Consider the following 51,122-nt stretch of genomic DNA (forward strand, 5'->3'; position numbering starts at 1 on the left):
ATATGTATTATCTTTCATCGATATCAGCAAACGAACCAAACGTATTGGTGTGCCAAATGAAACTTTGTGACAGTGGAACTATCCTCGAATACTTTGTATAAACTTCAATAATCGTGGCTAGAATAATTACATGTAATAATACGCAAGAAAAGTGGAGTTATGTATATGTGTGATCGTAGGGCATCAGGAAAGTGTGCGATCCTGTGAACATATCTAATGTTTTGATGTGCTTCAAACCTAGTCACGGAAAATAATTGTATATATTTTTTTAACTGCTTGTCACATTAAACAATTTGTACTTCCATGCACAATTGTAAAAAAAAAAAAAAAAAAAAAAAAAAAAAGAGTTCATCTAATTGCTTAAATAATTAATTCATTGCTCAGTCCATTGGTTTAATAATTTCACGCTGGGTAGGTCTATAGCCTTAAATTTAAAAAAAATAGTAAACATAAATAATCTGAACACAAGTAACTTAAACAAAAAATTACTTGTCTAACTGAAAAATCTACTTATATTTGTAAATGAAATGTTTTTGGTGGTGGTGATATAACCCAGTAGTGACCTTAGCTCTTTAGTTGATTAATATTTTGTTACTTTATGTGTTCATCTGCACACTTATGTACCATTTTAAACATAATTTATAAATCAATTTATTAAGATATTTTTACTCAATAGGTCGATTGCAACTATGCAAATAGAAGAGAAAACAAATATGGAAAAAAAGGTTTTTTTATTAATTTTTATTTGACAATCCAGAGCAAGAAAACAGCTGTGGAAATATTGCATTTTGAAACATCATTTCTCAAGAAGATAGCGTTGCTACAAACTTACGTCTTTACAATTATTCCAAACAAAGTAGTTAACGCAGTAATATAAAATAAAAATTTTCAAGTACCATATCCACCAGTAAATAATGTGATTTTTTTTTATTACCAAAATCGGTGAAACTGAAAGTGGAGGTTGCATCGTAATCGCAACCTTACGTCTCGCAGCTGCAAGTGAACCAGCGGCAATGGGAACGGGTATAAAACACTTTGAAATTTGAGCAGAAGGGGAAAGTCCTCACTTCAATCTCCTATCCGCTCCCGGGCAAACACCATCTATAGTCTTAATCCTCCATCACCAAATTCTGTTTTCTGAAGGATAGCTCCTTAATTGCACTGGCAAAAATCAATTTTTTTTTTTTTTAAACCTGCCCTCCACAGCATCAAAAGAGTGAAAAAATCACCAAAACTGACAAAAGTGGCACCACAAAATCCTTGATTAGATTGAAGAATTTTAATGGTGATTTCTATTACAAAAAGTTCCCCCCCCCCCCCCCCCCTCCTCAACCCAGAAGTATCATCAAAAAAAGTTGGGGTCGTAGTATATGCAATCACATTATTTTTTTAGGGTGAATAAGGTACTTAAATTCACTTTCCATTTATTTCAGTTTTTTTTTAATCTAATTTTTTTACTGATTATAAAAGTAACATTTGCATTTGCCGAATACCTGAAGGGCAGAAACATTCAATAATTTAATAATGGCTACCTTTCGATACACAATACAAAATTGCACTAACAAAACATACAACTATTAAAGCAGTAAATTTATTTAGAACAGTAAAAATGTCACGGAGTAAATTTATGAAATAAACAACAGAAAAAACAGTACCTTTTCTCTTATAAAAACAAAACATACCTAAACATACTTTTAACAGTTTCTAAGTACGACCATTATGCCCAATCTGAACTATTACTTTAACTTTTTGATTATGTATAGCCAATTAAGTTTTTATCAACAATTGAATTCTTACATATGTAAAATATTTTGCATGCTTATATCTTATATCCCCAATAATAACCTGGCATTTCATAGGTGTTTTTAAGGGCATAAGCATGCAAATATCCATGTGATCTTATTATTATAAATAATTACACTCTATGATTATGGGTAGTACATTTATAACTACAAAGTTAAATTAAAAATATTATAAATGTAATACTACAAAAAAATTTGTTTACATAATAAAATAATTCTAACTGCAAGAGTAAGAGAAAAACCATGAAGATAAACAGTTTTTATAGAGAAAAAAAAAAGTTTTTTGTAAAGATTTGCCAAAATTTTTATACTTTAGTTCTGATACAGAAACAAATTTATCCAACTACGTAGTGCCTAAATCCAAACAGAACTATACTAGTGGCACAAAATTAAATTTGTCATTGGAAATTAATGAACTGGAAAGATATTACAACACAGCAGCAATATATTGTTAACATACTGTGCACACACAGAACTTCTCCTACTACATAAAGTACACAATTAATTTATATTAAATGTGACTGATTGGTCATTAAAAGTTACAGCATACACATCTACCCGACAAACCTGAAAAGTTTAACCTCTGAAGTCAAGAGTTGTGTAACACAAAAATAAATCTAGCACAATCAATGAAATACATCATGAATGACAGACAAAAGTTTTTACTGTGAAAAAATAATGAAACAAACTATTATAAAAAACACTCGCATAGCACAACACAACAACCACACTTGTTTTTTTTTTTTAATAAAAACAACACACTACTCGCACATTTATGCATTATAAACTTTACAACTTTTATTTGCATATATATTATCACAGTTAAACGGTATAGACATCTGTAAAACGTGCTGTTGGTTAATTCTGACAAGCTACAACCACAGTTGTGGTTATACGGCCCAACACAGTTATCAACCCAAAATACACAGTCCTGTTCAAAGACTGTAATAAATTAAAATGCTGCATTCTGTTAAAATATGTTCTAAAAATACAATGTGTACCACCTGAGACAAGAACTCTTCTTACTTTAAAGAAACCTTCATAGATTTTTCTAACATGTAAAGTAAGTGACTTTTTTTTTAAACAGTTTCTTGCTTCACAAATTTTTGAAAAACAAAAAAACAAAATGAAAATTGGAATGTTTGATCAGCACCAAACAGTTCTGAACACAAACCCAAAATGTCAGTGCAGAATGCAACAAGCCTCCACTGGTGACAAAATTAAAAAAATAATTATACATGCTACAAATGCTAATATTTACAAATATGCACCAAAGCACAATTTTACAGAAAATATGTCACAGCACCTAGTCATTACAAAGTAATAAATTAAATAACCAACGCATGGCAGATTAACTCGCTAATAATAAAAATTCAAGAATTTCGTAAAGTAATAATTAGGTAGTCTTTTAATTACTATTACAATGAGAAAAACAATATGTGCAGTTGAAAAATTACAAAATGTCAATTAAGATTGTAATAGAAAGCAACATATTCTAAAATGAGTCATAGTTAAAAAAAAATAAAACTAATGAAAGATGTCACAACAAAAGGAAAAAAAAAAAAGAGTATTAAAGTAATGAAAACTGCACAAGTGGATTTAAGATGCGATAAAAAAAAATTCAAACAAAAAAACCATACATTTGATCATCATTGAAATATTAAATTATTAAATAATTTCTAAAAGATTCACTTTAAAAAAGCATAAATTATTACCCTCTTGTCACAAGCAGAAGATCCACATGATTAAAACACAATACTTAGAATGCAGAGAAAGCAAGTGTATGATTAGGGAGAGCAGGTATGGCATAAGAGATATTAAGCAAAATTATAAATTATCTTCAAAAAATAAATGTTATCATCAAATTCAGTCTTTCCAAATACAATATAAAGTATAATTTTAAGGTAATCTTTTCTAAAAAGATTTTAGAAGCCAAAAAAGATGTTATTTTCCCCATCACTACTCTTGTCCAATATTCACAGTTTATTCCGACAACAGTATTCTAAAGCAGTATTTCTGTACACAAAATGTTGATCTGCCTATCCAGCTAAGCCTCAGGTCAATGGTCGAATATATGAATTTTGCTCGCATCTCGTGGACACATACGAGTCATCTGAAGACGGCAAGATATGATGAGATGAGAATGTAGCATTGTCAGAATGAATGGCTATGGGGGGGAAAAAAGGGAGGGGGATAGTGGAGCATGCAGAGAAAACCCCATCGGGCCAAAGTACCATGTAACCCACTTGTATGAAATTCGTTATTGACTCCACCAGGGATTTAATTCATAATCATCTCAGAGCAGAAAATGCATCATCCGAGTCAAGTCGGGGTGGGAGGGCTTTGAAAATAAAACAATCTCTCGAGAATACTAAAGATTTTTAAAAGTACTGATGAACTGTCAAAAGCTACCTCTAAGTTTTGCATGCAGTCTTATCAGACAAACTTCACTCCAATAATCACAAATTTAACTTGTAATTATTATACAACTACTAAGACTTCAGTTAAATATTAAAAAAAAAAATTATAATTTATTGACTAAATCACATTACTGATGGTACCTACTTACTATCTCTCATACTAATTTACCTGTGCCGACTTAAAGAAACCAAAACAAACTTTGCTTCACCCTCACCCCCATTAAATTTTGGTGGTTTAATTTATTTTACACCAACATCCTGAACATAATTGCATTTTCATACTTCTCAAGCGCACAGTACGTTAATCTGCACACGGTTGGTTCCGAATGAGCACTAGCACTAACATCTTAAATTAGGAACTTAACCTTAAATTACTGGTTATAAGAAAAACAAAAACATCATAATGCCTTCAAAATAATACAGCACATGGAGCAGATTAAACACATCATCATAATTACAGTATTCCTGATCAAACTAAACATCATTAATAAATATTAATTTTTTTTTTCCCTTCAACAAATACAAAGTGTTGCTAGCTTACATCTGTAACAAGATTGGGGGCGTAAAAATTGAAGACTAGCTATAGATGTGAAAAAGGAATAACCATTATCTCTTTCCTCATCATTGTCATTTACCTAAAGGTTCCCCCTCGGCATATTTCGCGTGGCGAGAAAGACATCTGACATTTCGTTACAAAATTCACATTACATGGCACAGTGTCTAGAGCCCATGAATAGTGCATGTCTACTGAAATAGCTTTTTTTTTTTTAAAAGTGAAAAATGACCAAAATAAACCTGATAACACTTCAATCATGTATGATCAGCATTAAGAGAGATCATTAAAGTTTTTTCACACTGTAAAAAAATAAAACACAGAATATAAATTGCATAGCAACCAGAACAATAGCTATCTTGCATTGTTTTAAACATGAGATGTTATGCTTACTACCGTGCAAGAAATGAACTATCAACCAAAAACAATTTTGTACCTACATCATTTACCAGAGGGATATAAATAGTAACAAAAAATTTTTCAGCACGCAAAATTTGCTACTGGAAACTGATCACAGAAAAACAATAATCATTCATTAAAATTATGTACAAGCACAATTATTATTTCTTAATTTTCTTTATAATTCAAACATCAAATTCATCTGCAATACCATGGAGATATCATTTAAAGAATTATCACAACTTAAATACAAATTGAAAATAAAACTGCTAGTCAAAATCTATTGGAATTCTCATTACATTCCCTCAAATATTATGGTGGTAATGATTTTGCACTAAGCTGACTGGTGTTTAAAAGCAAATGTTATCACCTTTTACAAGAAATGGTAAGGAACATGAAGTCAAATAAAAATAATAAGCAAAACTTTGTACTCTAAAAACACACACTCTTAAAACAAATTGTTTAGCTAAAATAAATTAAGCTGGGCTTAAAATTTATAAAGTCCTGCCATACCAAAAATATTTGTACGTCCTGGTCGCTTCAGAATTTTTCTTTTGCAAATTTTATGAATTTTAATTCTACTTGAACTGGGCTCTGAAAAAGTTGAAGCAAGATCAAAATCTACAGACAACATTTGGTGGTGGGATTTTTCAAGTTCATAAATAATATTTGATCTTGTATTATAACAAGGCACATCTAATACTTGCTTACTCATTTCGATTTTGCCTACGTGATGACAACTTTGGGAAGGGGGTCTAGGGATTAAGTGTTCGTGATAACATAATTACACTTTCCTCATCACTGTTTCTACGAGAAAGTATCATACAGGGGCTGAACACGTAAATGAACTTTCAGAAAGACCACACAATTGGCTAGATTTGCTGGTCTCAATACGAAAACACTCCAACTGCTTTGAACGGCATCACATTTACGTTACCAATAGACAAAAATAAAAGCAATGTTAGAATATCCTTTCACAGAATTCTTATATTAATAACACTTTATTTTAAGAAAACTTACAGAGCTAAAGACATCTAAATAATAATTTTTTAATTTTTTTAACATTACATTTACTGTGAATCCTTAAATTATGGATTTTTTTTCTTATACCTAAACTTAAAGATATTTTATTTTAATTTTCTCATGTAGCCTTTAACTAATTTCCATACACTGAAGCATAATGGGTCAGCCAATAGAAACATCCTGTTTAACTGGCTGCCAAAAAGTGCCACAATACTACACAGAAAATACACCGCACAGGAAAGAAAAAAAGCAAGACTTACAACAATTTCCCCTGCACTCAAGACATTTGTTTTTTTTTTTTGAAACCCCTATGTTACTTTTCCAATTTTGAAAATCTGGCCTTTTAATGAAAATGGTATCCCCTTACGTGAATTGCAATGCAGAGTGTAACGGACGAATGCGCTGCGGGGCAGACGCGTCTCGTTCCCCCCCCTCCCTTCCCGCACCACCCTCCCTCCCACCCGGAAACTGGCGTCGCCCTAGCCAGACAGGAGCGCGCCGGTGCTGCGTGGTTTCACCCACCCTCCCCTACCCTAGGCCCACGACGTGCGGTAGCAAGTCTTGTCCCCCGAGAACCTGCAAACACAACGGCACAGTGATCCACCGTTCATTAGCGTAAAAACAACAGTACACAACATCATTTTAACGCATTAGTCATCAATGTAAAAACCCCAGTATGGAACATTCACTTTATTGCATCAGTCATTAAAGTTTTAAAATCGCGAGACAACCAAAATTAAATTAACTCAATTTTTTGCAAAATCACCAAAGTTTGGATTCACGGCCGTATAATGATCCCCGTGGCAAGTGGCACAAAAAAATTTTTTTTTACAATGATCGCAAAGCACACACAGTATCGTATATATTAAACCGACTTCAAACTACCTATCCTCTTTCGACTTGTTCCATTTAAACATTTCTGGTGATTTGCTATTGAATGCAGCGCTGATACAACGTAAATTGCAGGAAATGCATTCCCATAAAGTGGGACAGTTATGCATTATAATATTATAGGAAAAATGACAGTGCAAGACAACATTTTGTTAATCACAGGAATTCATAATTCCTGGGTACGTAAAAAGAGGTCCTACTGTAATTCAAACTTTGACACTACACCTTTTCCTTGAAGAAAGAAAGAAAGAAAAAAAAAATAGATTCCACCTACCCAAAGCTAAAAATTGTCTTTAAATTTTAAATATTTTAACTTACTTTAACCACATTACTGGCATCAAATGAACTAACTGCACATGAAGCGTTTGACAAGAAGTGACCGCTATGACTGTGCAATGTGTCAATAGTATATCAATTATGATACATTAAATTTTTTAAGATTGCTAAAGCAATATGGTTACAAAATAAAGAGCAATGAATCACATATGAGCATGTACATTCAACATACATTGCATACATATATTTGCGATGTAACGAAGACAGCAATATTTGAAATGCTCGCTAAATCAATTTTTTACTTATAGCAGTTTTTAATCAAATTGTGCCATATGTTGTAAATGCAAAATTTTAAGTGGACTGCAATTATTGAAGCTCCAAATGGACGCAAGTCCAGTACGATGGTGACGGTCACCTACATTAGAAGTGAGGCCGTGTTCTTCCAAACACTCCTCCAACTAGACGTGAAGATGTCGGAGTAATATTTGCATGCATTGAAAATGAGTTGGTAATACACAATGTTTCGATATCAATTTTATTAATACCAATATATACGCAATAATCTGCCTTCAGTTTTCAGTATTTTTTTTTTCTGGTGTCATGCATTTCATCAATATTGATTATTATAAAAAAATATGATGTAATAAGCATTTTAGCAACGCAGATTTATACTGATTTTCTGGTTCCCCCCCACTTTTTTGAAGCATAACAGATGACACACATCGCAACTGCCAAACCACGACCTGCGAAGTTATGTCGTACCTGGGCGAGAGGCTCAAACACCGTACATGGAACTCAGCCTTTCCTTCAGCTGAGGTGGGAACTGGTCAGAAAAGCGCTTCCAGTTGCTCTCGCCTACCTGAGTCTTAAAGCCGTGGAGAATCTACAGAGCAAATGAGGAACCACCATAGTGACACAACATTACAGTAACTCCTCCTCCCCCACAAACCAAAAAAACACCCAAAGATACAAAAACGTACACAGTCGAACCCTTTTTTTACACCTTTCGAACAAGAATAAACTTTTCAAAACACAGTGGGAACATCCGACATGTTAGCTATGTACTAGTTAGACATCTGGCAGATGAGTCAAAGCTTGTGGGTTCAATTCCCAGCCAAGTTTTCATTTCCCAGATAAGATTTTTTTTTTCCAATTGCAGGACTGGGTGTTGTGTGTTCTCAAAATTGCATACTACAGAAGACAATTGGTAACCACTGCAAGGATAACCTACTTATTATGAATTATTTTATTGTAATGTCTGTAAAAAAAATGTATCTTAGTAAATTAAATGGATTTGTAAGAATAAAAATAATAACTCCATCCTCTCCAGTTTTTAAAAATGAAATAACATCTTGTACCTACCAATAACACTGAAACATTCCATTTCAGAGATGAAACACAAAAGTTAGTTAGTCTCTAACTACGACCGACTGATTTTCTCCATGTCCATACCTTGTGGAATATCTCCTTGAGATCTGGCTTGGGGCTGACCCAAGATGCGACGGCATCGCAGAAGAATATGAAGTCTGGGACCACTCCGCCCGGGTTCACCGTTATCATCTGACACATGCCCCGGAAAGCGCTATCCTTCTCTTCGTTGTCGCGTATGTTACGCAAAGACGTGCACCTACACCAGAAGCACATAGCAGTTATGAACACACGGAGCATTAGCGCAAACGTTTCCTATAACCCCTTTGCCAAAATGAACTAACCTTCCCCCCAAAGTTACATTATCATCACTGAGAAACTTTTACTTTAAATGATTAAATGGAAAATTAACTTCCAATGAATAAAAAATATTAATAAAATATTCCCTCAGCTGATTAGTGTCAGATTTATAGAAATTTTAACCGGATGATGTAACAAAGCAAAATATTCATTTAATTACAAAATTAATGAGCATAATGAACTCCAATATAAGTTGAAAAATTTGATATTTTATAGTCTAATCGCCAAAAACATAAACTGGTAAACAAGCAAGACAAATGGGGTGAGTTAACACGACTAACGCTAATTACACTAAAATAATCAAAGCCAAACACTTAGAAACATCATTAGGCAAAAACCAAACTAAAACATTAGGCAAAACAAAAATTTATAGCCTACATTCAACTAAGAACACGTATTATGAAAAAAATTAGTAATAATAAAAGGGCGGTTTCTTAAACATTGTAAGGACACTACAGTAATGACATTCCAAATGAAGGCTACTTTATTTAATTACACATCACATTATCATCAATTCTTAAAATAAAATTAACAGAACCTTCAATCCTGGAGTTAAATAGAATAATTCATATTCATCCCCCAAAAAAATCACTCAAAAGTCTAACAGTTTCTTATCACTTGAACAATAGCTAAGAACAGCCATCATTAAAATGTCATTATAAAAAAGGACAAAAAAATTGCTTCAACTCAATGCCACTGAGAAAAGATATCTTAAATACTAGTTGAAATGTTCAAATTTAGTGAGTAACTAGTAACTATAATGTTTCTCATTCCTGAACACCAATTAATTTTTTATCATTTTATCATACAGTAGAAAACAAAAACATTAAATTAATAAAACATTTTTTAATAATATTAATTTTACTAACTCCATTGAAACAAATATATAATATATGTTTGGGGAAAAACAGTGAATGGGCATAAAACTTTATATATATATTTTTAATTATACCTGCCATATTAAATTTAAAAAAATCTCTAAAATTAGAAATTCAGGTAATGAAGTTATAATAAAGATGTGACAGTATTAAAATTAAATGTAAAATTGTTAGGTATCATAAAATACTACAACCAATACTTCAATAAGAAAAAAAAGTTTTACAAATAAAATATTTTGCCTTGTGATTTAATGCTGGTAATATAGACATTTTAATTTTAATACTAAAATTCACTAAACCAGAATATACTTACAGCAAAACCTCCATTTTACACTTTCACAGGGACAAAGGAAAAAGAATTAAGGTAAGAAAAAAGTGGTCAATAGTAACAGTAAATTTCAAAATAAATAATTTCTTTGGAAAACTAACAAGTACTACGTGCACACTTTTAAAATATTGATGAAAACACTAATAATGCATTTAATTATATACAATAACCATAAATTAATTATTTTAAAGCTCCAATACTATTTTTTTTTTAAAAAAAAGAATGATTTATATAAAGAGCTGGGCAGAATTACGATTTTTCGGGGGAAAAACTGGAAATGTAATTTTCTCAAAACCTTGAGTGGGAAATTACTTTTTCCCAGATCACAATTTTAATTTAGCAGTACACACATTCATGTGTCAAAATCCTCCTCAGCAAACAATTTTCAAATAAGCTCTGCACTTTAGCCTAACACTATGAACATGATTAAAAAGCACTATTTTCTTAAGTACAACTCAAAACTATTAATAGAAGAATAAAAAAATTTCATAGCGCAATCAGTAACACTTCAGCATTTGAACCACACAAAAAATAATCAAAGATATTTCACGACTGTTACGAAACAGTAGCAGAACAAACTACATCCAAAATTGAAAACAATGTCTATTTAACAAGTAAAAGGCATAATAAATAATTATTTCTTTTGTATCATTTACCGGTGTCAGAAAAAATAATGTCTAATATCACTGACATAAAAAAATACAAAAACTTTATTGCAATGGGCTAAAGGTGAACACGTTAGTTGAAACTATGTTTAAATCAATATATATACGATTGATCTACCCTTATGTTCATAACATAGTAGCTTACTTGCTGCATGTATCTATTAAACTATGGATGTAGAAACTAGCAACTCAAGAGAAAAATAAATGTTAACGTGAATAAAAGTGCCAAATTTAAGACAAAATTTGCTGTAAAGGAGTTTGTAATTTGTTTTAATTCAGACATTATCATAAAATTAAATTAAATTAGCCTTACTTAGTGGTATTTCGCAGTTCTGAAAAACCAACTTCTATCACTTTATAATCACTAGATTTGGGAGTAAACAATATTTTTATTTAAGTAGGTACAGTTTTTTTTTAAAATTTGCAACCTCAAAAATTTCCTGATCCTCCCACTTGAAATTTTTTCCTGCCCAAAATTTTCCTGAACCAAAATTTCTCATCCTGCCCATCTCCTGTAAAAAGGATATGCCGTAAAAATTATATATACTTAATAAAATGAAGCATGGGTGCAGCAAAAGCAGGTTAATAGTAGCACTGAATAGATGCAAAATCAATAGATTAAGCAAACCAATGATAATAAAATGACCACAAATGAACAAACCAAAGTTCCTTCTACTGCAGACAGAGAAAAAATGTATGTAGTAACAATACTAAAACCATGCAAAAAAATTCAAAAGAATTTTGTTTTTACATAAATGCAGGCATAAATGCTTAATAAACATATAGAGAGATTTGAGAAAAAATTTTTTTCGTGATTGACAGGGAATTAAAAATGATGGGAGTGTAACAATGAGGTTTTACTGTATTAATAAATAATAATAATCAGCTTGATGCAAGAAGTGTGGGAGTAAATGTTACTCCTAATCCTGCTAATACAGGGTTTGTACTCCTTTGTAAATGAATACTGTTGCATCAAAAATATTAATTACAAGATTAGCAATATTGAACACTGAAAATATTTTTCATCTTGTATATCATGTTTATTATATGTATTATGTTTATTTCATACTTCACATAACTGTTATTCATTTTCGACATTAGTTTTTAATTATCATGTTACACTTGATAAACAACTTTATGTCCCTGAAGATTCTGATGACGTGAAACTTGGCATCACAACCAAAACTTCAAATAAAAATTAATAGCAAAATTCCTGGCGAAGTCAAATTAAATATTAAAATATTATATTGATTTACTTAGTTGAAGCTTCGCACAGTCCTAACGGATGCAGCAATGATGATTTCCAAAGAGACCTTCTTTCATTATATTTCACTATACAGCAATATTTAATAAAAATTAATATATTCAAACGGCCATAGTAGGTACTGGGGAGTTTTAAGGGCTCCTAAATAAAGAGATGAAAATTTTAAGGACTGTACAAACCCTGTAATACCACAGCAGAACGACCCGAAGAAAATAATAATTAGCAATGTAATATGAATCAAACAAGCCTTACCTTACATTTACTCAGTGGCACAGAATTGCATGAAACCATAATTATAAATGTATAACATTAATGATAATAAAGTAAAGGGGTTACACACCACTGCCGAACAAACTGCTGTAACAGAGGGGCGACGTCTAGCGGACAGACATAACCTAGTCGGCCAATAGTAATGGCTAGAGCGAGCGAGCGGGCAAGAAACAAAACAATCAAAAAACAGAACACATAAAAACCAACTCAGGAACATAAATATACTGTATTATACTTCACAAAAAACATTACAGGCAAAAAATTATATTGCAATGGGGTTATTTATAAGACTCACTTTATCTTCCTAAACAAATGAACATAAGTCAAAATTAACAGTGTCAATGGGAACCAAATTTAGAAACAAAATGATCAATTTTTACTGCAACTTATGGCTTGCTTGTAAATAAACATTATTGCTAAAAAAAAAAAAAGTGGGAGGAAAAAAATTCATTTAAATGCAAAACCATTTCCAAACAAATACAGTTGAGTTCTTTTAACTTCAATCAAAGACAACAGTACTAATTCAAAATTAAAACCTGAATTTGGTACCACTAATAAAGATAATTACATCCAGAACAAAAATCTCTCACTCAAAATTTTAATGTTGGAATTGCGTTTACTAAAGAACTAACTGTAATTGATGGCCAGAACATAACCACACAAAATTAATAAAATGTATATATTTTTTTTAAATATGGCTTCATACTGTCAGTGTTTGCTTGCATGTACACTCACAATGATCTACAACAAAGCAAGTCATTATACACTATGAAACAAACGATAAGGCAGATACACAAAAGAGAAGTTTATTATGCTAATACCTTGGCAGAGGATTATTAAAATAGTTTCCATAACTGTAAATTAATCACTCACAAATAATATAATTTTACTAGAAAATTTACTCTGCTTTTTAATTGTACATACTCTGTATTATAATTGACTGGATAATATCTTAAAAGATTTTGTTGGAGATGCAAAATACCAAAAACTAATTTACAAATGTGCTATCAATTTTATCAATAAAATCGAGGTCTTGTAAAAATATCAACAAAATTTAGCAATTAAATAATGACTGGCAAATTGTGTATGGTTTACGATGACATCTATCAGGGATGGGGAAAATTCAAAGTTTTTCAAGAATTCGGATCCTCATCTTAGATTACCAATGTCACGCTTCACTATTTCTTTGGGTCGCTAACTATTATCTGTGTTATGGTTGCGATTCACTGTTGATTTACAGAAAGAATAATATTTTTACAGCAAGTTTTCAAGCGATAAATACACTTTCAAAATACAGCTTTATTCTACAAACATAACCTCAATGCAGTGTGATCAAAATGATTTTATTTATGAATGAATCTTGATACGAATTCTACATTGAATCTTGCGTATCCTCGAATCCAAGGATTTCTTGGATTCATTGTATCTAAAATTTGGTCGCCCCATCCCTAACAGTTATGCATACATAAGAATCATTAAATTTATAGCGTGGAATTCAAATTGAGGGATTGAATGTCAGATGCAATAAAGTCAAATGAATAAAAGTAGATCCAAAACTTAAATACAAAAATTTCATACCTGACTGCCATCCAGAACAGACTAAATTACACAAGCACTAAAACTTATGGATACTATTCTAGAAATCCTCTGCCCTCAAATACAAACAAACAGAACACACAACATCTGGTGCAAAAAAAAAAAACCAAGGTAAACTCATTTGTGTTGCTGATACTACTATTTACAGTACACACCTGTGAAAAAAAAAAATCAAGTACAAATCAGGAAACTGTTAATAGGTCCACTTTGCAGAACTGGTCAAAATCAATTTCGTAAACAAACTGAAATAAAGTACTGGAAAATTAGTAGAAGCACTTGAACCAATAAGACAGCCACAAAAAACATGTAAGTAATCAAACCTCCCCAAATAACTCAGACCAGCCAAAACGATTGGGAAGAACACGCTACCAACACCGTGAGGAAAGGAATTGTACGGTCTACCAAGTAACTGGAACGCGGTCATGCTTTTAGTCAAGCCGTCAAGAGAGGATGTAAGGTATGAACTTGCTTCGTAGGTTTCGTAATTTCCAAACTGGAATGAGATAATAGCCACATATAATTCTAATACAATTCCACGTCCTTCAATTCAGTGAATTACAAGACAGCGAAGACACAAAAGTAAATACCCTGATGATTTAAACTTATAGCGCAGAATAATTTATAGCACACATGATTTTTTTTAATTTCATCCACTAATAATAAAAATACAAGTATGTGGATAGTAAAGTATTTATAGTGATAACAATTATTAAATATGATTTATTAATCTAATACATTAACTCAAAAATTAAAAACATCTCTAACACTTCACTTAATATAATTAAAAAACTGAAGACGTTACACAAAAAAATATCCCTAAAATTACACACTTTCAGAAAAAAGAATAAAGAAATTAAATAAAATTTTCTATGTAATTTAGAATTTAAAAAAAAGTTTAATTTAGCAACAGCAGCCATTAAATTTTACACTATTGTCACAAACTTAAAAATCATTGCAAATATATCTAGTTATCAAAGTAAAATCCAGCTTGAAAACTAATATGTAGTTACACAGCAATAATCTTGTACAATTGTGTTACGAGAACGAACAATCCTACAAATATTAGCAAGTCCAATCTAAAGATTAAGTTACTCCAAATTCCATGCTTCATTTGATATTACAATTATTCCCAGCTTAAAGACAGATAGGCATTTTAAAACTTTATCTACTTTCATTGTGAAAACAATATCAAGAGTACTACGTAGAACCCTGTATGTTATGTTCCAGCCTATAATTTTTCCTGCTTATAACATTATATATATTTAAGTCAAGATGTTTTCCCTTCTGCTCCTCGTCATCCTAGTGTGTTTACAGATGTACAAAGGCAGTCCTTCAATATGTATTTTAGTTAGCCAACTACTTTGTGATGGCACAAAAAAAAAAAAAAAAAAAGCATTTTCAAGTGCTAATAGAGTTGAATTTATTTAATTTGTACACAAGAAAACAAAAAAAAACAAAAAAAAAAACACATGTTTATGTCGCAAAGGAATTGGACTAGGGCATTTCCACTCTAAATACAATTTGTCTCAAACTGAGAGAGAATTTTACAGAAATGTGGCGTTGTGTCTGTGAAAACAAAGACGACAGGAACCGGAAACACGGCGAAGTTGAAGAAAAATTGTGGCCAAATTTTAATATATTGTTTTCCCATCAGCATTTTTAAGATTGAATTTGTTTACATGGCATGATCAGTCCATCAGTAAAAAGTTCAAACATTTACAAGTGCTGAATTGATACGTCCTGCTTTTTTTTCTTTTCCTTTTGCCGCTTTGAAAAACATTCTCTAGGGTTCTAATGCAAATACACATACAAATTCTGAAGAGTAATATTTTATGTTACACTACCACGCTACGCTACGTATTAGTGCGGAAGCAGGCTCCCATTTCACGGTTCAAGTTAAAAAAAGCATATGAGAACTTAGGTTATGATTTTTTTTTTACTCAAGACCCAATTATTTTCAACAGAGAGTTCAACATTGAAGGAATATTCTAAATTATTCCCTGCATACAACACCCAAGACACCAATTCACAGTACAAGCTGCATTCAGCACACACATTCAATAGTAGAGACTACGAAAATGTGCAGATTTTTTTTCATGGCAGGCCAAAACTGAAAAACCTTTCACTTTTGGACTGTTTATGCAACTGGCCCGATCTTGACACAAGGACTGTGAACCAATGAGAAACACTCATCTTCAGTAGTACTGAATCACAGCCAATAAGCAGATACCATTTTTATCGGTATGGAGAGGACTATTGAGTTTATTCCAAGAGGTCAATAATCCTGCAAAATTTTTGTAGGCCCTACCCATCAGTTTTTCTACCCACAAACACATGCGTACAACCACACATCGTCAGAGTGACCACTTTAGCGGCTTGCCAGTATTACGTCTGGCCAAACTGTCACATACTAACATATGTTCTTTAACACTTATGAAAACTAACATTGCTATTTATTGTAGAACACTTTCCCCAATTCAAAAATTAAAAAAACTATTAAATATCACAAGAATGAAATGAAAATTAAATATTTATCTATGTTTAATCTAAGAAAAAATATTTTTTAACAAAAATTTTTTTACATCATTGTAAACTGTCTCATATTTAAGATATGGTTATATTGTATCTTTTAGCTAAGGTCACCTTATTTTTGAGTGTCTTACATTTAAGGTTGCCCAAGATTAGAGTTTTCATATCAGGTTATCTTATATTGGAGTATTGGAGTCTTACATTTAGTCATATTATATTCAAGGTAGTATTATATTTGAGTGTCTTACATTAAAGATCATCTTATCTTTGAGTGTTTACAAAACTTTTCTTATATTAGTGTCTCTGACATTAGAAATAATCTTATATATGAGTATCTTTTATAAATGGTCATCTTAGAATCAAAGACATTTAAGGTCTCAGAACTGAGATTGTCTTAGAATCAAAATTGTCTCAGAAGGGAGATAATCTTAGAGCCTATGTTGTCTTATATTTGTGATACTCCTTTACTACAAAAGTTTCCTTACATTTAAGGACATTTATGATTTAAAGCATATTACTTAAGCCACTAAAATTTGATAACATCTTTAACAATGTGGTGATGCTTCATATTTAAAAAAAAAATTAATTACTAAACAATATTTTTATCCCTAAGGAAAAATATAATTAATTTACTCCTAAACAGTACACAATTACATACAAACTATATTAACAATAATGGTTAGGTGCTTGTACATACATTAAACTCAAAAAATTTTTTTGTGTCTTTAAGTAACAGAATTAATTATCAAAATCAATAGTAAAGCTCATATTAAAAAAACCCCACTTGAAAATTTTAGCTTAATAACTTATAAAAAAAATTGACCTACAAATACATTATTTTTACCATTTAAATAAGTTTGACCTGTTAATGGGTTTTCATTTCTATTAACTTAAGAAACTTCTTAACAGAGTTTTACTTTACCCTCATGAACCCAGTAAAGTTAGCGAAAAATTTTCTGAACCAGCAAAAAGAAGTTAATACCCAAAAAATAATTTCAAATATTTAGATTAATTTAAACAGTTAAATAATGGTTACAGACAAGTCGCACACAACACAGCTGGTTGTTTATTTATGAATGTAACACTCACCTGATAGCCATGCCTGGTGTCATGTTTTTAGATTTGTCACAATGATCACGAGAGTAATAATATTTAAGAAATATATATGTATTTTGGCTAAAAAAAAATTTTTTAATCTCATGGAGACTAATAAGCAGATATTTATAAAAAAAATTTAGTTCGTAGGACAGTATCAATTATTCAAATGTATTAAATTATTTTCTTATAAGAGACTATTCAATGACTATCATGAACTAACTAACAAGCACTGTTTGTGTTCAGTTGTCTTAAACCACACAGGTTTTAATTTTAAAAGCCACATCTAAATACTGTGCAATTGCTTGATTTATATCTAACAAGAAATCACCTAAAACAATTCCTGACATGCTTTTACTCAATATTCAAAAATATTTATTTTCAAGCAATAGGTAACCATTTTTCATATTAAAGTTAAATTGTACTTGGTATGCTGATTTCTGTTCACACAGGAATTCATGAATGAAATAGATCAGAAAAAAATCTGTAGATCTAATACTGTTATTACTTAATAGTAGTGTTCTGCTGATAGTAATAAATAAAATTACACCCTCCATGTTACTGTCATGATAGAAACAAAATTAATTGATGTACAATAGCAGAACAGATAAAATAGCAATCTACTAGAAGATCCTTCAAAAAAATTAAAATGGAAAATAGATTAAGTTTGCATGACCAATGCAACAAGTGAACATTATGCACCAAATACCAGACAGAAACTAAAGAAATAAAGATTAGGACTCTAAAAACCATATAAAAAGAAAACTGCGATGAAAGAACTCTTCACAATTTGCAGCTAAAATAGTCTACATTAGCCAATACAACTTGAAATGTCAAGTCACAAATAATAGCAATTAGAGTAACAACAAATGAAATTAAAACCTAAAAACCCATCACCTTACATTACGAGTTAAAGAAGATCGCAAAAAATTCTACTATCCAAATATGCTACCAGCACAAACCACCGTTTCTGCAAACAAACCTTTGCACTTCACTGCACGATCTCGCACAAAGAAACATGAACACGCTACTGAGCACTCATCTGCCCCAAACAGGCCGGGACTTACCTGTGTTCTCCAGCAACGTCTTCGGTGTGTTCGGCCGGTTGATGATGGTGATGAGCTCGTTGAGGAACATCGATATGTACGGCCTAGTTTCTGGGCCTGCAAGTGCATGGTAAACAGAGAAACATAAATGTAAGTAACAGCTTAAGGCTGTGTCTAATTTACCATGTCAAAATTTTTCTCGTTCACCTATTCCACATTTTATTATAAACAAAAATGGGACTATAAAAGTAGATTCACAATTATCCTTCACCATTCATCAACCAACCGATTCTAAGTATATTTACGTTACATAATGAAACAGAGCATGAAAGAACTATACGCCAATACTTTAAACTCAAAAACAGCATAATTTCAATTAAATCTCCGAATAATTGAATATTTTAACACATTTGTAATACAAAATGTAAACAAAATAATATATAAAAATTTATTTTTATTATGCAAAAATGACAATATTTAATATTTTAATATAGAACTTATCAGCGTAACACATGAACGTGCATACAAGTGGAGTATTCCTTTTCTCAGCTTATTGGCGCGTAAGAAATGTGACACTGGTGTTGACCCTCGGCTCTTTTTTTTATCTATTTTACTAATTTTATAACCCCCCCCAAATTTACCACCCATCAAATGCCCACACTTCTTAACAAGCCAAAGAGGAAGAATGCTTTTTTTTTACACCACATTCTCCCTTTCCTCTTTTGTATTATTACCCCCCTGATCAAATAGCCGAGGAGAGAGAAGAGGCGGCAAGGTATTGTGAGTTCCCCACAAAAACTAGTACGCAGTTTCCCGCAACGCTGGAGGATTATAAAAGGTGCTCCTATAAACACCAGCGATGGCTGCAGTTTTGTCACGGGTATGGTTCAGTTGAAAGCGTGGGAAATCTCATTCAAAAACCAATAATGATTGGGCACAGTTGCACCGTGAACGTCTGTCAAGATAAGACACGTGTGGGTGCCAGTTCACGGGATATTTACAAAGACAATAGGGAGGCAAAAACAGCCAACACTTCCATAAGCCCTCCACCCCCCAACACAATTTAACACACAAAATCCAAAACTTTTTTTTTTTTAATTTTTTTAGAATCAACATACTACCCAAGTTAAAAAAAAATTTTTTACTCACCCAGTTTTACAGCTATTTCGCCTATCGCCCATGTTGCATTATTGCAAACGGAAATGAACTCGGGGTTCAAATTCTGACCAAGTATAGGTAAAAATTCAGCTGAAAATAGAAACAAACACACACAGACTTAAAAAGAAATTCAGTCATTTAACTGTGGGCAAACAGAACGTACCACCAGTAAAACGAAAAACATACATACTACTGCATTAAGTGCACAGCCTGTTTCCTGCTGTAGTGTCAGAAGAATATAGCAAATGATATAATTAATTCACTGGAAGGGGTGTATGTACAAGTGCATAAAAAGTTAATAAGTTTCTTGTGGTACTTGGAAATGTAGGCTTAGTAAAAGGAGCATTTTATGAAAAGAGAAAAATTTAATGTACCTATTTAGTAGTAGAGTGCAAAAATTTTTTAAAATTACTTAAGTGGTAAGAGGATTTTACTGTAGTCAATAACTGTAAGCCTGGCCAGCTACAAGTTCGTACACAAGTTTGTACACAAGTTTGCATGCATGTTCTGTGCTTCTACATACAAGACTTCTGTCATACCATGAATGTAGTCCCTAAATTAATACGGAAAAGATTTAATGATAAATTGAGATAAGATAAAAATATAACTGCAACACATGTCAACACACAGTATAATTAGAAACGAGATCAAGTGATGGATTGCGATAAACCTTAAACAAAACCAAAATTCAAGTTCATACACCACAAAGCATGGAAATGCAATAAAAATCATGAAACTAGCCAACATTTTCAATCAAAACTTAACTCTAACGACAAACACCTAATCTTTTAGATTCAGCGGAATCTCATTTTTACACACGCAGGATTTACGAATTCCCGTGATTTAACGTATTTTTTCCCCTTGTACAGTCATTTTCTCAATAACATTATAGTGCATTACTTTCCAAATTTATACAAAAGCATTTCTTACGTTTTACACCTCAACAACACTGCATTCTGACTTGATTTAAGTTTTGGACATACGCCATTGCTGAGAACTTTTTTCTGTTGAAGAAAAATAAAAAAATAAAAAGAAATAAATAAATAAAAATACCCAAAAAAAGGTAAAAAAAAAAACACAATTTAATTTGTGATTTTTGTTTTTTTATTTATTTTTTATTTTTTGTTTTCTTCAAAAAGTTCTAAGCAATGGCGTACGTCCAAAAGCTGACATCGAGTCACACACTCCCATTGCACAAATCTTTCAAAGATAACAACACTGCATCTTGTAGCGAATCCACAGGAAACGTTTAAACGGAACTAGTTTGCAGTTTATTTATTATACAAGTTGCTGTGTGTGCGTACCTATGCAGGGGTGCACGTGCTGGAAGCAGGCCTTGGTGAGGTCGCCCAGCAGCGCGAAGGAGCTCTGCCGCACCTCGGGCATGGGGTCCTGCATGCACTGGTACAGCAGCGGCATGATGCTGGAGCTCACCACCAGCTTCTCGATGTGGCCGTCCAGGCCCTCCGCCAGCCCCGACAGCAGGTCCAGGGCCACGATCATGAAGTCCTTGTCGGGCGCCTCGAACTGCTCCGGGTGCTGCGTGTTGGCCTGCGCACCCGCCCGCCCGTCCGCTCGCTCAATCCCTCGGCAACACCGACCACACTCTCTCTCCCGTGCTACAGAACGGCATCAGTCAACCTGCGTAAACAGCTGCTGTGTTCCCCGCCAAACTTTTATTTTTAAATTTTCAGAAATATTCAGGACAGCCATCCACTCGCAGACTCTCCACAAGCCACGCTCGTCGTGAAAACACCGACGACACTCTCTTTCCCGTGCTACAGAATGGTGTCAATCAACTTAGATAAACAGCTGTGTTCCCCACCAAACTTTTTTTTTTTAATTTTCAGAAATATTCAAGAATAACTTTAAAAGGCGGTAGAATTTTGATCAATTCACGCAAATTTCGCACTACACCACATTTTTGGGTCGCTAAATAGGGAAGTCTATACGTTCATATTTTGTTCCATGAACTAAGTTTTCCGGTTGAGTACACGTATATTTCATTTGCTGAATACACGTACATTAAAAAAAATGATATTTTGGAGAAATGTATTAGAATAAGTACAAAGAAAACCTATATATAACACTAGTAAACTTAGAGAGTTTGCTTATTGCGGGATTTTTTAATTTACTATTTTTGCTCCAATATTTTTCTTCGAATCGTGAATCTTTTGAATACTGGATATTTGGTGGGATTTGAAGATCCGACTGGCCCTTCTCTAAAGAAAAAACCCTAGTCACAGTATTGCAGAACATATAAACCAAACAATCTACATTAAAATTTTTTTTTAAAAAAATCGGGATTGGTGGATACTTACAATGTGCTGATTAAGCGTCTGTTCTACGAGAGACACGCACCGCCTGTACACAGGCTCGCAGTAGGGCAGGAAGCCGGACTGCAACGCTGTGGCAACGCTCGACAAGCACTGAAACACAGTTAGCACACCAAAGATTGGCTACCATATTTTTTTTTCTAATAAGTCTCAATCTCACATGCCATTTTGATTTTCACAAGGTTTTTTTTTTGTTGTACAGTAAGTCCTTGACAAATGGACACTTTCTAAACGGACATTTGTTATGATGATTTTGGTAAAAGGAGACCAAACTCGTAAATGTGGACATTTCCCTGTCGCAACTTACAAACGGACGGATTGGTACTTCTTGAAAAGTCTCCATAACAGGTACTCTTATCCAAGCGCTGCGCTGCACTGCTTGCACACGTAAATAATTCTTGCACGCAAGCATAACGGTCATCGAAAGATAACACACCAGTTTTAAAAGAGAGCCTGATATATTTTTTTTTCCGGTGCCTGTAAAAAAAACAGCTAACGCGTTCTGTGATGAAAAGGAAATTTGTGCAGATTGTTCATAGACTTGCCACAAGCCATTCTATTACAAACAGTTTAATCCTTAAATAAAAAGGTACTGTGCATTTGCAATGTTTTTACCCCAAATGAACAGATGAAGTTCTTATAGTGTGTTGCGCCCAGGAAAATATTATGGACACATTTACCGCATTTACTCACGTATAGGTCACGGCAATTTTACCAGATTTGATGGGGGAAAAAATAAAGTGCGACCTATATGTGAAAAAAAAAATTTTTAATTTTTTTTGCAATATTTTGCTTTAAAATGTGAAAAAGTTTATATAGGTATAGGCAAATTTATTTACAATGTACACATACAGCGAAACCCCGTATTTACATTACCATTATTTAAGTTTTCCCGTTATTTGCACTATATTCTTGAGGTCCCGTTTAGTTCCCATTTAGTCCAATACAATACTTTCACGCGAATTATGTCTCAAAAATCTAATCCATCACGTTATTGATGTCACGTAACAACCATAAACAACCAGAAAATACCGTGGATACTTTACGAGTATATAAGATTAGCTAGTAGGCCTAAAAACATCGTGAAAAACGTAACGTTTATAGTCGGCAATGAACATTTTAAATCGCAAAATATACATATTTTATAACATGAAAAGTTGCTTTTTCTAAACATGTAATAATTTAAGCCTAGGCGTGTAAAAGTCCGAGTAACTATAGCAGGAGACAATCTAAAATGCACGAGGGAAAAACGTCAACTCACGAATGTATAAACGTGGCAGAATTTTAAGTTCTGATACTGTATTTATGTCACAACTTAGCCGAAATACTGGTACGAGACAAACTTCACAAGATAAAATGAGCGGAGGTTTGGTAACTGTTTTATACGTATTTTATAATTTCGGAAGTATTGTACAGTGGACGCATATTTTTTAAACTAACAATTTATTCCTGGGGATCGTAATTAATTAATTATTGGTATCAAGACATCAAGATGAACGTAAACTTGAACATGTCACGGCAGCGAGAAAACTGGTGCGTATACCAACAAACTGGTATTAGAACTGGACAAAACTGGTACACGGGAGGTGGAGCTTATATTTTTTTCCGCTAAGCTCGCGTCTATTGGCTGGCTGCTGATGGGCGGAGCATAGAGTGAGTTATACTGCGCATGCGCAGCTCAGTGAACAAAGAGAGCCAGCCGGCATGCCGTAACATCTGCTGACCGAGTACAATGACCTTTCTCCGCGCACGGCTCGCTATTGACGGTAAATTTACATAAATTTGTGGCCCTTTGTTTTAAATTTTTTTTTTTACTGTGGTGCAATGCGTATGTGTAATGAATTACCGGTGCGACCTATATGGAGGGAATCTTAAATACCAAATTCAAGACCTCAAATTATGGGTGCGACCTATCTGCGATGGCGACCTATATGCGAGTAAATACGGTAATTCTACGTAGCTTATTGTTCCTCCTCAGATTTTGGCTTACATTATGTTGCGTGATAACGGCTAAGCAAGGCTGGCCCTGCTGCCACCCATCAGAGGCACGCGAGAGGAAATTGCACACTTGAAACACACTCTTCTCTCGCCCTCGTCCTGACACGGTCAGACGACTAACTTCTTTACAACCTTCACGATACAGCAGAGCGAACAGAAACAGTCCGCTCAAAGAATCTTTATAAATTAAATCTAGGTAATTTAAATTTTTTATATTTTGTAAGCTGTTAATATTCATGGGACTATTCCAATTCACACTGCTATTCCTGTTCACCATATTTTAAAGAACAAAATTAAGGAAAATGCATGTAATTCTCAATGAATTTGTCCTAAAACACAAAAAAAAAAAAAAAACTCGCTGGCTGAGCATCAATACAAGTCCTGTTCCAGCAGATTTAAGACCAATATCTAAAACTTTCCTTTAAAAGAAATAATTCAGAGAAATACTGACCTCGAGGAGAGGGAACAAATCTTTGTCCTCGTCCTTCAGGATGTTCCACTTCTGTATGAGGGGCGGCATGAGCAGGTTGATGTACTCTGGCTTGTTGAGATGGTGACCCACGGAATCCGCCAGAGTGCCGATGGCGTCGTACAGGATCAGCAGGTTCTTGTGCTGTGGACAGGGAGATTACGAGGAATGACAAAACAGTTAAGGTTTTTTTTTAGCTTTACTTCACTGCTGTAGATATTCATAGGAAGGTAAAGTCCACAAAAAAAAAACTTTTACCGCATTGAATTTTTAATTAATTCTGAATTCAACCCATTAACATAACCTCTTAAAATTTTCAATGTAATTAACCACACAAGGCACGTTAAGATCATGCCATAAAATGTTGTAATATCACTCCACCGGGCCAAACATATGATACAAGGTTAACATGAACTAGCAAGAAGAGATGGAATATTGTGTTATTTTGCCTATGCAAAGTTTTGCTCTTAAACATTTTTAATAACATATTTAAAAAAAAGTTATATTTAACAAAGTAACACACACAGAAAGAAAAAAACATACTTTATTCAGTTTTTAAAGGATTCCTGTAGTCACAATCACTATCAATGTGCCACAACCTGGATAAACATTGTTTCCCAAACCTATTAAGACAGGGACATGATACCATCTTGGTTTCAAGATTTTTTTAGGCCATAATATATTTCTATAACTAAAAATTCAAAACTGGATTTTGTTTAAACATTGTATATAACTTTGTGGAACGCAAACGTTGCAAATAGTTTCCTCTGTGAAGTTATTATAGAGTTTTGTAATACCCTCTTTTATTGCGTAATCGTCGCACTCGGATAATCGTCGCACCTATATTTTAGGCCATCAAAATTGGGATAAAAATAACTTCACGCGTAAATGCCAGATAGAGCGCGCACATGTAGTCGAACATCGATATCTCGCCGATTCCTGCAACGCGCGCTCTCTATCAACAGCCGAGTTGACTACATTTGATGGCCCGCATTCTTTCGCGGCAAGTGTGCACTACGACACGTCAGTTCACGTCACAGATTCAAGTGGCTTGCGTTCGCGTCAAGAGTTTTGGTTTTTCCATTTAAAGTTGTAGAAAAGGTTTCTGTTGCACGGCTTATTAATTCAAATTGTTTGGCGTGCTCCTTTAAACTTCACTTACTTTTTAAATAAACGTACTTTCCACGAACGGGTTTTGTTTTCATGAATAACTTTACCTAACAAAAAATTTTTTTTCTCGCAAATTCGTCGCACCCCTACTTTTCAAACTTGATTTTAGAATAAAATGTGCGACGATTATACGAGAAAACACGGTATTAAGACAGGGACATGATACCATCTTGGTTTCAATTTTTTTTTAGGCCATAATAATTTTCTACAACTAAAAATTCCAAACTGGAGTTTGTTTAAGCATTGTATATAACTTTGTTGAACGCCTACAGTTGCAAATAGTTTCCTCTGTGAAGTTGTTATAGAGTTTTGCAATACCGGCAAATGAACGTCGGGGAACAACCACTGTACTGACCTGGTACTTGCTGAAGGCGAACACCAGCGTCTCCAGGATGTAGCCGAGGTAGGGCACCAGCTCCGTGCAGGCCTCCTCCTCCAGCGTCGCAAACGCAGAGCACGCTGCCTCCTGCACGCGCTTGTTGCCGTCCAGCACTCTCTTCAGCAACTGCACACGTCGAGAATGTCCACAGTGAAATTCCCTGCTTGTCACGAACTACGACTTCTACCCGTCCATAAAGTAACAAATGTTATTAAAACAACATTATATACCGTATTTACCTGAATGCAAGACGACTATTTTTCTCCCGGCAACGGTAAAAAATTTCACATTCGTCTTGCATTTGAAAATCTTTATCTTTGATAGTAGTATGTCCCACATTTATAGGCTAATACAATGTGAAATTACTTTTATGGGTACAGGCAATAAATAACTATTAACATTATAATCATTTAATGAAAAATACAGTACAATTTAAAGCTAATTTGTACGCAAAAAGATTATAAAAAACATCTACGGTACTAGTCGCCATGCTTTATTTGCGCTCACGCCATAGATAAAGTATGCACGATAGAAGACGTGAAACCTAGACTTGGGAGTTGGTAAACCAGGTTATTTCTCATGCTGAATTTTGTAGTACATGATATCTTCACTATGTTGCGAGCGCTGTAACAATTTTAGTAACCCAAAGTGTTGTATACGTTTTAACAATGTTATTCTATGTAAAGGAAATTGTTAATTTTCGTTAATAAACAAATGCGGTAAATTGCGGGAACCTAAAATGGATAGTGTTGAAAGGCGAGGAACATCAAGTTCTTTTATAAAGAAAGGCTCTCGAACATATCACGATGCAAATTTTAAGCTCATTCTGGTAAAATATGCAGAAGAAAACAACAGTGCTGCATCAAGACGTTTTGGCATATCCGAAGCAAACGTGCGACGGTGGCGGTATAATGTTTATTTATAGCTTGTTATATACTATTTTCTGGTTTTTAAAGGTTAAAAAGTTGACCTCGTCTTGCATTCGAGTCGTCTTGCAATCGGGTAAATACGGTAACTGCAAGTGTTCAGTGACTTTAAAAAAAGGACCATTTGTATATATTTCTCATTTGTTTGTGCTCGGAGCGTGGAAATGTAACAGTGTTTTTCTTGTTGCTGTTGGTTGGATGCGGACGAAACTTTCTCCTTGCTTGTGTGTCCAACAAAGGAGAGTAAAAAAAATTAAGATGGCCGCCTAGACACACGTTGGTGCTGGGCGCTGCTATAATTCACCAATTTTCGGGTGAATTCTTTAACTTCCGTAGTCACGGAACAAGTGTCATCACCACAAAAATTTAATTTGTTTTATTGCTGCTATAACAAAGTTTTTCCCTATTTTTAGTTTAATTAATACACAGAATTTCATCACAGTATAATATACATAAAAGTCCTGTATCAACTAGAAATCTCAGGTTGACCCAGCAGGGTGTGTATTATTACTCAGCGGATGTGTAAGCTGTGGGGATGCTGCCCTGTCTATAAACTGTATAAAGAAGTGTCTTGGATTGTTTCTATATTTTATTTATTTATTTATTTATTTATTAAATCTAGTTTGACTCCTAGCTTGAGTAAATTTTACACGCTTGATGTTCAAAATAAAAGTAACAATACTGTCTACACCTGATTTAAAAAAAAAAAATTCCCAATCCCCTTCCAAACCCTCAAACTTTTCATTGCTAGAGACCATTTCATGTTTCTTAAATTTGGCCACCAGTAGTTTTAAAATTATTAAATAAAAATTACATTTTGGTATTCAAATTACTCTCTATTTAAAAGAAAAATGTATTTCCTAGAATTTTTGACTGGAACTAAATGTGCCTGCAACATGCAATAATAAAGTCCAAAATGCACGTGCATTTACGCTACACCCACAAGGCGAAGTCATCAAGATGACTGGCCTGCGTGTCACCAAACGGCCTGGGCAACGCAGGGTACTTATGTAGGGGCGTGCAAAGATCTTTTCTTTTTAAATTTCAAATTGAAGTCCGAGACTCGAGATCCAAGTCTTCGGAAAAAGATGAGACAAGTTGAACATTTTTGCCATATTATAGAAAATTCCAAAGATAAAAAATTTTTGGTCCTTGAGTAAGGTGTTTTATAAACAGCACATCCTGCACACCACACACTGAAAATACGAATAATATAAGAATAATTTTAGGAAGATAACTAACTGCCATAGCTGGTTATTTAAAAAAAAAAAATTGTAAAACCAAAAATTATGTACGTAATAGCAAGATTTAACTTCCGAAGCAGATCTGAAATGTCATCATTAGAAATCAGCAAAATTCGCAGGTTCATTTAGTGATATGCTAAAATTCAAATAATTATACCTTAGCGCTGCTTCTACCACTGGTTCACTGTTAATATGGAGTAATGGGGGCCAATCAGAGACCCTCGCTCACAAAGAAGTGTCGAATTACAAGACACTCGGTCGAGACGACTCGCAAGTCGGCAGCCAATGGAGCAGGTGGCATTTGCCCGAGTGTGTAGAGTAGAGTCTATCCTGGAGGCAGAAGCGGATCCAGAGGGGGGGCTAAGGGGCTCAAGCACCCCCCCCCCCAAAAGCCTCTGGGTCCACTATTGTTTTAGTGTTTGCCTTGATGAAGCCTAGCCTCAGCTGGGTCAAGCCCCACCCAAACCAAAATCCTGGATCTACCACTGCCTGGAGGTCACTGAATCCGCGAATTTTGCAGGTCTCTAGTCATCACATTACAATATTATTGCATGCAACTTTGAATCGTCCCCGACGCTCGCGCGCACCTCGGTCATGAGGGGCTTGAGGAAGTTCTCGTGGGGCTGCTGGCTGACGACCCAGTGGGCGTAGCGGCTCAGCGTCCAGCAGGTGATGGCCCGCACCAAGGACTTCTTATCCTCCAGGCAGCTGATGAGGTAGGGGATTAGCTCAGCCAGGTGGGGGATCATGCCCTGCATGCAGCCTGGGGAGCAACCACACACCAACACATTACACAGCACGTTACAAACCACTAACAGCTAGAGACCGGAAAAAATCCGGCGAGTTCGTTTCGAGATGGGCTCAAATACAAAATAGTTAAACCTCGGCGCAGCCTCTGCCATCTGCTCACAACTCGCCCGGATGACTCTGGGCCAACGAGAAAACACCAGACCAAAGCTGCATCGAATCACACGCCGCTACGTTGGGACATCTCACAAGACAGCAGCCAATAAGTGGGTCACATTTGAAAGGAGTGTAAGTAGAATTATGGAGTTCATCCTACAGGTCATTGAACCAGCGAATTTTTCCGGTCCTGACTAATAACACATTCACTCTGTTCGTAGACATGTGAGAGAGTGTGTGTGTGTGAGTGTGAGTGTGTGTGAGTGTGTGTGAGTGTGTGTGAGTGTGTGTGAGTGTGTGAGTGTGTGAGTGTGTGAGTGTGTGAGAGTGTGTGAGTGTGTGAGAGTGTGAGTGTGTGAGAGTGTGAGAGTGTGAGAGTGTGAGAGTGTGAGAGTGTGAGTGTGTGTGTGTGAGTGTGTGAGTGTGTGAGAGAGAGAGAGAGAGAGAGAGAGAGAGAGAGAGAGAGAGAGAGAGAGAGAGAGAGAGAGAGAAAGCGACACACACACACAAACACAGTATAATTTTTTGCACGTGTTTTATAAGAGTGGGTTTCTGTGAGAAAGACATTGCAACGATTATATACTGATGGTTTGCCGTTACAAACTCTTCAGTTGCTAAAAAAAAACCTAAATTAATAGAAAATGTTCAGGAAATGGAAAATTGTGACCTATACGTAGGGCCTGGAATTTTTCGCGATCACGAATTTTGCGAAAATTCGCGCGAATTTCGCATGAAAACGCGAAAAGTAAGTACATTTGCGAAAACCACAACATTTCTATATTACACTGCGAATATATCCCCGAAAAGTACCATTACAGTAGAATCCCGCCGATGCGAGCCCCCTCTGATGCGTCCATTCCGTTTATATGACCGTTTTTTGAGAAAACATGAAAAATTTGAGCAGAGAAAGTCGAAAATTTGAGTAAAATCGGCTGAAAAACAAGTCTGTTACACTTTGTTGGGCTCTGTGTGTTCACGTTTATCTTGGCGAGAGCTGTACTGTAAGCAGCCAGGCATACAAAAGACGTCTAAAAATAGATACCACCCCTCTAGACTGGCCACGCGGCAGTGTCTAGACGAGCTCGGCGCCTCCACTATCGCACGAAAAGCTGTCTCAGCTGTCATGTTATCTTACCCGCCCGGCGGCTTGACGTCATACGTGACGTGATGCGACGCTTACATCTCCCATCCCCTGCTAATTCTTCAAGGCTCATCCCTCCCAGAGCCACAAACCATGTAAAAACAATTCCCCCCCTCCCTCCTTATCCAACTAACATTTCAACACATTCCCTCCCTTATTTCAACCTTCTGCGTGAGAAACTGTCAGCGTGTTTTTTTTTCTCTTTTTTTTTTTTACGCTGTGAAGGGACGTGGAAAAGATAATTGCTCGAGCTGTCAAAATAAACATCGCTGACGGCAAGGGCAGGAGCGCATCCTGTCTGTCTGTCGCTGTGATTATCTACTCCAAAAACATGTCACAGCATTTCAGGATAGCATTGTTCTTATTTCTTTCGTTTATAGCCGAATGTTTTCTACTTGATCCACACAAGGTTAAAGTGTCCTTTACCCAAGTCTTGTGTTTCAGCATAATTACCTTATTTTTACATAAGCCGTGTTTGTGTATGGTTTTGATGCTCAAAATTGATCTGGGGTATAGTTCACACTAAGTTTCTTCTCATTTGTGCACTGGGGTTTGTTCAAGTGGCAACCCCGTGTTCCTCCACTCCATTAAATACGAGCATATCAGTATCAGAAACATGGGTTTTATTGTACTGACAATAGCACAGTGATGTGCAAATTTTGCAACTGTAAAGTTTCATGGGATAGAAAAGATTTCATTGACAAACACCTAAAGTCGGCTAAGCATGTGGCATTGGCAGCCAAAAAAAAAAAGAAAATTTGTAGTTGCAAACATCTATAGCAACGTGTCTGTTTTGTGTAACTGTTTTGGATTTAATTGGCTGTTATTATGCATATTAGCCTATTCCTAGTATACATGGATTGTTTATTAAATATGTAAACTATTATATTCAATAACTGCACAATTTAGTCAACATTTAAAATACTGGTAAAATTTCCATTGCATAACGAAAATACCGACTTTAAACCACCGCTTTTCTAATTTGAAAGTACCGCTTTTTGCATACTGAAAACACCGAAATTTTCCAGGCCCTACCTATACGTGACTGAAATAAACAATAATTTTTTTTGAGTGATGGCGGTTTTGCAAAAAAAAAATAATTATTTGAAAGAATTTGTGGCATGTGCTGTAACAGCATTTATTTAGGTAATTCATGCCAAAGAAGTTAATGGCACTTCACTGCAATAAATGAAACAGCTGCCATATATAGTTGAATAAGTATGTAGACAACTTGATTAAAACACAAGTTCCCTAGCACCAAAACAAACGTACCTTCTGCAATTGCTCCCAAGGCAAGAATACCAGATTCCTTTATTTCCCATTCTGGATGAAACAGGGTTTCTTTGAGGATAGGCACAAGAACCGGCAGAAGATCTTCCCTGAAGACATTCGCCAAGACGTCAAGTGCTGCAGCACTACATTTCCCTGAAACAGCAGGAAACACATCAAATGCATTTAGCAGGACAAACATCTACTACTACAACTAGATATTTTCAGGCAGTAATTGTAAACACAATTACACTTACAGATTTAAAGCTGAAGAAACCTGCTCTGTAAAGGCAAACAACTTAATTATGGAGGGGGGCGGGGGAAATACGGACACAAGAAAGCAATGCGGAAGTCCAACTTGAAGAATCATAGCGAAACCAAGTACTTGCACTCGGTATTTACAATTTCCAGCAATTAACAATATTATCTTTAGGTCCCATTCGCATGCCAATAAATGAAGAAGCAGTAGCAAATGCAAATAAAATAATCTTCCAAATCATAAGAATTATTTTAGGAAAAAAAAAAATAAAAAATCTTGATATGAATCCTACTTCAAATCTTGTGCCTCGAATCCCCATGTAATTTTTTTTCAATTTTGACAGGTAGCGAAACTTAGGGCTAAACAAGGTCAACAACAACGTATATTAAAGGCAAATAAAATACGTACGTAAAAACACGCTTACTTTCGGTAATCTCAAGAGAAGTTTTTTTTTAACACGCTTACTTTCGGTAATCTCAAGAGAAGTTTTTTTTTAACACGCAGGTGAAAAAACACGCGACACATCTTTCCACCTACTCAGATTCCAGTCCGACAAAGAGTTGTCGTCATCCATTCCGTCGTCGTCGTCTTCATCCTCCTCGCCGTTCTCGTCCGCGTGCTTGACCGTGTGGGTCCGGGACTTGTGGAACCTGGGCCGGATGTCCTCTTCGCGGTCGGGGATCATCTCATCATCCTCAACATCCCCCTGCAAACACAACCAAAAAAATAAAAATTTGCATATTGTTCCTGTTGGATTTGTAAATAGTGCTTACCCTAGATTTATGTTAACTAATCCAAGTGTTGGACGCTTCAAATTCGAATATGGCGCCATTTTGCTGCCATTAACTCAAGCGATCCTGGTGGCCACCAGGAAAGACTCGGTGGTTCATCTGGTACCGGCGTCATCGGACGTCTGGCTATCGTTTTTGACTTTCACGTTATCTGTTAACAGTTTCAGTACGAAACAGTTCAGACTTTCTGTGTATATAGTTTGAGCATGTTTAGTGTAGCGTGTAGACTTCGAACATTTTAAACTTTCCCCGCCCTGCGGGGCATTGTGGTTGGTCACTCCCGAGTGGCCAGGAAGTGTAGGTTGGTGCACCTGCGCACAGGATAGAGGACGGTCTGATAATCAACATGTGGTGGTAAGTGGACGTTAGTTACTATGGCGACTCGTTTCAATCGAACTATAGTTGCTTACAAATGTTGCATCCGCTAATTATTTCAGTCCACATCTCTTCGTGCTACACATATAGACTACAATTCCATCCTTAAAACAAAACTTGAAGTTGTGTGTCAGGAAGGAATAAAGTAAAACCCCGTTAAAAAGTTTTTCAAAGGACTGGATGCTAAAAATGTGTCAGGGAAAACTTCTTAGCTTGAAAAGGAACAATTTTTCACCTTGACAAATATTAACTTTTCCTTATAACTAGGACCTAAACCTAAAGAATAAGAATTTTTTTTTATTTCTTATAGAAACAATTAATTCTTCTATATAAGGTTTAAAAAAAAAGCACAAAAAATTACAATTTGAGGTTAGTTTGAAAATGCATTTAATAGGTACTATTTTTTAGTGATCAACATATTATTAGTAAATAAATACTACAAAACAAAAAAAAAATATTTCGTAATAAAGGGATAACAAAAACCATGGCCCAAACATGAGACGGAACTAACTTTTTGCTATCCCTTTAATACAAAAAATATTTTTGTTTTGTTTTGTAGTATTTTTTTACTAATAATATTAGTGGTGCACCGATATGACTTTACCGATTACCGATTATGAGAGCAATAATCGGCAGATACCGATTCAGTTACAGTTTATAATGAAGAAATTTTTTTAAGTGTAATAATGCACACAAAAATTTTTATTCCCATGTGAATTTAATAACAAGATTAGGTAAAATCGAGAATACAGTTATAATAACAGTATAAAAATATATAAAATACACTATTAAAAGTCATTGCAAAGTGTAAATTAAATTAACTTCTATTTATATTTGTTATTGTAAACAACATGAACTATAGTCTAATAATTGTAATTTACAATAGGTAAGTTTTTGTTGCGGAAAACTAGCATTATTATTGACTATCACATAAGGTTGCATCAAAAAATTACCGTTTAGCAATGTAAACATGCTGCTTTATTTTGTTCACTTGAGTTAATAGAAAGATGTTTCCACACTTCACTTTTTTTCTCCCTACTCGCCATCTCACTATAATTATATAAAAATGACTAAAAACCAATTCTAGCACATGTGATTTTATTTATGTTGACTGAGTATATAAAATTATAAATACTTTTTCACTTTTCACGTCATACAAATAACAAACGGATAATGTTACCAAATACGCTCATAACGAGTATGTAAAACGCCGTGATAAAAACTAGAAGGTATTGGGACCACGATTTTAAACCGCTACTACGACTCGAAAAGATTGATTGTCATAGAATCCACTGCAACTGTTTGTGGTATTTTGATAGCGTGCCATCTAGTTTACGTCTCTGGCTATAGGTAATGTACAAGGCCACTAAACAAAAGACGAAATGTAAATAAACGTGTAGGAAAAATGTCTTTTTTTATTGTTCGAGGCAATGAGATTTATTAAACTTAACGAAATATCTGTAATTATGATATGACGGCGTTAGATGAATTTTGTAATATATACAAATATTACCGTATTTCATCCTAAAATCTATAACAAAATATTACACGGTAAAAACCTACTTAATTACGCCGGGACGTAAATAATCGGCAAAGTAATCGTTAAGATAATCGCCGATTACGATTAATCGGTAAGTATCCATAATCGCCGATTACGATTCATCGGTATCCGCATCGGTGCACCACTAAATAATATGTTGCACACTAAAAAATAGGATTAAATGCAAAATAATAGTATGCGTTTGATGTGCCAAATAAACTATAATTGATAACCTTACGCTCTTTTGTGGTTAGTATTGGGTATTCCAAGTTAGTTCCGTCTCACGTTTGGGCCATGCTCTTCACGAGAACATGATGGATCAGACACATCTGAAAAATTTGCTATCATAAAAAAAATTGATTTATAATACTTTAAAGTGATGACTTTCCAATTCCCCCCATCGACCCCCCCCCCCCCCCGCCATAAAAAAAACCTCATGTAAATAACGCCAAACCGGAAAGAAGCCATTGATTAATTTTTTCTCCTAGATAAATTAAATGAAGTAAGATAGGATGTTTATGAAACAGAATTTATGTTATGTTGTTTATAAGCAATAGGTTATGATTTAATTTATTTTTTTGTTAAAAGATTTTAAATCATCAAACAAAAAAGAGCGACAAAAATAAAAAAATAACTTGCCTTTTGTGTACAGTTTGTAAAAAAAAAAAAACTCACACGGCAGTACCTACGATTTAACACGAAAGAAGATATTTTTATTTTATTAGATCTGGCTGTGTAGCTCGAGTCTGGTGAGGTTTGTCACGCGAGGGCGAGAGCGGTTCACCTTGAGCAGGATGACGTCGATCTCGGAGTACTTCATCCCCTTGACGAGCACCGGGACCAGGCGCTCCAGGTAGCGGGAGAGCGCCTCCTTGCAGATGGTCTGCTCCGCCAGGGAGAGCCAGAACTCGCACGCCTCCAGCGCCACCCCCTCGTCGGGGTCCTGGGTTCGCAGCAGCATGTACTGCACACACACATCGTCCTCCAGCGTCACAACCCCAACCGTCACATCTCAAACTGAAGACGACATTATTTGGTGCATATCGATACAATGAAATATAATACACAAAACACTGTGTGTTCCTTGCCTTCCTCACTTTTTAAACAAGGTTTATAAGTTTGTTATGATCAGAAATAAAAACTTTTGTTAGGTTTCCTGATATGATTTCAACACCAGCTGTTTATTCTTTTGCGAGGTATTTGTGCATTTGCAGCACGCAGTATGATCGTGATTTTTAAGCATTTCTGATGATTTGCTAGCGAGACAGTAGCAAAAAAATACTTTAAGTACTGGTTGCATGTTTAAAACGTCACTTATTGTTCATGTTTTTGATTGTGATGTCCCGTTAAACATAAAAAAAGGGTATATTCACATCGCACAAACGACAATCTCGGCAGTTAACGTTGGTATTTGACAAACTCACGTGGTATGCCATGTCAAGTATTCCAAATAATATTTAACATTTCAAAGTGTAAGCATTCAGGTCGAATTCGTATTCGTGATGGAAAACTTGAATGTTCACACAGGCCTAAAAATGCAAACATAGTTTCGACGTCTTCGAGCACGTACCTGGGGACGACACGACACAGCGCTCCGGCAAAAGTACGACTCACAGGGTGTCCACAAGGAAAAAATATTTCGTACCAACTTAGGCGAGAAAAAAGTACTAGATTTGAAAAAAAAAAAAAAAAAGTACTAAATTATAATTTGTAGGGATGTGCGAAAGTGACTTTATCCACACGAAATGAAAGTGAAAGAAAATTTATCAAGTTTCGCGAAAGTGAAACGAAAATGAATTTTTCTATGAGATAAATATATTCTTAACGAAAGTTAAGCGAAATTTTTTAATTAACAAAGAAAAAAAGTGCCCCAAAATTTGCTCTTCAGTAATAAATTCTATTACATAAATCATTTTGGTACCTTTTGATGTATATATAAATATTACTATTTAATAAAATCAACATCCGCCCTAGACCACACAACACAGCCCCATGTCACTCGTAAATTTCAAGAATCAATCCAGATCTTTCAGCGCACAGACTATTTCCTTTACAGTCGTAATGTCGCAGTCTATGATAATACAGTAAAACCTCCATTAACGAATATTCTATTTAACGAAAAACCCCATACAACGAAATAAAATTTTGGTCCCGCCGAACCGCCATAAGATCAATGCTGTTTTAACCTCTAAATACCGAATTTTATTTGTTCCGAAATAGTGAAATTCCCTTTACAACGAACTGCCGCTTTTGAAAAACACGCAAAAATAAACATCTCCTACAAGACATCCGCTAATTTTTTTGCATTCACTGCTTAAAAATACGTGCGTATAACCTTAAAATAATAAGCAACATCGCGGAAGGCAATAAATAAACAAAGCATCATGGATAACACACGTCGTGTATACATGCCACACTTTGTTCAAAATGGCGGGTACATTTAGCGCTAGTGGCGGAAACCTCTCGTACCATAGCTTTGGCAAGACAAACAACTAGTGTATTTTGTGTTTCTATGGTTAAAGATGCGCACACGCAAATATTTTTAACTATGGTGTAGTATAATTTCCGTTTTTTCAGTTTTCACTGTTGTTTATTTATTTCCACACGTAGTTATGGAAATCAACACATTACTACTGTAAAATGAATTCTAATCCTAAAAAGCTACGACAGATTAACGTTAAAATAAAATTAGAAATTTTAAATGCAGTTGATGAAAATGGAAAAAAAAGTGATATAGCTAAACGTTTCGTCATCCCGGCGTCTACACTTTCGACCATATTATCCAACCGGGAACAGATCGAAAACAACGCTTCTCTGGTAGGTACAAATCGAAAACGTGTGAAAGTATGTAAAAATGATGATTTGGACAAGATACTTTTTGACTTGTTAATGGAGGCTAGGGCATCAAACATCAACAAAGGCATGCCAGGAAGCACTGGGGATGGGAATTGATAATTTCCAAGCATCAAATGGTTGGCCATTAAACAAGTGTATTCTATGTACTTTTTCATGTTTAATTCCTCATATCGTATTAAACAGTCAGAAAGACAGTTCTAGCCATTTATGTGAAGCTTTATGGTGACTAGAAATATATCGTGCGAAACCTCAATTTAACAAACCCCTTTACAACAAACACTACAAATTTTGGTCCCTTGAGATTTGTTAAATAGAGGTTTCACTGTATATTTATCACGTGCATGGTACTGATGAAAAAATACGTGAATGCTGCGGAACGGCCGCCATCTTGCACCACTGTCACACATGGCTAGCTCAGGAAGCTGTAAACTAGGCAATGGACATGGTCAAAACAAAACATAACAAATGGTTGCTGCCAAGTGGTCATTACATGCAGTGACTTGTTGACCTTTTTGTCTAATTGGCTGTATATTATGAGGATTTTATATGCCAGTCAGAGTATGTAAAATTTAAATAAAGCAGACGACAATGTTTTTGTTTGGCTGTGCGCGAATAAAAGTAGGTACGTTCTTTGTTTATGTGTATACGGTAAATACTAAATAGTGTACTAACAGTTCTGGACTGTATGTTTTACGAATATAGTACCTACACTACTGTTTGAAAGCAAATGAATCAGGTAATTTTTCAAATATTGCATGATTTTGTTTTGATACCTAGGCCTACTGTAATCACGGTTGAATTTTGTTTACTTTATCTGCCATGTTTGTTCATATTATGATTTAACCTTATTTTCATTAACGTGAGTTTTTTTCATCACCACGTAAATTAATCTTAATGGAAATCTTTTTTCTAATTAATGTCTTTATATGATTTGCATATGTTATTACATTATTAGTAATAACAAGCAAATCATATAAAGACATTACAGTAGAATCTCAGTGCTAAGTACTTAGGTACCTCAAGTTTTTGTACTTAGCACTGAAACATGCATACATATCTTTACAAAGAGAAAAAAATATATAAAAAAATAGCTACAGGAGAGCCGCAATGCCATATGTATTCGCAACTGCGACTTGCTTTTTTCCCCGTGTCTAGTTCTCTGAGTATATCCACTTTTTCCTTAAGCGTGAATTGCTTTTGTTTCTTTTTATCTCCAGGATCATTCATATTGTAGCACAAATACAATGCGGTGTTTAAATAACGTAACCTGAAAATAAACTCAACAATAACAATAAACAATCCCGGCACAGACATCAAACAGTATTTTTAGCGTAGCGTAACACTTTTGTCTAAATAATTAATACTTCTCTCAAACCTCCGTCTTTCGATGTATCGAATGGTGTTGTGTTGCTCACGTCGCATACTACGTACGGTATAATCTATGGTTGTGCGCGCAACTGTTTGTTAACTTTGTTTTGAGAATTTAGAGGTTAGAAAATATGTTGCGTTGGTATTTGTGTATCTTTGTTCTACTACATTAATCATTTAGCTGGAAATTTATTTACCAGTTTAAGTAAATTTTGGTGTAGTAATGCCACGCTACTAGTAGAATTTATACGTTATAGTGAAAATGATACTTTAAACTGAAACCGTTTTGCATGGTGAAGATACGATTTTTGGCGGGGACTTAAAAAAAATTCGTTAAGTGAAATATACTTTATAATAAGGAACATTATTGTACAGGTATTATACTGTACATTTTTATTAAATTACGATTTCTTTTTCAACTAGAACAAACGAACTTCGGTAAGCTATTGAACTTTCGTTTGGCTTGAAATATTTTGCTAAAAACGAACTTCGACAGATGAAATTCTTACCGAAATCGAAAATGAAAGTAGCAAAATTTCGATTTCGGTATCGGTATACCGAACATTCGCACAACCCTAATAATTTGTTATGGTTTTAACAATTTAGGAAGTTATTATGACATTGCAATGCTCTAACTTAAATATCACAACACACACACATACATTCCATAGTTTTTAAAAATAATTACGCTTAATAACAAAACATATGGGAGTTACTGTAATATTATATTAAAGGAAAAAAAAGCACTAGATCTGAGCGTAAATGTACTAGAACACTAAAAAACTTATAAAAGTACTAGATCTAGTAGGAAAGTACTAACTGTGGACACCCTGACGACTCACCTCTATGATGCTGTTCATGTGAGGAATCAGGCGGTCCATACGGACTTCCAGCAGCATCACCAGCGCACGGCACACGTTCTTCCTGACCTCCGGCTCGTCGTCACTCGCAAGGTGAAACAAGTTCTGCAAGGAGGGGGAAAAACCACTTCGGTAATTTACATCCTGCACTCCACACCAAGCACTCAATGTGGGTCTGATAATGGTCAAACGTTTATATACTTCGATATACAACAGACACAAAACCTTGATACAGTAAAGGATTTTTAATTGTACTTTCCAGACCCCTGTTGCGTCGGATTAGCGATTTTGCCGAATTATGGAAGGCCAATACAGTTTTAATGGGTTTAACGTGTGTACAATAACATTTAAAATGAGAACGGCAAGAAAAATTAGGGTATGCCAAGACAGTTTTTTTTTTCAATTTAAAATTGAACACTAGACCTAAATCTTTGCCAAACACCTAGAAGATTACCGAGATAATGAATGTTCTTGTGTATTGTCAGGCCGGGAAAAAGGGCATAAAATGTCAGGATAGCAGAGTTTTTGATTCTATCGTTTGTGACTGAATGTTTTCCACCAAATGTGTACAAGTTACATTTTATCTGCCATGTTTTAAAACAATAATTCTCCATGACATATTACATTAGTATTTTTGTGATTGCAGATGGTGTGGATGTTCGCTATGTAAACTTGACAATGACAATAAATTGGCAGTTAACTGTAATCTACTCGTAACAAAAGTTTCTGCATCTACAAAAGTTTAAATTTTCTCAAAGACTAAGCAGAAGAAAATTAGTCTTTCATTCCACTTCCATTTCTTGGAGTTTTATACACTTGTAGCAAAACTTTACACTATGTTACTGTTTAAAAATAGTCTCAGCTATCACACTGCATCAAAGATAACAAACCTGAAAAAATCAGAACGCAAGCAGCTCAATTGGTGCCAGATTACAGAATGTGACAACGATGTTGGATTAAAAAGTAAAGACTGTAGGTTGGGATGGGTGGGTACTGGTTTTCATTTCCTACGTTTCTCAGCATTTTATCCAGCACCGAAAACCATAGATAAAATGTCGGTACCGGTACTGATAGCATAGCGAAACACCTTACGAAAATGAAGTATTTCACTAAAAATTAACTGCAACATATCATGGCTCAACTCTGATCAAATTCGCATAAAAAATTGATCTTTTGACTTCTGTGAAATGCTTCTGCTTTTGTTAGTACCCTTCACAGGAAAAATTTGTGATTGTGACAAACCATTACTACTTTTAACTTTTTAACACAAATTTTTTCATGGTTCCTCTAAATGGGGTAGTAATAGAGAGGTGGTCGTTTTATTGTAGCATGAAAAAGAGCAAAGGGTTGGAGATTTGAAACACAAATTCAACTTACGTCTACAAACGAGTCGATGTGCATCATCAATGCCTGGGTTCTGCCGATAATGAACTGGTTCACACACGCAATAGCGTGAGATCTGAAATAAGTGAAACAAGAATGTTAAAAACCCTGCCCAATTTGATCCAGTGACTGTCCATCTGAAGCAGCCCTCAACAATAATTCAGTTCTAATTTTGAGATTGTAACTAACACTAAGGTTGTACCAATATCCCAATAATAAACACTCAGCTTTATTCAAAAAAACACTGAACTATTCAGTCATTACACAAAACTTTTTATTAAAATTTCTAGTGGGTTCATCTAAACTTAAAAAAAAATAAGGTTTAACATAATAACTATAGTATTTCTCCAGTCAATTGATTACTGATTTTAAAAAAAAAAACCATGTACTTAGTTAATATGTAGTATATTTTGTTTACTGACAATACATTTTTTTTTAAAACAATGTAATTATAATTTTTTTTTCCTTGTTTCAAACCTATAAAGCAATTTTTTTTTAAATTAGACAAAAATTTCATAGCAAACATAGCATAACAAATTTCATAAAATCTTCTAAGTGGTTCAAATCAATTCAAATTATGTAGAGAAGCACCAATTTTAATATTTGATTTCCTGGCAAAACATTTTTGGGATTTATTATTTAACTGTCGTCCAGACCCAAATGAAATACATGCCCAATTGTTTACCTACCTTATTTTGGGGCTAGTATGTCTGAAGAACTGAAGAAACTTGGGAATAAGAATGTTTAATGGCCTGTTCAGGGCATCACTATCCAACAGTTCAGCGGAGTCCTCGCAAATCTTCTGCAGTGCCCCAAAGGAGCCCTGAAAAGAACAGTAACCAGACTGATTTCGAATGATGTAAACACTAGAAATTAACTTAAATACAAAACGTAAAAATTTCCACGTATTCACGATTTTAGACATAGACTCGTGAACTTGTGGTAAATCCCGATTAAACGAAATAACACCGAAAGCCAATTGAAAACACTAAATAATATGGTATTAAGAGAAATCCATGATATATATTAGAAATCTTGCCTATTCTATTGAATATCCCCCTCCCCCAAATCACACAGTTGATAGTCTACCTTCATCACAAAGAAATACTTTTGGCAGTAAATACCAGACATATTTATTATTTCACAGAACAATTATTCTTACAATATTTTTTAGATATATCTTGGAGTTGATTTTTGTTTTTACAACATCAATAATATGATACTGAAATATTTATTATAGAATGGTGCCATTTGCTTTTTAGAAAAAAAAAAAGAAGCAAATAACCAATGTCATCCAAACCTTTTTTTTAATTATTTTAATATTAGCACATACAAAATTGCATTACTTTTACAGTTTATATTTAAATATGAATATAACACAAAATTAAATATACTTTGCATAATGTATTTATAGTAAATACAGGTGTTCCATGCATTTTTCTCGTCCGCACCTCTAAGTTCCTTACTCATTTTCATCCATTGGTTTTATGTTTTCTAGCACTACAAGTTTTAGGACGGTTTGAGATTAAGTGTCCCTTATGTAACTAAACTTTTTAATGCCTTAACTGAAGGTGTCTGTAAGTGACAGAGCGAAAGCATTTTTCATTGATGGGTTTTATCCCAACAAGCTTTCTTTCAAACCCCTCATTGACCCAGTAAAGGCCATCTTACTTATCCTTTACAGTAGACAGCAAGATGTTAAAAGGGACTCACATTACTAATGCAAAAGATATACGATGCATAATTATTTTTAGTTTCATGAAAATTAATATGATTAAAAAGTATTTCAAAATATGCTAAGGGTAGATGAGTAGTTCCGTTTCCATATTATTAGCTTATTTTTAGATGATTGAAAATGACTCATAATTTTTAGGCATGAAACTCCAGGTACAAATTCTTGAAAGCAGTCAATGGACTAAATTATCTTAATTTCCCTGCCACATGTTTCGTTTACCACTGGAATCTCAGAGTTGATCTACACCTGATAAGAAGGCGCTTACAGGAGATGTAGTAAGATTGGCTTCTGGGTTGTAGCCTTGTCCTTGGCAAATAATTCACCAACGTTTCGGTCGACATTGCAGTCGCCATCATCAGCGAGCAGTTACCCACAGTAGGTAACTACTCCCTGATAATGGCGACTGCAATGTCGACCGAAACGTTGGTGAATTATTCGCCAAGGACACAGCTACAACCCTGAAGCAGGGTGTCCACAAGGAAAAAATATTTCGTACCAACTTAGGCGAGAAAAAAGTACTATATTTGAAGGAAAAAAAAAAAGCACTAAATTATAATTTGTTATGGTTTTAACAATTTAGGAAGTTATTATGACATTGCAATGCTCTAACTTAAATATATCACACCAAACACACACATACATTCCATAGTTTTTAATCACGCTTAATAATAAAACATATTGGAGTTACTGTAATAATATTATATTAAAGAAAAAAGTACTAGATCTGTACTTGACCACTAAAAAAACTTATAAAAGTACTAGATCTAGTACGAAAGTACCAACTGTGGACACCCTGCCCAGAAGCCAGTCTACTTCGGACAACGTCCGCGAGAGCCTGTGGAGAAACCGCGCCAGAACCGCCGCCGACCGGGACGCTCACCTCGCACACGTTGTAGTCCTGGGAGTCGAGCATGTTGCAGAGGGCCGGCAGCAGCTCGGGCCACGTGGTCAGCTCGCCCTTGGACGCGATCGTGGTGATGAGGATGCCGACCGTCGCCCGGATCAGGGGCGAGGGGTCTCCGACGGCCGACAGGCATTCCTGCTTGATGAAGTTGGTCACCTCCGGGAGGAACTTGTTGTAGTGGGCCTTCACGTTGTTCTTCAGGATGAGGCCGCTGAGGGAACGCGTCGGCTCATCTGCCAAGCACACCGCCAGCTGAGTACCAGGCGGGCCGTTCTACACGGAGGCCGCTTCAAACACATTTTGGAAATGCAGCGGAGTACCGCTGATCCAAACCCAGCTATTCCCAAAATCTGACAAATCCGAAAGTGTTTAGGGTGAAAAAATATTATTAAAATAATTCGTAATTTTTTACTTTTAAAAATGATTTTCGATTTCTTCACTCAATTATCAATATGTTTAGTGTGTTACAGGCTCTGTTATGCTTATAGAGATGTATTTTACAACAGACTGTTGCATTACAGCAATTATTCGTAAAATCCAAAAATATATGGAGTTCCCAACAGGTCTCTGCCGAAAATAGTTCAGATTAGTGGGACTCCTCTGCATGTTTTTCATAAATATACAAAATTACTGATATTAAAATTATGTATGAAAATATTAGAACCAACTTTAAAATAAAATACCAAAATCACATTTTTAACTACACAATGGCTACCAGAAGCATATAAGACATCTCATACACACACACACACACACATATATATTGTACGTAAGTAGCTCCTCTCACTGAAAGCCACCACGTATCCAAAAATGTATGTGATTTTTGTAAGAATTTTATTGCGTCCTGTGTCTTTTTAAAAGTCTGTACCATTGCTATTGTTATGCTGTCTGCCGCGGAGTCTGGGAAGCCACGAACCCTTCCAACCCCCCCCCCCCCCCCCCAGTGAGGGATGTGTGTGTCGCCTGGCCATCAGAGGCCTGTAAATCACTGCCTTCCCCCTCCATGCACCCACCGCATCAGTATTGGAGCCCGGCCAGCCTGGAGGCCCGGAGAATTCTGGGGTCTTGGCATCGGGGGATGGGCAAGGCCTGCGCCATCAGGTCAGGGACACTCGTGACGCCAAACACTGGGTCTAGGTGTTTCCACGCCTGACCAGGGATGCTTACACGCCTGGCTTCCACGGGTATAAAAAAAAAGGCCCTGCCTCTGAGATTAGGAGAGAAAGTGGAGTGGTGTGGAAAGAGTCTCTACCTACCGGCGATACCGCACAGCGACATTGGAGTGACTGTTCGACGGCAGAAGGTCTGGCTACCGAGGAAGAGTCTCTTTGGTAGCGAAACCAGCAAGGGTGACCCGCGAGAGAGCATGTGGGAAGCCTCATCAGTAGGAGTCGGGAACAGTGTTACGGCGTGGTTGAGGTAGTCATCGATAACTACGGTGAGCGGTCAGAGAGTGGTAAGAGGAGCGAGTCACTGTAGAACCAGCTCCAGTGAGCAGGCTAATGTGCGATTGATCAGCGCGAGACTGATTTCGCAGACATAGATTGGACTGAGTGTGTTCTTGAATTAATTTCAGCTGTAGTTATTAGTAATTAATAAAACTGTAAAAAACAATTGGGCTATCCCTTACGAACCCGTTCCCCACTAGTAACAATAGTTATTGAAAACCTTTTTACCACAAAGTTTTATTTTCCACCAATAAACCTCCATTATATGACAACCTTCTGTTCTTGTAGGTTCTCAACCTCAACCACCCCCTTCCCCACTCAGAAATTTTAAGTGTGGTACTTAAAGAAACATACAAATGCTTCCAACTACTTTAAATGTCAACATTTTCCTCTCTATTTCGAGAATTTTTTTTTTAAGTTAGCAATTATATTCTGTACACTATTCTGGTTTTACCATACTTTCTTATGACAAATTATTAAGTTATTTCTTGCCATACAATTCTACCTGAAAAAAAATTTTTTTTCAATCATTGAATTTTTATGAAAATATTTCTGAAAATTGTGAAACTTCTTTATTTGCAAACTAATTCCCATCCCTCTCTTCTTTTTCAAAGAATCTAGATTTTACTGCTCATTTCGAAAACAAAGTAATTTCACCAAATTTCCATCATCCAGACTGAGGAAATCAATTTTCATTAAAGCCTCAATCTTGGAACCAAATTTAGAAACTTGATATCTACAAACAACCATAAAAACAAAATAAAATAAAAACATTCCACTCTCAAGAAACCAATCAGTAAAACTAAGCTTACCTTCAGATGTTAACTTTGTCAGAACAAAAATCAAATAGCTGTTGAAGTCTGGGAATTTGCTCAGTTCTTCAAGTCTCTGAAAAGGGATTAAGGTAAAAAAAAACTGATTGAGGACAATAATGAATGTTTTGGGTAACTGTCATTTTTATAAAAGAATTGTTTAGCTTCGACTATTTCAATATACATTTTTTTTCCATAGACTGGATTTCTAATTACAAAATATACGGACCTAGCATTCAAAAATTTCTTCACAATAGCTTTGACATTCTGCACCCACAAGCACATGGTAACTCTGTATCAAATTGTCAATCAGATCCTTGTAATTTCCACTTCTTTTATTACCTAGAAAACACTGCACTACCTTTCGAAAAGCTTCACAACAATTACATTCATAAAGAGTCATTACATCAACAAGTTCTTTAGATTGTAACAAATTGTACGGAATCCGAGGTCCGGTAAAAATTCCACCTTTTATTTTTGCTTAAGATAACTTGGGGAAACATTTTTTCTGATGAGAGTTACGAGCCTCAGAGTTGCTGTTCAAGCCTTTGCTAAATTGTTTGATTAGTCCAAGTTTGACATGGAGTGGGGGTAACAGAATCTTCTCAGTATAGACAAGTAGTTCATGTTTTACATTGTGTGCGCCTGGAAGCAATTATAATTATTTTCTGGTTTGGCCAGTCTCTCCTGGTGTAACGCTGATCGTCTGTCTTGCTATCCCAACAGCAGAGGAAACAAGAATACTGGATGCAGCCACCTGGAAGCCCCAGAAGAAACCCCAAAACCTTGCAATCACCACAAACCTCCCACTTGTGGCATCCACAGTTGAGTTTTTCCAAGATCAGCTTGACACGTTTTCGTATGTTTCTGTCAGGTGAGTAGAATGAGCTACTGGGAGCGCAGGACACTTGTTTCTCATTGTGTATTACGATTACGACAGCTTTAAGACTTGTACTTGAGCTATCTATAAAAAGTCGCCACTGGTCTGGATCATAAGCAATCTCTGTGTGTTGAAAGAGAGCATTAACACTGCTGCAAAAAACATAGATGTTTTGACATTACATTTCATAGAAGCAGGCAAAATCCATGTGCCGTACTCTGTATTTGTTTTATTGTTCATCCTTCGGCAAGCAAGCTATTTTCCTTTAAGACGGGATTCAAGGAGTTCGGCCTTTGATTCGGTTGGTTCCAACTCGCTTACTAGGTCATCCAACTTGTTTATAGTTAAGAGCTGTAGTTCCTTTCCATTTCTATTGGATAAATCACTGTCATCACTAGACTTCTGTACTTCGTCTTCAGTTTTAGAATGATCTGGTGGCAATGGTACTTGCAGATCCTTAGAGTGCGGTACTGGATGATGGTATGCTAAGATATGGAATGTTTTCTATTCTTGGTACTTTTGTAATGTGTAATGTCAACCATTCCAAAGTAACAAGTTACCAGATGGTTGGTTGGCTCTCTATCCACATTTGAGTAACTGCAAACGGCATAGATTTTCTTGTTCCACGTAACCAACCCGTCTAAGGTAGACATACAGCTACCGCAAGACACATGAGTCCGTGCAAAATTTTGATCTCCAACTGGTACACTGACATCACAAAATTTTGTCCCGGGCACAATTTTATGTTTCACTTGTTTAGATTGATATAATGTTGTCCACAAACATAACAAAATGTGTCTGCAGGCAATTTACAATGTCTGGATACTGACATGTTTAATTTAATTTGTTTCTATAATCCCAAAAATGCCACAGTATTTCACAAACAAGAAGAATGTTTTACAAAATTTTGATATATAAACATGGATAGGATTGTTACAGATGTCTTGTATAGGTACTGACTTTACAAATGAGAAACATCAATGCCATACTATTGCTAATCACCTTGAACTACAATTGTCAGAAAAAAGTGGTAAATTCAAAACTATTAGTAAATTATTAAAATACAATTACATATTTTTATTTTGGAAAGTATTAACATTTGAAAAAAATAATGGTATATACATGTTCAGCTCATTGATTTATCCAATAACACTAAAAATGGAACATAAAACAATTTTTTGTTACATAGTGTTTGAATTAATTAGCTTAATGTAGCTAACATAAAATGACCGACTACGAACTTCAGTGCAAAAGTTTGAAATCAGTGGAACTGAAGAAAAAACTCCTTAAAATATTAAAAAATTTGTAACTTATTTCAACCTCTCAATTTATTTTAAAGGGTTGTTAACTTAGCACTACGAAAGAGCAGACGAAAAAATTGACATGTTCAAGACCCAATAAAAATTATATTAAATTTTTTTTTAACGAATACAGGCCTAGTGCACCTTAGAGTAGCACTCTTATGTGTAACCAAGCTAATCACCACAGGTGAAAATCTCTTTTTTTTATGGGGTCGCTAATTTGGCACTTTGAACAAGCAGACGAACAAATTGACTAGTTTGAGACCCAATAAAAATAAAACTGAATTTGTACTGTATAGACCTTGTGCACCTTAAAGTACACAACGGTGTGTGTGTGTGTATATATAAACCAGCGTATCAGCTTCATAGTGATAACCTCTAATTTTTATTTTAAGAGGTTGCAAACAAACACCATTGTGTACTTTAAAGTGTGCTTTGTCTGTATACAGTACACATTCTGGTTTTTTATTTTTATTGGGTGTCAAACTTGTCAAATTGCTTATCTGCTGGGTTGACAACCAAATTGACCACCCCTTAATAGAAATTAGAGGTTATCACGACACTGATTAACTTAGTGTTCACATACCGCTGTGTATTTTGAGGTGCACTAAGCCCGTATACTGTGTAAATTTGATTTAATTTAATTTTTAATTAAAATTCTTACACCAGTACTTTTCCGAACATTAATAACAAAATTCTTAAAATACTTTTATAGAACACTACAGACGTTCCTGTTTTACACTGAAAACAGCATTGATAAATTTCTCTTGATTTATGAGAAATCACATGTGTGGATCTGTTATGTATGTTTATGATAACTCTGGTCAATCATGAAAATGGTAAATTAGGTTGGGTAAGCTACATTAAAAATACTTTAAAACATTGTAGATGGTTGTTTAGCTTAGTATAGCTACCTATGATTTTCTATTATAAAAATTGAATTTACACCTTTTTTCAATCCCTTAAGGATGGAAATTCATAATTAGATGTAGTCTATGTCACTCTCTTGCCCATAAACTTTCATTATGCAAAAAATCATGTCGATCCGTTGCTGCGTGAAAGATGAACAAAGAGACAAACACACTTTTGCACTTATAATATTAGTAAGGAAGTAGGGATTGAAGTTGTTTGAGCAAGCGGCAAACTTCAGTGAACCTCAAAACTGTTCGGACCGGAGTGGACTATTGTGAACTGGTTGCTATGATATGTGCTTATTCCTAAGCAAACATTAAAAATATTTTAGACTATTATTACTTAAGCTATACTAACCTAACCAACAGTCCACTATATCTTAAAGTATTTTTATGTAGCTAACTTAATAAAATAGTAAATTCTAACTACAACAAAAATATGTAATAGGCCTACTTAAAATGAACATGCACGAACACATCCTCGGAATGGACTGTTGTGAATGTTAGGTTTGCTGATCCTGTGATCCTCCATTTATAAAAACACTTATCTGAATTTGCATATGACACAAATGACGGTACTCGCATCATTGTATAGGTATTGTATTTAAGCTGTAAACTGTGATTTCTGAGAAACCAGAATGAATTTAAAGATGCTGTTTCCACGGTAGATTGAGGAACGTCTTAGTGTTTGAAAAAAGTATGTTCTAAATTTTATCATTAATTCACAGCAAAGCTGCAACATAAGAATAAAACCACACACAAAAGCTGAGATGTAAGACTAAAACCACACACTTCAGTTCATCACAAACTGGTGTACTTCAATGCAAAATATGTTTGAAACTTTAATATAAGAGTGAATATTACTGCACATAGCCTGACTTTGCAACAAGCTGAAGTTTCATATTTTAAGTTGGTACCATAATTAAGATTTAAGTACTATTTTTTTTTTTTGAAAAAAAGTAATTTCTAAAGAATTTCTAATTCAGAGTTTACGTCCTTTAATCAGTAAACTTAAAGTTGAAAGAGTGCAGCAAATCTACACCTATGGTTTAAATATTGCTATCCCCGAATTTGAGAATATACATTAATTTCATATTTCATCAAACGCCGTTTATAAACTCATTTCTTACAATACCGGAAACTTCCCATTATATTACAACACCGATGAAACTAATATACTTCGGAAATCACTTGCAAAATAAATCACGAGCGTAAAAATCGTTAACCTTTAACGTCACAGAAAACCTTAAATACCATTAGCACATACAAAGGCACCATAAATATTAAGAAAAAAATTATAATAATTTAAAAAGGATACTTGTTGAACTGATCTCTGTGTCGCTGTATCAGGTGACTGCGATTCTTTAAGAAGCTGCAAAATTTGTCTCAAACCCTCTTCTTGAGGCTGCCACGCCATTTTCATTGCAATTGCAGCGTTGCTCCTTGACGAAGGAAGTTAAAAATACCAAATGAGCATCTTAAAAAGAAAAAAACAAATAGCTGTCTAAAACTATACGTAAAAAGCTAATGCATAAATACTTACAATCCTAAATTATAACTATTTTTACTGCAATGATCTACTCGTAAAAGTAGAAGTTCCCACAATTTCTAAAAACACTAGCTTTGACTTTATTGATTGTTCAAAAAAAAGGCAACGTTGCCAGCATTATTAAAATTTATTCCATAGAGTTAAAAACTTTGTTTTACTCGCAACCACTTTTTGAACTTTTCAATTTCGGGTCATTGATTGAATGATTCAAACAATTCGATTGGGTTTCTACCAGACGGCAAGAAGTCCCTCTTACTCACCAAAGTTTATTTATTTATTTATTTATTTGTATTATGTATTTATTTTTTTTATTTATAGTTCTAAAACCTCTTCCTCGGTCCTTTCCTCTTCTCACATCCAATATAATTCCCTCAAACCCATTTCACTCCCGCCC

General features: G+C 34.9%; 1 protein-coding gene across 1 annotated transcript; it reads right to left on the reverse strand.

Annotated features, from left to right (window-relative positions):
* Positions 1-716: 716 nt before the first annotated feature.
* On the reverse strand, positions 717-50,821 carry LOC134540178 (transportin-1). Its single transcript, XM_063382740.1, has 21 exons — positions 50,723-50,821; positions 50,498-50,621; positions 46,088-46,163; positions 43,804-44,060; positions 41,878-42,011; positions 41,183-41,264; positions 39,788-39,910; positions 35,506-35,685; positions 32,553-32,721; positions 31,760-31,912; positions 29,031-29,206; positions 26,250-26,399; positions 24,707-24,868; positions 22,243-22,350; positions 21,226-21,472; positions 19,913-20,011; positions 18,785-18,880; positions 12,568-12,643; positions 8,817-8,991; positions 8,127-8,247; positions 717-6,773 (listed from the first exon to the last, which is right to left on the reverse strand). The coding sequence occupies exons 2-20, from the start codon at positions 50,600-50,602 to the stop codon at positions 8,140-8,142; spliced, it is 2,676 nt and encodes an 891-aa protein (XP_063238810.1). The 5' UTR covers positions 50,603-50,621; positions 50,723-50,821; the 3' UTR covers positions 717-6,773; positions 8,127-8,139.
* Positions 50,822-51,122: the final 301 nt, after the last annotated feature.

This window comes from Bacillus rossius, chromosome 16 (genome assembly GCF_032445375.1).
Source record: "Bacillus rossius redtenbacheri isolate Brsri chromosome 16, Brsri_v3, whole genome shotgun sequence".
Taxonomy (NCBI): domain Eukaryota; kingdom Metazoa; phylum Arthropoda; class Insecta; order Phasmatodea; family Bacillidae; genus Bacillus; species Bacillus rossius.

Bases quoted from the DNA above. Each gene is read 5' to 3' on its own strand.
- LOC134540178 (XM_063382740.1), bottom strand. From the start codon at position 50,602: ATGAAAATGGCGTGGCAGCCTCAAGAAGAGGGTTTGAGACAAATTTTG. The intron at 44,061-46,087 runs GTAAGCTTAGTT...TGTGCTTGGCAG, and splicing joins GACAAAGTTAACATCTGAAG to ATGAGCCGACGCGTTCCCTC. The intron at 42,012-43,803 runs GTGAGCGTCCCG...TGTTCTTTTCAG, and splicing joins AGGACTACAACGTGTGCGAG to GGCTCCTTTGGGGCACTGCA.